The following is a 72,089-nucleotide window of genomic DNA, read 5'->3' as shown; positions in this document are numbered from 1 at the left end:
GGTGTAGCGCCATGCACACCATCAACTGTCTGGATCACAATCTAACAAAGTTATAGCATTCAGCCACCGTCTACAAGGGTAACAATACAGCAAGGAAGATCGTCCTGCTGTCAACTCCAAAGTCAAAAATATCAACTGTCCCACCTTCAACTGTCAGAATCCCAAAAAAAGCAATCCCGCCCTACCATCAACTGCCCGAATCACATTGTAACAGAATGTACTACCCCACCTTCAGCTGCCAGGATCATAACAGGTAGTGTGAAAATATAGTCTCCCAACATCTACGAGTAAAAATTAACTAATGTATGCCTGCTGCAAATAACTTCTACTAAGTAGGCCGCTGTTCTCTGTTGTATACTTTCTCCCAGCTTGTAAAGTCCACAGGGTGTCTTCTGTGTCTCCTGTTGGCAGTAGGGAAGGCTCGGGACAATCGCCTGGCCTCTGTCGGATCATTATTTCATATTACTGTCAAGCTAAACAAAGCTCTGTAATGGTGGCAATTTAGGCCAACATTTATTGGCTATCATTAAGCCTGGCTGGGTTTAGGGGTAATCAGGCTTTTGATGCAATGGCTGCAATTACTGTTATGGCCAGCAGGTGGTAGTAGACTCCTACCGAAATGCTACCTATTTTCAATAGGTGACCTGGATGCAGCCACCTGTCTGCAATCAGGACATTGAAGCATAAGATGGGAAGGGAATTGTTGAGTGATAATTTTAAAAGCTGTTTAAGTCTCCTGAAGCCCCCATAACGCAGGGTCACTGCTGTTTGATTTGTGTTGGTTGTAGGATTGGTTTATTGCTGATGGTCGAAGTATAGAATTCCAATCAATTACATCACACAGTTATTATATTTACTGTGTCGTCGGGTTCTTTGGAATACAAGATTAACACTAAAATTGCAAAAAAAAGTGTAAATAAACACTGGATGTGTGTTTTTTATTTGTTAAAGAAAAGTGCTTGGCAGACGGAGCTGCCCCGGGTTATGAGCAACTCCCTTCCTGTAACGATGACTGTGCGCAGATTCTTAGAAGTAAAAAAAACCTTCTATAGTCTGAAAAATAAACCTGTTCTTAAATGTTCTCAATTAGTCACTCTTTTCGATACAAGCCAGGTAGTGTCTGAGCCTGTCCTGATAATGTGCTGTCAGATCCCTACGTTAGACGCAAAACCAGCGCTGCCTGAGCCTGTCCTGAAATAGCGAATTCACATTCTCTACATTAGATCCAAACCAAGCAATGTCTGAGCCAGTCCTGATAATGTGCAGTCATTTACCCTTCATTAGATACAAACTTGGCGCTGTCTGAGCCTCTCCTGATAATGGACAGTAAAGGTCAGTCACTCACTCTAACACCATACAATTACACAGAAGTGCACACACTATATCCCTCCATCCACGCTAGTACCACACGCTGACACACACACTTACTCTCTTACACCATACACTAACACGCACTCATGTTAACACCATACACTAACACACACTAACACCATATGCCGGCAGACATTCATGCTAACGCCAAATACTAACACACACTGTAACACCATACCATAACATGCTTGCTTACTGCATTCGCTTATGCTAACATAACAAGCTTGCAAACACACGCTAACACCATATATTAACATACATGTTAACAGCATACGCTAACACATGCACACACTACCTTCATACAGTCACATCTCTTACATTAGATCCAAACATGGCATTCTCTGAGCCTGACCTGATAATGTGCAGTCGCAACCTCCAGATCAGATACAAACCTGGCACTGGCTGCGCCTGTCCTGATAATGCCAGTATCATCCCCTACATTAGATCCAAACTTGTTGCTGCCTGGGCCTGTCCTAATAATCTGCAACTACATCCCCTACATTAGATACAAGCCCAGTGCTAACGGAGCTCGTGACACAACCTTTGTAAGCTTATACATCATACAGCCTGTAGGGGGCAGCACTTTACATTGCGCTGGTCAGCAACATGCGCAATATATATATGTATACCTGGGAACTGTTAGGTTGCGGCTGCCCAGAGCCCCCCTTGCGGGATGGAGCCAGTGATACTCGCTGACGCCAGTGAGCGTTTCTACTGACACGGCGGGACACCCCCCCCATTCAAGGGGGAAATTGGCAGGGAGTGGGGCATGTCAGGACTCCGCTCCCACAACCTGGAGGATTCGGGTGTCGAACTGGCGTTTCTTCTGGAGTTTCTGTGCGAAACCCAGTGAGTCTTTGAAAAATATGCTGATATGGCAACCTTTTTGCTTCCTGTTTACATACATTAACCCACTCCGCAAAGCCGATGACTGAGGCTGACACTCCAAAGGTACCGGTGGTAAAAAAGGGCCCCTTTATAATGTATAACGTGCTTTATTTCACGTCATATTACTCCCCAATTGTGTCAACCTTGAGTATACGGTAAGGCCGGAATGAGGCGCTCCTTTGGATTTAATAAAACGCCATTCTTTAAATGTAGTCACCAAAATTGGGTTATGTTCTACCAATGTTAAACCATGGCCCCCCAGACAAATAGAGACGTCACCTTTTTAAAATGTTGTTTTATTTGCGTATGTAATACTGTCTGGCAATGATTTAGACATGTATTTAATTACATTTCCAAAAAATGAACGGTGGCTCGGTATAGATTATATATTATATCTTACCAGTCAAAGGGCAACCCCCAAATCATATGGTATCACAGACAGTTACTTCTATAACATATTCCTAATCAGAGTTATACTCCACACCAGCAATTTAATGATACAAAAACCACAAGAGCTTAAAAATGAAGTAATAAGACAAGAGAAGGGTGCATGAGGTCATCAATAACTATTGATGACCTCATGCAAAGTTGGTTTGGTAATTATGTGGAACAGACTCATCTTCTGTGTTCTATCTGCTAGGTTCTCCGAAAGGCGATCTGGAAAAGAAAGGATGGATATTTTATAATCTGGACAAAACATTTGCTCAGGAATTCATGTAATAACAATGTGAACGGTACACAATGTAACTTCATCTGTTTTCGGACTAATGAAGAGAATAGGTCTACTTTCCACGATCTTAAATCAATTAGAATACAGGGGGAAATACAGGGGGAATGAGAAATAAATTGTTAAGCATAAAATAAAAATAAGAACGTTTTAGAGACATTTAAAAATGAAATACAGCAATTTTATAATTTTTGATTCCCGGAGCGCCTGTAATTTTGATTAATTCAGAATTTCTTGCTATCAAAAAGTTCTACAGGTTGCAGTTAGGCAAGAATTACATGGATTAGCTTGGTAAATAGTAGCCAAAAAGTGATTTGGGTGTCTGCGAAGGATGTGGATGAACATGGGTGGACCTGCTGAACCCAGGACCGAGGGTAGGCACCAACGTTGCTTATGGGGTCTGTGGTGGGCAATTAAACGATGTTCTATGGACCTTCACAAACCTTGCCATGGACACTGGTCTCTTTGCATGGACACTTTGCCTATCCTTGCCCTGGGCTAGTGCAAGCCAAGCTAACTCGCCCTCCGTATGTGAAGGTCTTCCTCAATGTCTGGTGGAGGACACCACAAGGACCCAGCGCTGGAGGGAAATTACTGGGTTTTTTTTTGGTTTTGTTCTGGCTTCTCTCGTATCAAGGAGATCTGGCAACAGATCTTACCAACAGGAACTGGTGGGCTTTGTATGGATCGAGGCCAAATACCTTTTTAGGTTCAACATGATATGGAAATTTTTTAATGCTGAGAATCTGATTACTTGGGTTTCGTTTTTTTTGTACTGGATATTGTATATAATAATTTAGATCACATAACAATTTTTGCCTTTCGCTGAAATCATAGCATTTAATGTCAACTTACTACAAAAAAGCAGCCCACGATAATGGCCACCACAGAGACAGACGCCAGGACCAGGAGTGCGATACCCCAGGCAGGAACTTGTGTGCTCGTCGAATTAGCTGAAACCACCGTCAGGAGAGAGCAGAGAGGAGGCTTTAATGATGGAAGAGAGAGATGGACGGATACCCACCACCACCATCAACATATGTCAGAAGGGTCACATTATTAGTTAGAGACGGCACAGTAAAATAAATACTTTTTTCAGGGATTGACTTAGGTTTTTTATGTTACATTTTCATTGATATGTATGATATATATATATTTTTTAAATTAAAAGATATTGATTAGATTCAGCCATTCTGACAAGGGTTAAATGATCTTTTGCATGTGCACAAACACACATTGACTCATTTGGCTCTCCCTATTGCTGTTATTGGGGCTTTTAGGGCAGTAGAACCCTGCGATACCCTCATACCCAGCAAACATTCCGAGCTCCTAGAAAAGAGGGGCATCAGGGGAGGAGAGAGGGGCATCAGGGGAGGAGAGAGGGGCATCAGGGGAGGAGAGGGGGGCACGTGGATTTGGTTTCCAAAGAAGCACTAGTCAAACTAAACATAGACACTTGGGACATATGTACATTTCCCCCTTTTCCGTCTGGTTCCTTCATCCGCTAGTCCAATTCCCCACCATTCTCCTCCTCCTTTTCATCCTGTTTTCATTTGTTTCTATTCTCTCTCTATCACCTTTGTGTGTTTGCTTCTGTCTCCCCCCTCCTACCAGTGACCTCCACCACTCTCCCCTTTCAAATCCATTTCACCCTAATTACCGGTCTTAATTAATGAATTACCCTAATCACCCTAATTACCGGCCTTCACCTTCTCCCATATTTATATAACCTTTTCCTTCATTCCCTTCCATAGTAACCCCCCCCCGCACCGCTACGTTTACTTTACCTTGACATGCTGATCCTATAAATAATGGGAAAAAATGAAAAAAGAGAAAGTGAGTAAATATTTTCACAATATCTGACATACGCCTCATCGGAGCTCCGATCTAACGACTCCATTATGGAAGCCTCTGCTATAAGGTCGTCTCTTTGCAATAATACGAAAAGGGAACACGATTTATCTTCCTGCACCTCCCTAATCATCGATTTGCACATCCCAGCGCCGGAGAAACTGGTTGAACAGGAGCTAAGCAGACATAAGGAGATCTCACTAAATCCCTGACGTGGCCGAACCTTTAGGGGTCCTCCCTACACACGTTTCCCTCCAAAACATTATATGCAATATAACTAATTGCCCTTACATTACATATACGTCAGATGAGTAGGGTGGGTAAGGTGACAAGATGTCCCCGTATTGGCCCGAAACCCTTCTTACGTCCAAAAGAAAACTATATTTGAACAATTTTACACTTTAAAGATCTTCGTCTGCATTTATCATAGTCCATGGCATAAAAAAAACCCCACCAGCCGATTTATTTTAATAGCTGATTAATAATTGATTTTAAATGTAATATAAAACATATTTTAACTATATTTATAAGTCAAATTAAGCACGTTTCTTCCTGAGGAGCCTAGGGATACTTTACTTTTTTTTAAATTCCTACAATGTACATGACTTCTGCTCCTTGGAATCTTGGAAACTTTCTAGAATCGCATAAATAAACTATAATTAACGCCAGTATCACAACTTCTAATTAGATCACTCGTGTAAAACCTATACTTATTTTAGTCCAAGGAATACATTTATTATTCTATAGATTTTTAGAAGACGTGGAGGGAACTCACCAGTGATCTGGAGAGAGAGAAGCAGAAGGATGACTAAGGCGCTGCTCATTTTGAAAGAGTTCTTATCGGTGTTTGTTCGGAACGCTGGCAAACACTTATATACTCGGGAGTCAAAAACCCTCCCTCCCGTCTAACAAAAGAACATAAGCGTGCCCTGCCCTGGATCAGCCCATTAACGTAGATAATGCCACCTTCTTACAAGATTTCAGAATAAGAAGTCATCCCTAAGTCCTAGGACCTACATTCCAATCATACTCGGAGACCGGGATTTGATTGCATGGAGGAGATAAGAGTATCACTCATGTATCACTCAGTGATGTATTCTATGAGCCATGAGGTCTAGATAAGCCGGTGACATAAAACATGCCATCTTGGAGAGTATGGAGTGCATTATGAGGGCCGATTCCAGGAGGTCTATAAGTGATGAAGGCTGGGCTGGCGTCATGTAGGGTAGAGTTATATCTAAGTATCACTTATTTAGGACAAACGTAAGAAGCTTTGTGGACATAGCATTTGTGGTTGACATCAGAAGACATAATAAGCATAAGCTGTATGCTGTTAAAGGTCTACCTGTAGAGCCCATGGGCTCAAGTCTCAAACCTCGTAAATGGTCGGGATTGACCCAAGATTAAAGATGAGGGAACAAGTTCTGCTTCACGGAATATTAGATGATATTGGTAACCTATATCGTCCAGCCTTCCCGTGCTGGGAGCGTGGAGCGACCTGGCACCTTATCACATCTGAATGGATTTATATGCGGATATTTATATGAGGAGAGGGCTGGACAGCGCCACGTTCGTGAGGTCAAGATAACAACGAGGATGACTTATACAATAACAAAGAGAGAACGAAATATCACAAATAACTTTCGGGTTCTGCGGTGATAATTTATAAGTACATTTCATCACACAAATGTAATATCAACATCGGTGGAATCGGTGGAATCCGCTCAACGTGACACATCAGTTAATGGGAGTCCATAGTGTTACTGACAGGTGACCGAAGCGTATCGACGTAGTTTGGGTGGTGTTTCCACCATGTTCTGGGCCTGTTCTTTGACCCAGGCAAAGAGAAAGAGATAATAAGAGAAGAGGAGATACTTTGTTGGTGATTATCTAAACATGACGGAAGAATATTTGGGAGATCCTTGGTGATCCAAGGCTGTAGAATGAATGGCACCAAGAATATGGAATTTAGTACGACGTAAAGCTAGAAGATACAGTAGACGCTTGTAAGAATGAGTCAAATAGGAAGCAATTGATGCTCAACCAATGAATAAGATTATTCTAGGAATTAAATTGCTTTGATAGTCAAAGTGGAATTTTATCGGCCACACGCCATCTAGATGAACTTTAGGAAGTCGACTTCAGAGGAACGGTGATGGCAGATGTAAAAAATGATGGTCCTGCTTTTGCCTTTCTCACCAATTTACCTTTCTGACCTCAAGAGGGCCTTGTCTTCTTATATAGGAGGCTCTAGAAACCCATGCATGTTTGAGCACCTAACTAAAAGTAGTAGTAGCATAAGGAACAGGGCACCATCTCTGCTTCCACCACATAGACAGCTTTGTGGAACCAAAACCTACATGATGGTCTCTGTTGTCCCCTTCCTGCTCGCTTAGATACCATCTCAGGAGACACAACTGACTGCTGGAAAATTTCTACTGTAGTGTAGACCCAACCTAATTTTGATCTATTCCTGGAGGCTGTTCCACCTATCCACTACCCTTTCAGTGATCTGTTCTGAAATTACAGTTAAGCCTCTGACCTTCTAATGTTAAACCTGGACTTCTTGTCCAAAGCATTTCTCTATGGAATATACCTGCTTCCTGTGCATTGTTTGGCACATTTATGGTTAATAGATATATATTGTAGATAAATAGCCTAAGCAGCCGCCTCCCAGAAACGCGAGATGTTTTTAGCATAGCAGGATATACCAGACTGACAATAACTCGGTGACAATGGGTAGGAGGGTGATCCAAGGAGATAAATAACAATGGAACCAAAAACGGGGTTTCCATGGGAATCTGGGCTTAAATCTGCTGGTTTGGCTTGTAAATTTATTTCTAGATATCTGTCTATTAAGAGGCGTGTGTGGGATTATGAGCAATAAAAAAAAAAGACAAAAACATAATTTTCACGAAATTGATAAATAATAATAATATAATAATAATATAATAATTAATAATAATAATAATTATAAAAAAAAATTAAAGTAAGTAAAGTAAAGTATAAAAAATTACAATAAACTTTCAGTTCTCAGGATCTGCAGGGTTATTCTCCCCATTATTATATATCCCCCCCCCCATTGGTGAGTTGCTGACTGTAGTTGATTGGGTCAGGCAGTCATTATAAGGGAGTGAAGGAGGAGAAGGGAGAGAAACTTTCAAGAGATCTCCGAGCCGCAGATCTCAGAGACGATCTTAAAAATCCCCTAAAAATTTTAAATGTACCCGCTAAATATCTCCAATTACTGTCCAAAGCCCTAAATAGTTCTAATGAACACAGTTATGCTTAAAGATGTGACAGCCCCTCTTTAACCCATAAAGTGCCAGCCACATAGCTCTCTGGTAGGTGCCCTCTCCTTGCTTGCCAAAAAATATACAGGGACAATAAAAATATAAATATATTTAGGCATTTGTGTATTTTATTTATCTTCATAAAATTTCTCATCAGCCCGAAGGACGATGGGCCTTATAGATGTATACGCCATTTAGAAGGATGTCTCCTAAATCTAGCTATATGAAAACTATAGGACTTGGCCCGCCCTCCAAGGTATCAAAACATCTCCTGTGCCACAGCACTTAAGATGTTAAATTCAATTTAACTTTTTTTAAATTTAAGGATGTTAAATTCAATTCAATGTTTTATTATAAAATTCCTATCATTAAAGATCCTAAAATAAAGTCATGTTATTCCCACCACTTTTAGGTAAATTAGGTAGTTTGGGGTACAATAGGAGCCCATGGGTATATTGGGGGGGGGGAGTAATGACCCAACCATAGAAAGCTACAAATTTTAGGAAAAGCCTTCACCCCCCGGTTAATATTTTGTACAAATAAAAAAATGACTGGCAGTTCCTAGTAATCCAATAATGAGGAGCACCCTCATGTTTATAGATCATTATTTCGGGGCTGACTCACCCCACATACCCATCCTACAATTCACAGAAAAGGAGATTATCTTTAGTGACGCCTGCCAATTAGAATTCTCATTATGGGGATCTATAATGCACAGCTATATTAGGGACAGGAGTTATAGGAAGCCCAACTCTGACCTCAGATGTGAAATATAACTATGACATCACCATACTAAGGACGGGACTCAGACCACTATGTTGGCAATTAGGGCCCATACACTGTCCTTTAGTTTATTGCTGGTGGCATGCTATAAATATCACCTGTCAGCTGCTGGCCTTAAAGCGCCAGGGTTGATTCTAAGTACGTCCCTGTAACACCTGGTGGCGCTATATATATATTCCTAAATATAATGTGTGTTATTAAATGAATACACACACAAGCGGTTAAGACCACACACCACGGAACATACAGAAGCAGAGACAGACATCACAACATGCGGCAGGTCTGGGCAAATTTATCCAGACCTGTTTGGTGCATTCACACGGTTATATATGTTTATATATATATATATGCATGAGCAGGGGCCCCTCCCTCTACACTCATCACGGTAATTACACACACCCTGCATATTGTAACACCCCCTCCCTCTCCGTGACCCTTTCCAACCTGCACACGCCTGACATCTTCTAGGTGACATACATATGACTCAAACACAACCCACACCCCTTACTGCCACTAGGTGTCAGTACAGAGCTAGAATAGGAAGCACCAATTTCCGAGGGAAAGCTTAGTGTCCTGGCTAAAAAAGGCACCTTAAGGCCCACGGGGGCAAGTAAAACCAAGTGCACCCCACCTCGTAACTGACGTACAAACTCATACTAATTTATGCGCTTTTGACTTTTCATTTTCATCCTTTTTTTAAAGGAATAAGAATAAACTTTGAAACAAAAAAGTTAGTTTATTATTATTACTTTTATTCATTTGTTGAATTATATATTTATTGTATTTATTTTATTTTTCAATATATTAGGTACAAATAACTTGTCCTGTTTCTATTAAAAATGCAATACAATGTCCTCAAATAATAAATGTTAAAAAAAATGGAATAAAATTATAAACACAATGTCAAGAGGTAAAAAAAAAACAGATTTAATATTTTCCATCAAAAAATGTTTTTAGCATGAAAAATACTATAACTGTATTTATCTAACTCAGCAACAAATGTATAAAACCATTACAATTCATTAATAATGATATTCAGCAGAGAACCGGGGCCTAGGAAGACTTGGAAAAAAATGTCAAAGGAACACATATAGAAACATATAATTTTGCTGTTTTATTATAATGTTTATTCTGTACAAAAAAACGTTTGTGGTTCAGTCACCGAGTATGGATAAGCACATAATAGCCTGTCCTACGTCCCGTTACGGGAGCCTAGAGGGATACCAACCAGACAAGGCCCATGAAGGCTAAAAAGTATGTCTCTGGGGTCGTTGGTTCCCTCATACAGAGGAATTTTGTTCTCTTGTAAGCAGGATCTCACTGATATGTCAACGGAGATTTTTCCAAGTTGAGCTAACAGTTGAGATTGTCCCTAGTGGGCATGCACCATAAGACAGGCAATTAAACGGCTGTAACCTCAAACCTTATTTGTGTGGTATTTGGCTTTTTGAGGATTTATCGGAGCCCACTCCGAGTGGAAAGAAGAGTCCATACCTTCTTGCTTTCATGTCCCAAATGGGGTACCAATTAGACCCCACTGATGAGTATACCTGGAAACCCCAAAACTCCACGTCGCCATAAAGTTCCCAGGTATGCTGACGAGGGCCAAGAAAACCGAAATGTATGTCTGGGGCTGCTAGATCCATTGTGTAGGGGAAATTTGCCTCTTGTTTTAGATCAGACTGAATTATCAATGGTGATTCTCCTCTATAAAGGCACTATAGTTGTGAAATGGTTGTCCATTCTCAATGAGTTCATCTCAAACCTTATTTGTTTGGAATTTTGCTCTTTGAAGCGCTCTTGGGGCCAACCCCAAGTGGTAAGATGAGTCCGTACATGGATCCTCTTGCCTTCTTATGCCTAGGGGGATATCAGCTGAATCCTGTTGATGAGGCCAAATGATGGCTGACACGTGATGTCCAGGGTTGTTGGTTCCCTTGTCCAGAGGAAACTCTGGTTCTGGACTGCCCTTGTGTGAAGATCAGACTGATTTATCGGTGGGGATTTTATTCTGTAATGAAGAGAGCTGAAATTTGAGACACTCCTGAGCCGGGATGCACCTTAGGACAGGCTATTCAGCAGCTGTCCATCTGGGGAGAGTTAACTTTGGAATGTAAATTAAACTAATTCCAGTCTATTGTTTCCTGAGGAAACAAAAGATCTAAAATTCTACATTTTTAAAAAAAAAAAATAATATCTACTGCTACGGCAACAACGCATTTAAAAACTCAAATTCCAATTCGGGTGTCACATAGCAACGAACTGCGCAAAAAAAACAATTTCAAAATTGCTGTCACAACCACAAGGGATTCTGGGTAGGCGCATGCAAATAAGGTCAACAATAATCACCTTTTGCCTCTAGATCTTTTTTTTTGGAGCCCGAGGTGCGTGCTCCTGGGTGCAGCATTCTGTGCAAGAAGCAGCAGAAGCCTGGTACGATACTAGGTTTCCCCCGAAGGGAAAACCCAGACAAATCCCCCCCCATGGGAGGGGCCGGATCTACGAGTCTCGCCCCAAAGAGTGAGACTCCTTTATCCTTCAGGTCACTCATGAATAACGAAGTGATGAAATAAATAAGGAAACAAGGGCTGGCCATTCCTGGCTTAGCCGGGTTCAAAAATATTCAGCTTGACCCCAAGTCCAAAAGGTTCAAAGGGAAAAGTGTATAATGAAAGTTAGGCCACCAAAGAGGATCGCACGCTCACAATGCACAGTGGCATACAAACTGCACGTTGTGACTCCAGCATTTCTGTCAGGGCAAATCAGCCCCTCAGGCTCCAAGCTGTCCTGGCCCCCAAGCCATAGCAGTACTACAATTGATCTTAGCCAAAGCACAGAGAAACAAAATAAGACCACGGCTAGGTAAATTCAAATGAGATTATAATACTGGGCTATCAGCTTGAGGCTTGGGGTAGCACGAGAAATATCCTTACATAAGTTATGGTGAGTAAAGGTGATGGGACCCACTTAAAACTAAGGGGGTAGTAGAAAGATCATTAAACACTCATCTACTGACACCAGAGAAACCAGAAAGCTTGTTTTTCCCTTAGAAATGTCATGGTGCTGCCATAACCACAGGGGATTCTGGGTAGGCGCATGCAAACAAGGTCAACAATAATCACATTTTGCTTCTATATCCACTTTATACATGGATCCCTTGAAAGTAATCGCCCGCTGTACAGGACAGCCTTTAGACAAAACTCTGGTAAGAAGTGCAATAGCCAGATCATAACTCATGCACCTACCCAGAATCCCTTATGGTCGTGGCAGCACCATGACATTTCTAAGGGAAAAACAAGCTTTCTGGTTTCTCTGGTGTCAGTAGATGAGTGTTTAATAATACTTTATTATATTTATTATTATAGGGTTTTCCATCACCTTTACCCACCATAACTTATGTAATGGTATTTCTGGTACAGACCTCTATATAAGGGGATATAGAACTAAAAGGTGGTCATTGTTCACTTTTTTTTTTTTTTTTTTTTTTTGCGCATGTTCCTTCCCAGGATCCTTTGTGTTTATGGCAGCACAATGAGAATTTTAAAGGAGAAACAAGCTATCTGGTGTCTGTAGATGAGTGTTTAATAATACTTCTACTACCCCCTTAATTTTAAGTGGAAGGGTTTTCCATCACCTTTACCCACCATAACTTTAGTTATGCAAAAATATAAATCAGGAATTTGATGTAATTACATTATTTCTAGACATGTTTAGGGACATAATAAGGATGCTAATTTTAGTGTTATATTTAGTATTATAATAACCTAACTAAGGTGGAATATTAATATTAACTGCCCTTACTGTAAAAAAAAACAAATATTTCATTGGTAATAAGGACTGGCAATAAAAAGCATAAAAAAATAGAAATATTATGCATTTAAAACGGAATTCCATAATGTAACGTAGTACATTTATATGAGTGATTCATTGCTGGATCATGTATACGCTTAAAACCTAAAAAGCCGTTTGACATTTATTGTCGCGGGATTTAAAAAATACCCTTAAACCTCTTTAAATAGTAGTCAGCTTTATCATGTGCATTGTTACAATTGCTGCTCATTACATTTTGAATTTGTCACTAGTTAAATTTTATTTCTATTTAATTATTTATAGTTCTTAAAATGTTATCTTCATATATGATAATTTTATATCTCATATAAAATTCAGTTTAAAAGGATATGTCACCTTCATGGCAATTAGAATACTTTTTTTTTTTTAAATGGGATCTCTTCATAGGCATAGAGAGGCTCTTTATTGCTCCCATCACTCCTGTGTTCCAATGGCCCTTTACCACTCCCATTGCTCCTGTGCTCCAATGGCCCTTTATCACTCCCATCACTCCTGTGTTCCAATGACACATTATATTCACTGATCCAAGTTTAAAAGGCTAATTGATCGTTAGAAAAATAGCAATTCTGTTTAAAGGAGAAGTTTCCTTGAAAGCAGTACTATCACCCCCAAACTTTTGAACTGTAGTATATATAAATTATAACATTGCATAGGTTATGGTGAGTAAAGGTGACAGATACCCATCCACTTAAATTTAAGGGGTTAGTAGAAGTATTAGTAAACACTCATCTACAGACACCAGACAAGCCAGAAGGCTTGTTTTTTCCCTCAGAAATCTCATGGTGCTGCCATCAGCACAAGGGATTCTGGGTAGGCGCATGCAAATAAGGTTAACAATTATCACCTTTGCCTCTAAATCCACTTTATACATGGATCCCTTGAAAGTAATTGGCCGCTGTACAGGACAGTTGAAGAGTTTCTATCACCTTTACCCACCATAACTTATGTAATGGTGCGTGTGCGTGTGCGTGTGCGTTCGTTTGTTCGTGCAACTGTTTTTGTAATTGCTAATTTTCTAACAATCAGTTAGCCTTTTAAACTTAAACTTGGATCCCCGAGCACAACGTGTCATTGGGACGCAGGAGTTCTGGGAGCAATAAAGGGCCTCTGTATGCCTGTTAAAAATCAGCCATTTCCAGCTACAATAGTCATTTACAACATTAACCCTGCCTGCGCTGGATTTCTGATCCATTTCAAGTTATTTTAAGGGACAACATTTCTAAGTGATTCCAAACGTTTGAACAGTAGTATATACACGATACGGACAGAATGTTTGGTGTGCTGAAGGGGAACAAATCTTTTGGAAAACCTTCCCAGAAGAGAGGACGCCATTACAGCTGCAAAGGGCAACCAACTTCATATCAATGTCTATGTATTTAGAATGAGACGTCATAAATATCCCTGCTGGTATAAGAGTCATGTGTCCAAACACCTTTGTCAACATGGTGTACTTACAGTAACAAGAAAACCCAGCCCTAAATCATGATGCTTCCTCCACCTTCCTTCACCGTTGGGGTGATTTCTTCATGTGGCTATACCTGCCCTTTTTCCGCCATATGTAGTCCTGCCTGTTCTTCACAAACAATTCAACCTTCAGTCCCCAAAACACATTCACAGCAGCGCTGTGGATTGTCAAGGTGCTTTTTGGCAAACTCCTGGCGAACAACGGTGTAAAAGTGGAGAGCAACGGCTTCCTCTGTGGTGTCCTGCCATGGACTCCAAGCTTGTTCAATGTTTTGCATGTGGTAGACTCATGAACAGAGATGTTAACCAGGTCAACAATTACTTCAAGCCTTTCGCTGTTACTCTAGGGTTCTTTTTTTACCTCCTTGAGCATTCTGTGTTGGGCCCTTGGAATCATTGCGGCTGGGGTCCTCTTCTCGGGAAAGGAGCCACAAGTACTAAATCATTTCCATTTATAAACAGTTTGTCTAACTGCGGACTGATGAATAAGTAAACTCTTAGACCACTTTGTAATCCTTACCAGCTTTATGCAAATCAATAATGCTGGATTGTAGGTCTTCTGAGATTTCTGTTTGGGAGGCATGGTTCACATCAGCAGATGCTTCTTGAGAATCGCAAATTCAAAATGTTTGGTTTTTATGTCTTTGGAATGACCAAGATGGTCCAGTATATGCTATCCTGTATTGTTATGACCAGTCCCTGCTTTCGTAACCAAGAAGGATAATTTATGAAGCTTTAGTAAAACTCTCCTTTACATTTCAACTCAAAAGTTAAGATATCTACAATGCTTTATTGGAACAAAACCTAAGGATGTGGAGGTGTTGATGATGGCCATTTGAGAAACTCTGATGGGCAGATGAATGCAATCTGTCCACAGTCCCTTCTCCAATGATAGACCGGGGCAAAATTCTAGATAATTAAGGTATGAGCTACAAAAATAAATACAAATACGTACCATCAGCTAAATTTAGATGAATAATTTTTTATTGTTTACTTCATACTTTCAGGATTTTAGTTTCAACGTAAAAAAAATATTGCATCGAGAAGAATGATGGTTATCAGGCAACTCCTAACTCATAAACTTAATTAGTCAGTCTTTCATATAATTCGTTTTAATCCCCCCTTATTCATTTAGGGTTAGCTAAGTAAGTTTGAGATACCTCCCATCTTCGAAATGTATGCATTTGTCCCATACGGAGGAGAGGTATAAATACGTACAGGTTCCAAGCCTGGGTTATCAGAGATTCGGAAAGTTCTTGAGACTACATTTCCCTGAAAAGGATTTGGACCAACAAAAAAATGGCTTGTGGATATTTCACGTGTAAATTTGGATTATGGGCTGTAGCTCTTGGGGTAATACTGAGCCTTCAGGTAGCAGGTAAGAAAGAGTCTGTCTGTATGTCTACCTCTGTCTGCCCTATTACTTATTCTACAACATCTATCTACCTATCTATCTATCTATCTATCTATCTATCTATCTATCTATCTATCTATCTATCTATCTATCTATCTATCCATCTATCCATCTATCTATCCATCTATCCATTCATCCATCCATCCATCCATCCATCCATCCATTCATTCATTCATTCATTCATTCATTCATCTTTCCATGCCAATGTTGTTTTCATTCTAATTCTCTCACCTCTTTCTCTCTGTTTAACTTAATGTAACCAGCACCTTCTCATTTCCATTAACAGATGCCCAGACTACCACAATAGTGCCAAGTAAGTCCGCAGTTACTGCTTTCTGGACGATTATATTTGCATTAAAATTACAAATGATCCAATCAATTATCATATTGCTGCTGTAATAGTTTGGTGGCGGTAATCTGTGTTAATTACTTGGAATAAGATCAGTTAAACCGATGTATAAATTAAACAGGGACGAGTCTGTTCTTGCTGCCACTGATGGTGGTAAGGTGTATTGGTTGGCACTAGGGATGCATACAGGGTAGGGAGTCGGCTTTAGCGATAGTTTAGGAAAGTTACACCATGGAACCACAAATAGCTTTCTAGCTGAATGTTGCTTTTTCTTTGTTCTCCCAGGTCTACCAGTCCCTGGGTGGGGCATTGCCCTCCTAGTTTTGATGTGCTTGTTCTTGGGTGGCTTTTTAGTCTGCCTGTGTTGTGCGGTAAGTACTCAATTGTGTAAATTAATTTTAATTAATACAATTGTAGGGGCGGAGGAAGAAATTAAGAAAGGAAGAAAAAAAGAATGAAAGACAGAGAGAGAGAGTGAAAGAAGAGATGAGACAAAGAGAGAGAGAGAGAGAGAGAGAGAGAGAGAGAGAGAGAGAGAAAGAATGCCAGAGAGAGAGTGTGAAAGAAGTAATGAGACAAAGAGAGAGAAAGAAAGAAAGAAAGAAAGAAAGAAAGAAAGAAAGAAAGAAAATAAGCAAAATAGAGGAAGAAAGAAAGATAGACAGAGAGGGAGAAAGAGAGCTAGAGAAGATAGAGAAAAGGAATAAGAGAAAGGAATGATTCAGCCACCCATAAGCATAATAGTTTATTTTCTGTTTTTTAGCCTGTTTGCTTTAGAAATACTGGGATCGGTGCATCAGGAGGATTCTCCACTTTCATGAACAGACTGGCTTTCTGGAGATAGCGTTAACCTGGCTCCCGTTGGGTCCTTTAATCTACGTAACCACCTAATGATGAAGTTTATACATACCACGGTGTCTCTCGTCTATTCCGTTCTATGCCTTTTGGATGCTCAATTGCCAAATAATTGAAACATTTAAAATGCATTCTACTAGCTTCTTTATGACTCATTTGGGATCATAATTCATGATGTATCTCACTGTATTCTTTCCTCTCTTGGGCATTAACATCATTGTGTGTTTTTATTTATTGAAAATTCTCACAAAATGACAGATTTCTTTGCAAATACGTGTATATTTTATCTATAAGCATGTTATTAAAGTATCAACTCATAAATAATGTGTTAATCATTTTTTTTTACTTATTTATGTAACTTAGTTTCCTAAATCAGACTAAAATAGAAATGGATCCAAATTGTGGTACAATATCGCCATGCTTAATGAGTCATTTTCCATGGTCGACCAAAGAAGTTGAGTGCACGTGCTCAGCGTCAAGAGGTTGTCTTTGGGAAATAGAAGTATGAGTGCTGCCAGCATTGCTGCAGAGGTTGAGGGGGGGCGGCCTGTCGGCGCTCAGACCATACGCCACACACTATATCAAATTGGTCTGCGTGGCTGTCGTCCCAGAAGGAAGCCTCTTCTAAAGATGATGCACAAGATAGCCCACAAACAGTTTGCGGAAGACAAGCAGACTAAGGACATGGATTACTGGAACCACGTCCTGTGGTCCGATGAGACCAAGATAAACTTATTTGGTTCAGATGGTGTCAAGCGTGTGTCGGCAACCTGGTGAGGAGTACAAAGACAAGCGGGTCCAAGATGACCACTGCCTTGTTAAAGAAGCTGAGGGTAAAAGTGATGGACTAGTCTCCAGACCTAAACCCTATTGAGCATCTGTGGGGCATCCTCAAACGGAAGGTGGGGAGCGCAAGGTCTCTAACATCCACCAGCTCCGTGTTTTGTCCTCATGGAGGAATGGAAGAGGACTCCAGTGGCAACCTGTGAACCTCTGGTGAACTCCATGCCCAAGAGGGTTAAGGCAGTGCTGGAAAAGTTGGGAAAGACAGAAGGCTACTGACCATTTAATAACTGGTCGGCAGTTTCTCTGTCGGAAAAAAAGAAGGTTCCGTTTCATGTGGTTTCATGTGGTGCACGGAGTAGGCAGTCTAATACGGCTGCCTGTTACCATTGACACTTGTGTAAAAAGTTTGCCGGCCTGCAGGAAATATGATACTGACATCTACATGGGCTTTGTGTGCAATCTACATGTATGTACATATATTTTGGTTTGGTATATATGGACTTAGGTAAAGGGAGAGTTTTTTCCTGGCCCTGCACAATGCAATGCAAGTATGTGGAGACTGGAGAAATCTCATAGATAACTATACATCATACAAGCTCTTCATGCAACCGAAGCTTACCGGAGCTGGCCCTTCATAATGTATAATGAAATGATCGAGCTAACGCAAGCTGTCCTGCATACTCTTCTGAAAGCTCTCCCGTTAGTGGATAGACCTTCACTACATGAAAATACATAATTTTCTGAAGTATTATAAAGTATATTAATGATGACAAGTATCTTTTTAGGGGTCACTAATTCATTAGAAAAAAATATATAAACAGGGAAATTGTAAAAAGCTTATAAAGACTTCAGTTGGTCTTCTCCGGGGGAGATCCTAGAAGATCTGACCCTCCCAAGGGTTACGTCTGGGAAGGAAATAAGTTCCTACTTTGTTAGTAGTTTACCCCCCACCCCAAGCTAATGTGGCCTTTTTATTTATCAGGGGCAGACATTGAAATAAAAATTACAACAAACCTTGAATATACATTTGAAATACAGATCCCATTTGAAGGGAGTGTTGGTCACCCTATCTCAGTGCCAATAATAATTCTATTGGGGAAAAAGAATCCAGGATCCAAATAAAATCTGCTTTCTAAAAAACACAGAATGCTGTATAAAATGTCTAATTTCTTCTTTTCTACACAGGTATTTCTTAGGAGGGCATAGAAATATTTCTGCAATTGCGTCTCATATTCAGGATTCAGGATTCCCCGTTCCATCAGACTTTTCTTCAAAAGCTCCATACAAAAACCCACTTTTTTCATGGAAACCTAAAATCTTTCTTCCTAACACTCTCAGCCAGCATCCTAATCAAGCCATCGGAACAACCAACAACTTCTACAGATTATCCAGACTCGATCGACCCCATCTAAGCCGCCGTCTCCTACTGTTTGCCCTCCCCTCAACCCCCACTTAGATTGTAAGCTCCTGGGAGCTCCTCTTCACCTTCTGCACCAGTTTGTTATTGTGTGATTTTGAATTATTTTACTACGGAATCTGCTGGTGCTATATAAATAAATTTAATGGAAATAAATGTAAATGCAAGGTCACAGCATTTCTTGATGCACCATAGAACAGGAAGTGATGAAGAAAATTATTTACAATTTTTTAATAAGGATATATATAAACATATATTAGTTGGACCATAGTCTTGACCCTATGAAGTACATTGTGCAATGTTGTATAATTTACAGGGTTGCGATGGTCACCCTAACTAGTGTCAATAAGAACGTTACGAATAAATAAAATGTGTTTATTATTTTTTTTTTTTTTTTTTTTTTTATTACTTTTACACTCAAAGTACTCACTACCAACATTTCTAGGATTATTGTTTTGATTCCTAGGGTGCTGATTCAAAGACATGCCTGCAACTTAAAGGGTTAAGTACTTCCCTAATTACTGTATTTTCAGCCTGTGAATCACATGGTTAATTACAGACCTTCCTGGCATGTAGGATAGTTTATACCTAATGATTTATGACAAGGGACTCATAGCTCCTAAAATTGTCGCCCCACCTCAAAGCATGTGTAGGGCTGGTAATAAAATGAAATAACCCAGTTGTTTGACACGTCTGTTGCATGGTTAACATGCGTTTCATCATGCGTTCGGTCAGTCCCCAATAAATGCATGATGACCTAATGATTTAATGGGTTAAAGGGCAAGGCCCAGAGGGCGATGCTATGAAGGCTTCTGACTAGGTAAAGAAATATGTCAGAAAGGTCAGTAGTGCGAGGGCATTAAAAAATTCTAAGAATTCAAGTTAAAATTAGAAAAAATATAAAAAAATATTTGACAGTAGTAGAAAATGTCACCTTTTGGCCCTTGGATGGCGTCATGTCACATGCATCATGACTTTCACGCTCCGGGATGTGGCATTTACATCACAACACAGACAGTGTTCAGGAACTAAGCATAGTCGGGCGTTGTGATGGCAGAACATGGATATTTGAAGCCCCCGATCCTACATAATAAAAAGGCCAGGTTCTTGCTGGAGATTTTGCCAAGGGTCCCAAAATATTCCCGAATAATCCCACAAAAAGCACATTTCTACCCACATCTTCTACTGTAGATTGATCCAAATCAGCGTACCTGGGAACTCTCAGGGTCCGACGACTCTTTCCTACTACTCCACTGTGATCACACACATATATATATATATATATATATATATATATATAAGACCTCCAACTGGTGATTTTGCTACCAGTATGGTATAGTTGAAATCCCTGCTTTAATGCAGGTGACTGAAATATGTGTATAAGAGGGTCATACAAATTAGGCACTAAACATGTACAAAATTATTTGGGGGGTGCTTCCACTAGTACGGCATGATGTCATAATCATAATGTCATAAAGAAGCTTCAATTTTATGACAGTCTCTCTACCTTCTGTTTTACATTAATACACTTTATTTCTAAAGTAACAGCATATTTTGTATCACTTTTATAGTGAAGGGAGATTACAAAATGAGTGATAATAACTAAAAACAAAATAGAACGCTACAAATACACAAAAAATGAACAATAACATGAACAAAGATAACACATAGCGGGACAGAAGGAGACGTAGAGCCAACTGTTTTGAGCACCATGTCTAACCCTATACCCCTTATTAACATCAGCATACAAAGCCAACATCGTTGTGTTGAAGCCCTGAACCCATAAACTGAGGGAATGCACTTGTAGCACCCCTGATCATAGCTGCCAACTGTCCCAAATTTTCTGGGAAGACCAAAACAACCATCATTATTTCTTGGCTATCCTCGTAATTCCCCTCTTATGAGCACCTGTTGTGGTTAAGTATGCCCCGTGCCTCGGCTCGGCTCGGACACACCAGGTTTGATGAATTAACACTTGATATCTAGAAGCTTTTTAGTTGGTGAGTAAATTAAAAATCTGCTGCAAGGTGACAATAAATCAAATGTTTTTTTTAATGATCCAAAAAGAATGATCATTATTAGGACAATAAAAAAAAAAAATCACGATTGTCTCTTCAAGGTTCATTCTTAAATGCGATCAATCAGTAGAATGAAGTTTATGACATTATAGCATTTATTTCAAAAAGACACTTCAAAAAGAGTAATGACATCATACTGTATGAGACAAGTGCTTATTACGCAGTGATTCATCCCGAAATTAAGCATAGGTTCGGAAATTTAAAGATATGCAGTCATTACCTGAACTATTTTGCCGATGTTATGAATAAACATGGAACCTACATATTTCTCTTTATAAGGTGATGATATGGACTGTTATGGTACATAATTAGGAAAAAAAATCTGAATGTAAGAATGTAGCCGTGAAATGTTGGAAATCACTTTGATTCCTGAGAACTTTACAGGAATAGATAACAAAAGATAGGTTCTCCTTGTCTAAGTTTTAGAATTTTCTGGAAATGCAGTTTCTTCTGCCTAAAAAATTAAGTTTCGTGCCCCCTCGTAGACCACGCCATTCCTCTGGGTTGAGTGCCAGTGGTACAGTTGGGTTACCCGTGGTCCACAACGGGGTTTATTCCTTAACCACACTGGCAGTGAGGAATACATCAGGAGCTCAGGTTCATCCATTGGAAAAAGGGTACGGACTATGCATTTAATATAACGCAACCAGAAACCATCACATCTAAAGGTGGCCATGAGGACACAATTGTCTTGAAGGAGAAAGCACATGTCAGGGGACCCCTCTAAAGGTTCTGCTCTGGACGCTAAAGGCTCTGGTGGTGTGGGGATGAAAAGTGTCCAGAGAGGAGAAAAATGCAACATATTGATAGGAGGCTCTTGAGGAGAAAGGATAATGTTCCTAAGTGGCAAGAAGTGCGTCAGAAGTGCGCCAGAAGAGTCAAATCTTCTCATATAGAGGCAAAGCAACACAAACGGCCAGGGGGGTCTTTAAGTGGGCCGACCTCAGTTCTTGGACCCCCATGCATACATTTTGTTGCGTTTCAGGACAAAAAGCTAAGTTGTGGTTTTAATAGCATTTGTGGTATTTTAGTTATTCCCAGCTACTTGGTTCCTTGTAGTGACCTGGGGACCCGGAGAAGCGTCACTCCACTCCCTAGACTCCCCGGTATGATAATAATAAGTCAGTCACCCTGGCACAGGAGCACCCTCTGACAACAATCCAGACAGGAAGTCCCCATGGAACAAACCACTTGAGACAGCGGGAGGTACAAATAGGTACTATCTTCCACAGGAGTCCAATCAGAGGGGACAAGGGACAGCTGTGTATGCGCCCCAAATATTAGGTCCCTAAAAGTCTGCCCCTTTTGCCCAGCAGATAGCAGAATGCAGCCCCATGGATACACAGCTCCAACAGTAATTGGACCTCCAAGAGCACTTTGTCTCTCCATTGCTATACACTATCAATGATCAATAATCACTGCGGCTATTGATGGCTTCCCTGGGGTTTTTTTTGCCCCACGTGAAAAGTTTCTGTGGATACTCGGGTTAATGTTATTTTTCTCTTGACATAAAGCTATTCCGAAAATAATAAACAGTCTTGATTTAAAAGGCTAGATAGACCAATCCTTAAATCGTTAAAATCTGTCACACGTCCATATAATTATTTATAATCTGCACAGTCATATATTTTAGAATTCCAACATGTTGGTCATGCAAGGTTGGGTGTCTCCTAATCCTCGATCCTCAGTGACAGACCCATCAGCGTCAGGTATATAAGCCTCGGCAATCCAGTGTGGAGACAGCAAAGCCTTCTAAATCCTTCTAATATCAACATCCATCTCTAAACAGAACTCCAGATCATCATGGCATCTCAACGTTCCCTGAGCAAGGCTGGATTCTGGATGCTGGCCGCCTGCGTGATCCTGAGTCTGCAGGGTGCAGGTGAGACCCAAAATCTGGATATTTCCTAGATTTTCTTCGTTTTCTCCCACTGTACCTTTCTTTGCTTACCTTTGGTTGTTTTTACGTGACGTTGCAAGTCACCGTTGTCCCTACCAGCTTCTCCAACCTCATGCATCCTCTCTTATTCCTGGACCTCTTCCTCTGCCTCTATTCCCCATTGTTTAGAAGTCTGTGCTTCTAATGCAGTGCGAAGACATAGAGACATCTCCAATTTCTATGCTATTTAGCACATAAACTACGCTGCAACGCGTTACAACTGGAGGGATCCATTTTGCTGGATCTGAAGCTCATCTCACTTTAGTGAATCTCCCCCCTCGTTTCTCTCTCTGCCGCTGGCTTGGGATACACCAATGCGACAGGTTGTAAAGCTTTCTCGAGAATCTGAGCTTCTCTATAGCCTATATTTCGGATGATGTAACTCTCACACTGATACATCGGTGGTAAAAGACAATACGAAAAATGTTACCCCATCGCAGTTCACCTCCCACCCATAATCCCATTTCTTTTTTTCTTAATGACAGTATATAATTATTGGATTTATTTTTTTCCTCCACCCTTTTCTCCACTTCTTAAGAAAAATCGAAAACAGCTGTAAGAAAAAAAAGTTTAAGCCGATAATTTTTATTGGGTCAACATAGAAAAAGATGTAATGTTACACAAACGCTCAGGACCTCGGAGGTATCTTCTTGGTCTCCCTTCGGCTTTTGACGGAACATATCATTTCATTAGACATTCGGCCCGTGGAATAGGCCACTTCCTTCTGAACTTTGTCAACGTAACAAAAATGGGAAGAAGTGAAAATGTTTTCCAGTGTGGAACAGTTTATGTTGCCTTTTTTTTTATTTATTTAATCATTATATATTCTAACACTGTATGGTTTTCTCTTTTCTTTTGCAGAGGCCCAGACCAACACTACTGCCACAGGTATGTATATATATATCGCTCAACTCAAAATAACTCAAGAGCCCTTGACAAATGTAGGAAACTCAAAAACACTTTCATGCCAGGGCCTAATGTCCCATTAGCGAATTTCTGGTACCTCTCGACGGGTCAAAAACAGTCAGAAGTCCTCCATCTGACCCTCCAAAATGCTTGACACAGACCCAAGCTTGGTGGCTAGGTGTCTCAACCCAACATACCATCACGGCCTCCTTTACAGACACTAAATGGCCCCCATCAGCAATGTGTCAGAGGCAGAGGGTAGTTTGTAGTCCTACTTATGCACCGAGAAGGGCGTAAGGCAACTCGGAGTCTCTAACTTCTCAGTATGAGCGATGAGTAGCTGGACCATCATCTTTTAAGGCGTCGATCGCACTTAGAGAGTAAAGCATTGCATATTGACATGTATATAACGCTGCGATGTCTCATTAGGTGTACCTGGCTGGGGTGTAGCCCTTCTAGTACTGACTTCGCTGATCCTGGCCTCCATGCTGTGCAGTCTGTGCTGTTTGGTGAGTGCATATAAAACCTCTCTATGCTCTCAGTCCGTCTGATTTTTAACGAGACAGTTAAACAGGGACACAAAGACAAGAGGCATCTCACGATACACCCCTCCTACGGACTAATATTCAAGGAAAGGCTTCCCTTTCTTACAATAAAACATGTTCCACCATCTTACTTAAGGCAATGGCATTCTATGTTCTAGACTCTGTTCTAGACTAGATTAATCTCTTCTGGTCTGTTAGGGACAGACCTTCACCTCTTAATCTTAAACCACCTTGTAAGAGAGGGCAGCAGAAGACAATTGGCCAACCAAAAGCATAGATCGTAATGCCTAATGTGGTGACGGTGATGATGGCGATGGTGGTGATGATGATGGAGATGATGGAGATGATGATGATGGAGATGATGATGGTGATGGTGGTGATGATAATGGTGATGATGATGATGATTTCTTCTCCTTCCTTACAGCCATTGTTGTGTAAGAGCGGAGGAGACAGCCACTGCGGATTTTCACTTGGAAAATGATTCTGAAACATATCGCAGAAGAATTGTTTCCTCGCCTATTCTGCATTTTTTAAGACACTTTGTGTATGCAAATTCTCTCTGGTGCTATTCTGAACCCACTAGAATTCGATTTTACAAGTAGACGTGAGTCCTAGCGTTACAAATTAGACGTCAAATTTTGAATGAATAAAGGGAATCCAAGAAACCTGAAATTCCAGAAATGTAATAATTTGGATTATGATCACCAGTCGTCGGGTTCAGTCTCGTATAACACTAGTCGGGATTTGCAATGCATTCAGGTCTTCTATAATTCTGCTGTCTATCTTGCTGTATATTTATTTATCCTTTATCTTTTTATCTTAATCTCTGTAGCAAGCAACGCCTGCAAAAAACTTAAATTATTTTTTGAACCAGTCAATTGAAATATAACTCTTGGGGTATGAACCTCTAAGTTTTAAAGGTGAAACCTTCAGACGATGTATTTTAATTTCTGTGTTATATGTGACGAATAAAAATATATATGTAAAATAATCAAAATGTTATGCGTGTTATGTGTTTATTACACTTGTTCATTTGATACAATGATAAAATAAACAGACGTGTGCCTGTGCAGGGGAGGGCTGGCACCTTCTGGTCGGGGGGGGGATAGGTAGAGCCAATTAGCCTCATCAGCCCCTTGCCCTGCACCCCAGTAATTAACATATGCACTGGCACACTTATTTACACACGCTCTCACACACACTTATGCTAACACATACCTACACATACACAATCACGCTAACACACACATACACACTTATTCTAACACGCACTTAGACATTCACACTCACACTAACACACACTCCCTCTAATACACACTTACACATGAACATTCATGCTAACATATATACACACATGAACACTCACTCTAACACAATCTAACACACTAGTACATACTCACTCTCTACATAACTCCCCTGACCTCTATCTCACTCTCCCCCTCACTTCCTTACCCCGTCTCTTACTCCTTCCTCCCTTCCCACCCTTCCCTCACCCCCTTACCTTCCCAGAGCCTTCACATTATGTGACCCCACTGCATTCCGGCCTCCGTAAAGCCCTTTTTTTTTTAAAGAATTTTGGAGCGGCCCTGTGCCTGTGCAAAAATATTGAAGATGCGCAAACATAACCCATGTTAGTTACGATCACCCAGATGCATATGCGGAATTGTAAGTTAAATTGATGCAGGCCCCCTGCCTCCATAGCCCGTTTATCCTCTGACATTGTGTAAAAAAAATCAATTCTGGTTTAAAAAGTGGTCTTAACACCCAATAAACCAATGGCAAGCTCACAGGTGCAGGGAAATTCTGTTTGGTTCCTTTGGTGACAAGTCCACTAGAGAGCCTTTATTTGGGGGAGGAAGGGGGGGTGGCAGAATGGGGGTGGGGAGTGGGTGTGGCCACATAATGTTCCCCTGCCCACAGAAAGAACAAACTGACCCTGGGACGCAGGGAACCAGGGCTTCCCCCGAGACTCCGGGTTAGACACTATTCTCGGTTATGTATATTCTGGGCTAGAGAGGCAGGTCCGCGGGTAACATTATAGGGTAACATGTACCCCAAATACACCCCTGGCTTCCACATTAAGAAGAGCCTCTTGAGAACAGGTTTTATGACGTAGCTTTAATGACTACCGGAAATAAACGAGTTAAAAGTCCTGCCCGAGCATGGCTGTAGAACACAAGGGTTAATCCTTAAGTGGCAAACATTAAAGGTTGAAGTCGCTCAAGCAGTTAGGAGGAGGCATAAATCATGATAAACACCCTTGTAAACATTTAAAATCTGGGCTCTCCCTGATGAAGGAGCGTAAAACAAACATTAAAGACAGGAGGTTATTATTACAAGAAGTGCAGGGAGCGGTAAACATTAATAACTATACCAAAAAAAAATGTAATTATTGAGAATAAGATATAGAAGTTTTATTAAACAAAGCTATGAAGTTTAAACCAAAAAGTAAACAAAAACTAAAAAATTTCTGTCGTATAATCACAGTGTTAAAATCACTAGATTTTTTAAGACTTTTCACACTTAAGCAAACTCATATAATTATATCTACAGATTAAATAATGGGGTAGTAGCAGCATTAATAAACAATCATCTACAGCCACCAGACAAGCCAGACAGCTTTTTCATTCCTACCAGGACTTGCCAGCATGAGGTCATGAAATTGGCTCAACATTTGAGGCTTGGGATAGCCAAGAAATACCATTATATAAGTTATGGTGGGTAAAGGTGATGGAAAACCCTTCCACTAAAATAAGGGGGTAGTAGAAGCAATTATTAAACACTTATCTACAGACACCAGACAGCTTTTATGTTCTTACCAGGACTTGCCAGCATGAGGTCACGAAATTGGCTTACCACTTGAGGCTTGGCATAGCCAAGAAATACCATTATATAAGTTATGGTGGGTAAAGGTGATCTGGCTATGGCACGTCTTAACCAAGTTTTTTTAAAGGCTGTCCTGTACAGCGGGCGATTACTTTAAAGGGATCCGTGTATAAAGTGAATATAGAGGCAAAAGGTGATAATTGTTGACCTTATTTGCATGCGCCTACCCAGAATCCCTTGTGGTTGTGGCTGCACCATGAAATTTCTGAGGGAAAAACAACCCTTCTGGCTTGTCTGGTGTCTGTAGATGAGTGGTTAATAATACTTCTACTACCCCCTTATTTTTAGTGGGAGGGTTTCCATCACCTTTACTCACCATTATTTATGTAATCAGATTAAATAAGCAATAGATATATTTTAGGAACTCACCTTGTGTGTTTTCTAAGGGGTCAGCCAACTTAACCTATTGTTCTCAGGATCTGCACAATTATTCCTCCCCAGGAGGCTTCTCTTTCATGTTTGTTAACCTGCTGATTGTTATTGATTGGTTCCCCACCTTTCCCCTCATCCCTCTCCCACCCCAATACCTCCTTACCTCCTCTCTTTGTCTACCTGTTGGCTCAGGAGAAAGGGTCCTGGTTGGAGGCAAATGCTAATTGCCCATTAATTGCTCAGAACCAATAGGACACTTAGGAGCTTTGGAGCAGTTGTGGTAACATTTAGCTCTCAAAATGATGCGATTTCATTTCTCGTGATGTTCAGCCAACCAAATAGCCTTTGGCGCTCCAGTTGTTGAGCACTCACTTTCCCATGATGCTTAACACACCAGACTGTCTGAAAGTCATGGGAAATGTAAGTTTAACACCTGGAGTATTAACTAACCGTAGCTGCAATACATGTTTAAAATAAACTACCATGTGTCTGCAGACTGCAAACTGTGTCTCTCCCCAGGCAGGGACTCTGTGTCTGTGAACGAGCAACTGCCAGAGTGAAAGAGAGGAATGTACAGAGTTAAAGTTGTTTTTTTTTTTGCAGACTATCAGTTTTTTTCTACTTTCTATGTCTAGTTAACCTACTCTAAACAGCCTACTGTTTCTCTCTCCCCTGCTGCTGCGTCAGTGGACCTCGCTTGCTCTCCACCCCTCCGGACACCAATGGAAGGGAGAGAACTTCACGATGATACTATGGTTCTGCCAGCTTTTGCCACAAAGTGGCCTCTCCCTGCACTTGTCGTATGGAATTAAGTGCCAGGGAATTTGGAGCACGGTTATGCTGACGCTGCATTCTCTAGAGGTTTCTTAACCACATGTTCCATTTAATATTTAAGTAAATAATCTCAGCTACATAAACACATGCAGACAAATAATCAGAAGATATAAAGGGATTAATTCAGCCTCTTATTATATATATATATATATAGTATACAATATTCTCGAGATATACTATCCTAACATTGACCCCAGCCTGTCCGCTTTTGCGTGCAAGAATTTGACGTTTATCCTCGTCGGTACCTCTTGTTCTTTTTATAATAACATAGTAAATGTTACCTCTGCCTGAGTCACATCCATGGATCAGTCAACTAAACTCGACGTCAATGTCAGCTTTACCGATTAAACCTGACATCTCCAGAAAGATATCGATATTTTAGGGTTCAGAACACAACATGACGACCGGGTCACCTCAACCAGAAACTGTTGGTTTGGTCCAAAAGAGCCTAACAAACACTATTTGAGAAATAACATAATGGGGAGGAATAATCATCTTCTCACACAATACACATAAGGGGGGGGCTCTTTCTAGAATGGACCACCATGGAATCTAGAACTTTATAGGGTAGCTCTTTGGAAACCTCAAAGGTAAATAGATCTTCACCAGCGTTTTTTTGGGGTGATTACTTGACTTGACTTAAAGACGTGCGTCACCCGGTCACGTTTCTTATGAGTCAGATGATTTTTGGTTTTTGTCCAGGAGTATGTATTTATATATCATCCTTTTATAGCCGCTAAATTACTGCAGGGGAGAAACAAAACAGGAAGACAACGGCTATTAGAATAACTAAACCTTTTCTCATCACCGGTTAAAACGTTCTGATGGAGCAGGATGACGCCCGGCCTGGTCACGTTGGACACCGTATTTCTACTTGTTACGTTGTAGTCATAGAGCCCTCGCAGATTCCGTAGCGCTATTCCATGATTATTTCCATAGACGCTAAAAAATGATCAATAAACATAAAATTGACAATATATAAAACTGATAATAACAAATACTGGCTCAGAAGGAGAAGAGGGCCCTGCTTTTGTGAGCTTACAATCTATTAGGGGGTGGAAGGATAACGGGACAGTAGGTAAGGGCTTCTTGGGGGGGTGGAGAAGACAATTGGGGTGGCAAAGCTCAGGACTTTAAATTTTATTCTGGAGGTTATGGGGAGTCATTCAAGGGACTGGAATTATGGGGCGGCAGCTCAGAACCGATGGGGTAAGAAAAAATGATTTGGCCTTAGTCTGCTTCTATGTCATCAGTGCTAAGTATCTACTCTACTTGGCCAAGTTACTAGCATGGATGTATCCATTGTCTTGGGTCATGTGACATTATTGCTGACGTCAGCAATTCTTCTAAAACTCTACTGAAAGTTAAGACTGGTATAATTGATGGAAGATAAGAAGCCTTCGGCCCATCTGGTCTACTCAAACCTTAATCAGTCGTTGGTCTCATCTTAGATTCAGGAGCCATACGCCTATCCCATGCATGTTTAAATCCCCTCGCTGTATTGGTCTCTACCACTTCTGCTGGGAGGCTCTTACATGTATCCACCAACTTCTCAGTAAAGCAAATAGAAACATAATTGCCTTGCGACTGTAACAAGACAAGGGAAAAGGAAGGGGTACCCTGCCGACCATCGGAATAAACGTTTAACCCATTAAATATGTCTCCTACATAGAACTGTCCCTTTAACCAATTAAATATATCGCCGATCCCTTTTCTCCTACATGGACCCGACCTTTTAACCCATTAAAAATGTCATCATTGGGTCACTTTGGCCCCCACGTATCCGTCCATTTAACCAAAATCCAGTATGGTACCCGATACCCACATTGGGTCCGTATTTGATTGCTGTAATTTAACAATCATTTACTCACAGAGCGGAACTAATTGAAGCGCTGACCTAAATTGTAATGGACATACATTTCTCCAGCAAGAATGCCAGGATAAAGTCAATAAAAATTAAAAACGATCACATTCCATCGAGCGCTATAATTATACACGCATACATCGGGGAATGCGTTACGTACCAACCTTCTCGTGTCAGCCGTGACTGTCCACCCTCTGATGACTATATAAACCTAGCGGGTTGGGGACAGGCGACATCGCGGTGGTTTTGGGATCCTCCTGTTGCATTCGTAGCGTCCCGAGGTGGATACTAAGTCTCCAAATGGCTACTGAGAACGTCCTGTGTAAAGCTGGGCTCTGGGCTCTGGCCATTTGCATGGTCCTTAACCTGCAGGTGACAGGTAAGTAGGACGTCTCCGCACCTGCGGCTGTTGTTTGCTTTACTTTCCTATCCCCCTTACCACTGATTCTCGCCATTTCATTCCAGTGGAGCTTCGAGGGTTAATTCATCTACGTCTCCCAGCTCGTTTTAACGCTTCTTTCGAATTTTCTCACTTCGTTCTTCACTGAGGCATTTCTGTCTACGCCGCTCCCTTCTTAATGAAACAAAAGTAAATTTGACACTATCCAGACAATTTGACATAATTTCTATTTTTTTAACCCCTTGGGTGCCTGGGAGCATGAATCTCTTGGAGCCGCTGCCTGTCGGTCTCTGTCTGTCTGGCTTTGTTCGCATCTCGCCTTCTCTCTCTGTCTCTCTTGAAGGGCGATGCGTATCTATAATAATTATTATTCTATGAATCCTCATTTTAAGCGCCGTGCATGATATTTATTAATATCCCCAAGGGAAAACACAAATAAAGCCAAAAAACCCTGCAAGATGAATTATCTGATATGCTGGATCACTTGAAGCTTATGTGCCTTTAGAACTGATTTTTCAGAGACATTTTATATTTTATATTATATTTTCATTTATTTATATTTTTCATATTATATAAATTTATATCTATCTATGTTGCCCCTAATTTCCCGCAAAAGACTTCACTTTTCCCAATTCCTGCCCTTTTTGTATCGTTCTGGTATTTCTACGCGCTCTCTTCCTTTCCCATCTCCCTTACACTCTCCTCCTCTCTCTCTCTCTCTCCCTCACCTCTCCTTCCCTCCTCTCATCCAATGTGCTAAACTCACCTAACAATCTTTTATTTTCCTTTACAGAGGCACAGTCAAACTCTACAAGTACGTATAATCCTTTAATGATAGATCGCTTCCCTTATGTGATGTAATGATAATTGGGTAGACGGGGTTAACTACGTAAAATATTATGGCACCTGTAACCTAAATGGGATGTTTAAACCATAGCTCTGTCCTGACTCTGTCTCTGCTAACGCCGGGTGGTCAAAAAAGACAAAAAGTGAGAAAGTTGGACTAAGCAGAAGCGACAATAAATAAATAAATATATATATATACACATTACATAGGACATTTCTTATGACATCATTTGTTAATAGAATCTAGACCTCTCTGTACCCTCGCATTAGGCGATGCCGTTTTACTTTCTGATTTTGACCCCCGTCTGTCTCAATCGGTCTCTTTCAGCCACGGTGCCTGGGTGGGGCATTGCTCTTCTCGTTCTTACCTCCCTGATTTTGCTCGCACTCCTCTGCTACCTCTGCTGCCTGGTAAGTTCACCAAACTCGCGGTTTTGTTCACATAGTGTTCCGGAGTGGAATGTTATAGTATAATTGCTATTATTAGCGAGCACTCCTTACCACTGAAGAAATATGATTTACCGAGTAAAACTAAATCATCGTCTGACAGCTTGTAAAAGTTAAATTAAAAAAAATAATAAGAATTTTTTTTTTTTTAAATTAATTAAATTTTATTAAATAAAAAAATTTTTGCGTGTCCCTCAATGTTCTTTTTGGAATGCTTGTGCCCCTAACCGGCAGCGGTTTTATGGTATTCTACACCAGTCTTTGCCTCTGGATATGAAATACGTTCCTTTTCATGAAGATCACCATCTTTGATATATCAAAGTAATAATTTTTAATTATTTTATTTATTTATTTATTTTTTTCCTCCCCAGCCATTTTTGTGCAGGAAGCAAGATTCCTGCCAAAGCGGGTTCTGCATTGGGAAGTGACGCTAAAGCCTCTCGATGCTCGCGGTCAAAAAACTCTCTGGATTTGCAATGTGAACGAGACGACGACCGAGACGCCGATGACTGATCCGGAACGGATATCCATTTTGCCAAGAAAGACCTGGCGCTCTCAAGGCTACAATCTGAAAAGATGCGTGTAGACGGATATATGTAACAATAAATTATATCAATTAAAATAAAATGCTTGAATTATATCTCTCTAGTTTTAATTTCTGAATATTTTTTGTATACACTTCCAGGTTTTTTAGGGCCCATAAGCCAAAGGATTTATGGAGGGCGCCATCTTTAACGCAGGCAATAAAACAATAATTATGTATACGCTAAGGAACTCACAACAAATTCATTTTTTGTAGAAAAATACATTACAAAGATACTTCTTGTAATGAATCTGTGTGCCTCGAGCAGCTACATAATTTGTTTAATCTTCCTGTAAATTTGGACCACTTTTGGTTGCCATGACGATAAGACCACTTTTCAAACCAGAATCACAGAGTAACACAATAATTAAGGGTAAAAAAGACCCAAAGTCCATCAAATTCAGCCCTTCTACTGATCCTTCCTGCTTTTGATCCAAAATAAGGCAAAAAAAAAAATTATGCTATTTTTCAGATTTTGCCAGAAATTCCTTTGCGACTCCAAAAGGCCATCAGATTTCTACCTGCATCAAGAAGCTCTGAGATATTAATGTTTATTCTATCATTTATAGCCCTGTATGCTCACATTTTACATATAACCCCCAATGAATGATAAACCAACAAACGGATATTTTGGTTTTTAAAGATTAAAAAATTGCTAATTTAATTTTGGGCCCGTTCCCTGACAAATAGGTATCCTTACTTGGCTCCCCAGGGCCTGGGGAGGTAGAACCCAGGATGAGGAATAAACGGGTGAGAACATCAGAGGATGCCAGGAGGCAGACAAAAGTAAATCCAATATCCTTGGCTTGGTCACAGGCAAGCAAACACAGTCCGAAGGCACCAGCCAAGGGCCGGTAACAGGAATCAAACAAGGTCGCAAGGTACACAACACAAGACAACTCAACTGGGCCCTATTGGGAAGAACAAGGGCTTTTATACTGTCTCTCACTCAGAAAACATTGGAACGCCAACCGCAAAGCGACCCCATGCCTGGGCCTGGAGCCCGGAAGAGACTTCCATCAACATGGACTTCCATACAACATGTGGTTAAAACTTACTGCCCTCACGGACAGAATTACTAGTACCGCATAGTCGATAATGCGGGTTTCTGTGCGTACCAATAACACACATGGATGTTCCATAAATTTCAACACCTAGACAACACAACGTTTTGTTGAATCTCACAATTTCACCAAGATAACTGTTTCTCTTAACCTCAATTACAATCCCAGAATTTAAAAACTCTGATATTTCTCATATATTTAAGCACTATGAAATACTTAATTTTACGCCAAATACTGTATTACGGTTGATAACTTGCAGCCTATGGAGCTCTTCGCATTGGCCCAACTGGGATCTGGAGACATTATCTGGAAGCAAATGAATCCAGTAGGATACAGATACGGGTATCAGGAATGGTGCAGGGTCTTAAACATTGGGTGATTAAGAATAAAAAATGTTACCTGCTCTCCTTGATTCCTTTGGAAGACTCCATTCATCCACTATATTCTCCAAATTGGGCCATCGGGATTTGTGTGGCCTGGTCAGAATCCGTCAAGAAGATAGAGAATTCAATATGGACACCTAGAGGACCTTGTAATGCCTGTTGGGTTATGTTATGCACCTACCTAACATTTGGTTGATGATATCTTCGGAGACAGGACTTAAAATGCTCTGGAGCCCATGCAACATCTAAATTTTATGTCATAGGAGGTATAGCCCTCGCAGATTCCGTAGCGCTATTCCATTATTATTTCCATAGAAGCTAAAAAATGATCAATAAACATAAAATTGACAATATATAAAACTGATAATAACAAATGCTGGCTCAGAAGGAGAAGAGGGCCGGGCTTTTGTGAGCTTACAATCTATTAGGGGGTGGAAGGATAACGGGACAGTAGGTAAGGGCTTCTTGGGGGGGTGGAGAAGACAATTGGGGTGGCAAAGCTCAGGACTTTAAATTTTATTCTGGAGGTTATGGGGAGTCATTTAAGGGACTGGAATTATGGGGCGGCAGCTCAGAACCGATGGGGTAAGAAAAAATGATTTGGCATCAGTCTGCTCCTATGTCATCAGTACTAAGTATCTACTCTACTTGGTCAAGCTCCTAGCATGGATGTATCCAGCGCACAGCGCTGCCAGTCGTCCTGGGTCATGTGACATTATTGCTGACGTCAGCCATTCTTCTAAAACTCTACTGAAAGTTAAGACTGGTATAATTGATGGCAGATAAGAAGCCTTCGGCCCATCTGGTCTACTCAAACCTTAATCAGTCCGAGGGTCTCATCTTAGATTCAGGAGCCATAGGCCTATCCAATGCATGTTTAAATCCACTCGCTGTATTGGTCTCTACCACGTCTGCTGGGAGGCTCTTACATGGATCCACCAACTTCTCAGTAAAGCAAATAGAAACATAATTGCCTTGCGACTGTAACAAGACAAGGGCAAAGGAAAGGGGTGAATTACTATGAAAACGAGGGAATAAAAACAGAGCACACAATCCTGTATACGGTCTTATTATTTCCCAGACGCCACTAAACACTAAATGTATACATACAAAATTTGAGGTTTACGTGGCTAAAATGTAATCCTCCAGCCTTACTATTGGTGGAGCTGATTTTGGGGGCATCTGAGGGATACAATGTTTGTGTACAATTAATATTTACCCCCGGCCTGATGGTAAATAACCATTTTTCACAAAGCAACCATTGGGTACCCTGCTGACCATCGGAATAAACGTTTAACCCATTAAATATGTCTCCTACATAGAACTGTCCCTTTAACCCATTAAATATATCACCGTCATTAGATCCCTTTTCTCCTACATGGACCCGACTTTTTAACTCATTAAAAATGTCATCATTAGGTCACTTTACCCCCCTGTATCCGTCCATTTAACCAAAATCCAGTATGGTACCCAATACCCACATTGGGTCCGTATTTGATTGCTGTAATTTAACAATCATTTACTCACAGAGCGGAACTAATTGACGCGCTGACCTAAATTGTAATGGACATACATTTCTCCAGCAAGAATGTCAGGATAAAGTCAATAAAACTTAAAAACGATCACATTCCATCGAGCGCTATAATTATACACGCATACATCGGGGAATGCGTTACGTACTAACCTTCTCGTGTCAGCCGTGACTGTCCACCCTCTGATGACTATATAAACCTAGCGGGTTGAGGACAGGCGACATCGCGGTGATTTTGGGATCCTCCTGTTGCATTCGTACCGTCCCGAGGTGGATACTAAGTCTCCAAATGGCTACTGAGAACGTCCTGTGTAAAGCTGGGCTCTGGGCTCTGGCCATTTGCATGGTCCTTAACCTGCAGGTGACGGGTAAGTAGGACGTCTCCGCACCTGCGGCTGTTGTTTTCTTTACTTTCCTATCCCCCTTACCACTGATTCTCGCCGTTTCATTCCCGTGGTGCTTCGAGGGTTAATTCATCTGCATCTCCCGGCTCGTTTTAACGCTTCTTTCGAATTTTCTCACTTCGTTCTTCACTGAGACATTTCTGTCTACGCCGCTCCCTTCTTAATGAAACAAAAGTAAATTTGACACTATCCAGACAATTTGACATAATTTCATTTTTTTAACCCTTTGGGTGCCTGGGAGCACGAATCTCTTTGAGCCGCTGCCTGTCGGTCTCTGTCTGTCTGGCTTTGTTCGCATCTCGCCTTCTCTCTCTGTCTTTCTTAAAGAGCGATGCGTATCTATAATAATTATTATTCTATGAATCCTCATTTTAAGCGCCGTGCATGATATTTATTAATATCCCCAAGGGAAAACACAAATAAAGCCAAAAAACCCTGAAAGATGAATTATCTGATATGCTGGATCACTTTTAACAATATCTGCTCATTCATTTTAGAACTTTAAGTATTTCACGTTCAGCTGAAGCTTACGTGCCTTTAGAACTGATTTTTTTAGAGACATTATATATTTTATATTATATTTTAATTATTTATATTTTTCATAATATATAAATGTATATCTATCTATGTTGCCCCTAATTTCCCGCAAAAATGTCTTCACTTTTCCCAATTCCTGCCCTTTTTGTATCGTTCTGGTATTTCTACACGCTCTCTTCCTTTCCCATCTCCCTTACACTCTCCTCCTCTCTCTCTCTCCCTCGCCTCTCCTTCCCTCCTCTCATCCAACGTGCTAAACTCACCTAACAATCTTTATGTGTTTTTTTTTTACTTTACAGAGGCACAGTCAAACTCTACAAGTACGTATAATCCTTTAATGATAGATCGCTTCCCTTATGTGATGTAATGATAATTGGGTAGACGGGGTTAACGACGTAAAATATTATGGCACCTGTAACCTAAATGGGATGTTTAAACCATAGCGCTGTCCTGACCCTGTCTCCGCTAACGCCGGGTGGTCAAAAAAGACAAAAAGTAAGAAAGTTGGACTAAGCAGAAGCGACACAATAAATAAATAAATAAATAAATATATATACACATTACATAGGACATTTCTTATGACATCATTTGTTAATAGAATCTAGACGATGCCGTTTTACTTTCTAATTTTGACTCCCGTCTGTCTCGATCGGTCTCTTTCAGCCACGGTGCCTGGGTGGGGCATTGCTCTTCTCGTTCTTACCTCCCTGATTTTGCTCGCACTCCTCTGCTACCTCTGCTGCCTGGTAAGTTCACCAAACTCGCGGTTTTGTTCACATAGTGTTCCGGAGTGGAATGTTATAGTATAATTGCTATTATTAGCGAGCACTCCTTACCACTGAAGAAATATGATTTACCGAGTAAAACTAAATCATCGTCTGACAGCTTGTAAAAGCTAAATTTAAAAAAAAATTGTCGTAGTAAATTTTTACATTGTTTTTTTAAAATTAATTCAATTTTATTAAATAAATAAAAAAATTGGGCATGTCCCTCAATGTTCTTTCTGGAATCACGCCATGTACTGCTCGTGCCCCTAACCGGCAGAGTTTTTATGGTATTCTACACCAGTCTTGAAATACATATCAATCCTAAAAATAGTGATAATTTTTAATTATTTTATTTTTTATCCCCCCCCCCCCAGCCATTTTTGTGCAGGAAGCAAGATTCCTGCCAAAGCGGGTTCTGCATTGGGAAGTGACGCTAAAGCCTCTCGATGCTCGCGGTCAAAAAAACTCTCTGGATTTGCAATGTGAACGAGACGACGACCGAGACGCCGATGACTGATCCGGAACGGATATCCATTTTGCCAAGAAAGACCTGGCGCTATCAACGCTACAATCTGAAAAGACGCGTGTAGACGTATATATGTAACAATAAATTATATCAATTAAAATAAAATGCTTGAATTATATCTCTCTAGTTTTAATTTCTGAATATTCTTTTGTATACACTTCCAGGTTTTTTAGGGCCCATAAGCCAAAGGATTTATGGAGGGCGCCATCTTTAACACAGGCAATAAAACAATAATTATGTATACGCTAAGGAACTCACAACAAATTCATTTTTTTGTAGAAAAATACATTACACAGATACTTCTTGTAATGAATCTGTGTGCCTCGAGCAGCTACATAATTTGTTTAATCTTCCTGTAAATTTGGACCACTTTTGGTCGCCATGACGATAAGACCACTTTTCAAACCAGAATCACAGAGTAACACAATAATTAAGGGTAAAAAAGACCCAAAGTCCATCAAATTCAGCCCTTCTACTGATCCTTCCTGCTTTTGATCCAAAATAAGGCAAAAAAAAAAATTATGCTATTTTTCAGATTTTGCCAGAAATTCCTTTGCGACTCCAAAAGGCCTTCAGATTTCTACCTGCATCAAGAAGCTCTGAGATATTAATGTTTATTCTATCATTTATAGCCCTGTATGCTCACATTTTACATATAACCCCCAATGAATGATAAACCAACAAACGGATATTTTGGTTTTTAAAGATTAAAAAATTGCTAATTTAATTTTGGGCCCGTTCCCTGACAAATAGGTATCCTTACTTGGCTCCCCAGGGCCTGGGGAGGTAGAACCCAGGATGAGGAATAAACGGGTGAGAACATCAGAGGATGCCAGGAGGCAGACAAAAGTAAATCCAATATCCTCGCCTTGGTCACAGGCAAGCAAACACAGTCCGAAGGCACCAGCCAAGGGCCCGTAACAGGAATCAAACAAGGTCGCAAGGTACACAACACAAGACAACTCAACTGGGCACCTATTGGGAAGAACAAGGGCTTTTATACTGTCTCTCACTCAGAAAACATTGGAACGCCAACCGCAAAGCGACCCCATGCCCGGGCCTGGAGTCCGGAAGAGACTTCCATCAACATGGACTTCCATGCAACATGTGGTTAAAACTTACTGCCGTCCCGGACAGAATTACTAGTACTGCGTAGTCTGTCATTGTCTCGATAATGCGGGTTTCTGTGCGTACCAATAACACACATGGATGTTCCATAAAGTTTTTTAACACCTAGACAACACGACATTTTGTTGAATCTCACAATTTCACCAAGATAACTGTTTCTCTTAACCACAATTACAATCCCAGAATGTAATAACTCTGATATTTCTCATATATTTAAGCACTATGAAATACTTAATTTTACGCAAAATACTGTATTACGGTTGATAACTTGCAGCCTATGGAGCTCTTCGCATTGGCCCAACTGGGATCTGGAGACATTATCTGGATGCAAATGAATCCATTGGATAAAGATAAGGGTTTCAGGAGTGGTGCAGGGTCTTAAACATTGGGTGATTAAGAATAAAAAATGTTACCTGCTCTCCTTGATTCCTTTGGAAGACTCCATTGATCCACTATATTCTCCAAATTGGGCCATCGGGATTTGTGTGGCCTGGTCAGAATCCGTCAAGAAGAAGATAGAGAATTCAATATGGACACCTAGAGGACCTTGTAATGCCTGTTGGGTTATGTTATGCACCTACCTAACATTTGGTTGATGATATCTTCGGAGACAGGACTTAAAATGCTCTGGAGCCCATGCAACATCTAAATTTTATGTCATAGGAGGTATAGCCCTCGCAGATTCCGTAGCGCTATTCCATTATTATTTCCATAGAAGCTAAAAAATGATCAATAAACATAAAATTGACAATGTATAAAACTGATAATAACAAATACTGGCTCAGAAGGAGAAGAGGGCCCAGCTTTTGTGAGCTTACAATCTATTAGGGGGTGGAAGGATAACGGGACAGAAGGTAAGGGCTTCTTGGGGGGGTGGAGAAGACAATTGGGGTGGCAAAGCTCAGGACTTTAAATTTTATTCTGGAGGTTATGGGGAGTCATTTAAGGGACTGGAATTATGGGGCGGCAGCTCAGAACCGATGGGGTAAGAAAAAATGATTTGGCCTTAGTCTGCTCCTATGTCATCAGTGCTAAGTATCTACTCTACTTGGTCAAGCTCCTAGCATGGATGTATCCAGCGCACAGCGCTGCCAGTCGTCCTGGGTCATGTGACATTATTGCTGACATCAGCCATTCTTCTAAAACTCTACTGAAAGTTAAGACTGATGGCAGATAAGAAGCCTTCGGCCCATCTGGTCTACTCAACCTTAATCAGTCCGAGGGTCTCATCTTAGATTCAGGAGCCATAGGCCTATCCAATGCATGTTTAAATCCCCTCGCTGTATTGGTCTCTACCACGTCTGCTGGGAGGCTCTTACATGGATCCACCAACTTCTCAGTAAAGCAAATAGAAACATAATTGCCTTGCGACTGTAACAAGACAAGGGCAAAGGAAAGGGGTGAATTACTATGAAAACGAGTGAATAAAACAGAGCACACAATCCTGTATACCAGGCATGTCCAAAGTCCGGCCCGCGGGCCAATTGCGGCCCGCGTTCCGGACTGATGCGGCCCCCAAGTGAGCCACGGGACTTGGCGTCATCAGCCGGCGCAGGGAGAAGGAAAGCGCGAGATCTGGGCTTTCCTTCTCCCTGCGCCGGCACACACAGCCACACACAGCCACACAGCGGTGGGCGCGGCTTCAGTGTTGTGTGCCGGGATCTGACAACAAACCCCGGCGCACAACAGCTGTTGCCGCGCGGATCGCAAGGGAGCAGTATCGGAGGTATTTACCGGACATCCGGCTTAAAATCACTCAAGGGAGCCGGATGTCCGGTAAAGACCTCCGATACTGCTCCCTTGCGATCCGCTCGGCAACAGCTGTTGTGCGCCGGGGTTTGTTGTCAGAAACCGGCGCACAACACTGAAGCCGCGCCCACCGCTATCCGTGCCCTCTGAACCCCGTGGCCTCGGAAGAAGAAGGAAGAACTGAAGAAGAAGAGGAGCGAAGAGCAGGAAAAGGAGCTGTAAGGAGAAAAGAGGAAAGGTAGGAAAGCATACAGTGAGAGTGGATTGGTGTATGTGTGTGGATTGGTGTATGTGTGTGGATTGGTATATGTGTGGATGTGTATGTGTGGATTGGTATGTGTGTGTGGATTGGTGTATGTGTGTGGATTGGTGTATGTGTGTGGATTGGTGTATGTGTGTGGATTGGTGTATGTGTGTGGATTGGTGTATGTGTGTGGATTAGTGTATATGTGTGGATTGGTATGTGTGTGGATTGGTATGTGTGTGGATTGGTATGTGTGTGGATTGGTATGTGTGTGGATTGGTATGTGTGTGGATTGGTATGTGTGTGGATTGGTATATATGTGTGGATTGGTATATGTGTGTGGATTGGTATGTGTGGATTGGAATGTGTGGATTGGTATGTGTGGATTGGTGTATGTGTGTGGATTGGTGTATGTGTGTGGATTAGTATATGTGTGGATTGGTGTGTGTGTGGATTGGTATATGTGTGGATTGGTGTATGTGTGTGGATTGGTGTATGTGTGTGGATTGGTGTATGTGTGTGGATTGGTGTATGTGTGTGGATTGGTGTATGTGTGTGGATTGGTGTATGTGTGTGGATTGGTGTATGTGTGTGGATTGGTATGCGTGTGGATTGGTGTGTGTGTGGATTGGTGTGTGTGTGGATTGGTGTATGCGTGTGGATTGGTGTATGTGTGTGTGGATTGGTGTATGTGTGTGTGGATTGGTGTATGTGTGTGTGGATTGGTGTATGTGTGTGTGGATTGGTGTATGTGTGTGTGGATTGGTGTATGTGTGTGTGGATTGGTGTGTGTGTGTGGATTGGTGTGTGTGTGTGGATTGGTGTGTGTGTGGATTGGTGTATGTGTGTGGATTGGTGTATGTGTGTGGATTGGTGTATGTGTGTGTGGATTGGTGTATGTGTGTGGATTGGTATATATGTGGATTGGTGTGTGTGTGGATTGGTATGCGTGTGGATTGGTATGCGTGTGGATTGGTATGCGTGTGGATTGGTATGCGTGTGGATTGGTGTATGTGTGTGGATTGGTATGTGTGTCTGGATTGGTGTATGTGTGTGGATTGGTGTATGTGTGTGGATTGGTGTATGTGTGTGGATTGGTATGCGTGTGGATTGGTATGCGTGTGGATTGGTGTGCGTGTGGATTGGTGTATGCGTGTGGATTGGTGTATGTGTGTGTGGATTGGTGTATGTGTGTGTGGATTGGTGTATGTGTGTGTGGATTGGTGTATGTGTGTGTGGATTGGTGTGTGTGTGTGGATTGGTGTATGTGTGTGGATTGGTGTATGTGTGTGGATTGGTGTATGTGTGTGGATTGGTGTATGTGTGTGTGGATTGGTGTATGTGTGTGGATTGGTATGCGTGTGGATTGGTATGCGTGTGGATTGGTATGCGTGTGGATTGGTATGCGTGTGGATTGGTATGCGTGTGGATTGGTGTATGTGTGTGGATTGGTATGTGTGTCTGGATTGGTGTATGTGTGTGGATTGGTATGTGTGTCTGGATTGGTGTATGTGTGTGGATTGGTGTATGTGTGTGGATTGGTGTATGTGTGTGGATTGGTGTATGCGTGTGGATTGGTGTGCGTGTGGATTGGTGTGCGTGTGGATTGGTGTATGTGTGTGGATTGGTGTGTGTGTGTGGATTGGTGTGTGTGTGTGGATTGGTATGTGTGTGTGGATTGGTATGTGTGTGTGGATTGGTGTATGTGTGTGGATTGGTGTATGTGTGTGGATTGGTGTATGTGTGTGGATTGGTATGTGTGTGTGGATTGGTATGTGTGTGTGGATTGGTATGTGTGTGTGGATTGGTATGTGTGTGTGGATTGGTGTATATGTGTGGATTGGTGTGTGTGTGGATTGGTATGCGTGTGGATTGGTATATGTGTGGATTGGTGTGTATGTGTGTGGATTGGTGTATGTGTGTGGATTGGTGTATGTGTGTGGATTGGTGTATGTGTGTGGATTGGTATGCGTGTGGATTGGTATGCGTGTGGATTGGTATGCGTGTGGATTGGTAAATGTGTGAGAGTGATGGGTGTTATGCTGTACCATTTCCAATGTATTTTTCATTATATAATTATGCTCTAAAGTACATCATAACTCCCATCACTCTATACTGTTCTATACAGTGGCAGAGCTGGGAGACAGAGGCCTTGCACCCCCACGCAGGACTCCTGAAAGGTAAGTGAACTTCAAAGAGGGAGAGGGTAGATAGTTAGGAGGGGTAGATAGGGAGAAGGGAGTGAGAAGGGGTAGATAGGGCAGAAGGGAGCGAGAAGGGGTAGATAAGGCAATCATACTCCTATCATGCCAAGTCTGCGACTGCCTCCTGGAATCTGGGTATGCCTGGGCATGATAGGAATGTGATTGCTGTTAACAATTATATATATATATATATATATATATATATATATATATATATTGTTATTTAATTGTTTTGTCCTATTTTGGTGTGTTACTTACTTTAAATAAAAGTGTTAGATTTTTTTTATGGTGTGTGTGGGGGGTCATATTCAGTTTCGGCCAGGTAGTTTTAAAGTGTGTGTGTGGGGGGGTGCCACATACAGGATCCGCCCTGGGTGCCAAATACTCTAGGTACGCCCCTGCCCTCCCCTACACAATTTCTTCATCAGATGCCCTTGTGGCTGTGTGTGCCGGCGCAGGGAGAAGGAAAGCCCAAATCTTGCGATCTCGGACGTCGCTAGATTTGGGCTTTCCTTCTCCCTGCGCCGGCACACACAGCCACAAGGGCATCTGATGAAGAAATTGTAGGCAGTGGCGGAACTACCGGGGTCGCGACTGCGACCGGGCCCTGGAGTTCTGCCAGTCAGGGGGGCCCAAGGGGTGCTGAGCGGTTGCTGAAAAAGGAGAGTGAGAAAGGGATAGATGTGGTATGCCGTTTTCAATAAACGTTGCATAAAATAGTTAATTTGCATTTCATTTTAATGGTTCAGAAAATGTCAGGCAAAATGGTCGGCCCTCGCACATGTTCACCTCATCAAATCTGGCACTCTTCGAAAAAAGTTTGGACATGCCTGCTGTATACGGTCTTATTATTTCCCAGACGCCACTAAACACTAAATGTATACATACAAAATTTGAGGTTTAGTGGCTAAAATGTAATCCTCCAGCTTTACTATTGGTGAAGCTGATTTTGGGGGCATCTGAGGGATACAATGTTTGCGTACAATTAATATTTACCCCCCGCCTGATGGTAAATAACCATTTTTCACAAAGCAACTACTGGGTACCCCGACCGTCGGAATAAACGTTTAACCCATTAAATATGTCTCCTACATAGAACTGTCCCTTTAACCCATTAAATATATCGCCGTCATTAGATCCCTTTTCTCCTACATGGGCCCGACCTTTTAACCCATTAAATATGTCATCATTAGGTCACTTTGCCCCCCACGTATCCGTCCATTTAACCAAAATCCAGTATGGTGCCCGATACCCACATTGGGTCCGTATTTGATTGCTGTAATTTAACAATCATTTACTCACAGAGCGGAACTAATTGAAGCGCTGACCTAAATTGTAATGGACATACATTTCTCCAGCAAGAATGTCAGGATAAAGTCAATAAAAATTAAAAACGATCACATTCCATCGAGCGCTATAATTATACACGCATACATCGGGGAATGCGTTACGTACTAACCTTCTCGTGTCAGCCGTGACTGTCCACCCTCTGATGACTATATAAACCTAGCGGGTTGGGGACAGGCGACATCGCGGTGGTTTTGGGATCCTCCTGTTGCATTCGTACCGTCCCGACGTGGATACTAAGTCTCCAAATGGCTACTGAGAACGTCCTGTGTAAAGCTGGGCTCTGGGCTCTGGCCATTTGCATGGTCCTTAACCTGCAGGTGACGGGTAAGTAGGACGTCTCCGCACCTGCGGCTGTTGTTTGCTTTACTTTCCTATCCCCCTTACCACTGATTCTCGCCATTTCATTCCAGTGGAGCTTCGAGGGTTAATTCATCTACGTCTCCCAGCTGGTTTTAACGCTTCTTTCGAATTTTCTCACTTCGTTCTTCACTGAGACATTTCTGTCTACGCCGCTCCCTTCTTAATGAAACAAAAGTCAATTTGACACTATCCAGACAATTTGACATCATTTCATTTTTTTAACCCCTTGGGTGCCTGGGAGCACGAATCTCTTGGAGCCGCTGCCTGTCGGTCTCTGTCTGTCTGGCTTTATTCGCATCTCGCCTTCTCCCTCTGTCTCTCTTGAAGGGCGATGCGTATCTATAATAATTATTACTCTATGAAGCCTCATTTCTTAGCCTAGCTTTTTTTTTTTTTTTATGCGCCGTGCATGATATTTATTAATATCCCCAAGGGAAAACACAAATAAAGCCAAAAAAACCCTCAAAGATGAATTATCTGATATGCTGGATGACTTTTAACAATATTTGCTCATTCGTTTTGTTACTTTAAGTATTTCATGTTCAGCTGAAGCTTAGTGCTTTTAGAACTGATTTTTTTTAGAGACATTTTATATTTTATATTATATTTTCATTTATTTATATTTTTCATATTATATAAATTTATATCTATCTATGTTGCCCCTAATTTCCTGCAAAAATGCCTTCACTTTTCCCAATTCCTGCCCTTTTTGTATCGTTCTGGTATTTCTACGCGCTCTCTTCCTTTCCCATCTCCCTTACACTCTCCTCCTCTCTCTCTCCCTCGCCTCTCCTTCCCTCCTCTCATCCAACGTGCTAAACTCACCTAACAATCTTTATGTGTTTTTTTTTTTACTTTACAGAGGCACAGTCAAACTCTACAAGTACGTATAATCCTTTAATGATAGATCGCTTCCCTTATGTGATGTAATGATAATTGGGTAGACGGGGTTAACGATGTAAAATATTATGGCACCTGTAACCTAAATGGGATGTTTAAACCATAGCGCTGTCCTGACTCTGTCTCCGCTAACGCCGGGTGGTCTTTAAGACAAAAAGTAAGAAAGTAGGACTAAGCAGAAAAAGAAAAAACAAAACAAACAAACAAAAAATATATATATATATTACATAGGACATTTCTTATGACATCATTTGTTAATAGAATCTAGACCTCTCTGTACCCTCGCATTAGGCGATGCCGTTTTACTTTCTGATTTTGACTCCCGTCTGTCTCGATCGGTCTCTTTCAGCCACGGTGCCTGGGTGGGGCATTGCTCTTCTCGTTCTTACCTCCCTGATTTTGCTCGCACTCCTCTGCTACCTCTGCTGCCTGGTAAGTTCACCAAACTCGCGGTTTTGGTCACATTGTGTTCCGGAGTGGAATGTTATAGTATAATTGGTATTATTAACGAGCACTCCTTGCCACTGAAGAAATATGATTTACCGAGTAAAACTAAATCATCGTCTGACAGCTTGTAAAAGTTAAATTAAAAAAAATAATAATAATTTTTTTTTTTTCTAAGTTAATTTAATTTTATTAAATAAAATTATTTTTGCGTGTCCCTCAATGTTCTTTTTGGAATGCTTGTACCTCTAACCGGCAGCGGTTTTATGGTATTCTACACCAGTCTTTGCCTCTGGCTATGAAATACGTTCCTTTTCATGAAGATCACCATCTTTGATATATCAAAGTAATAATTTTTAATTATTTTATTTATTTATTTTTTTCCTCCCCAGCCATTTTTGTGCAGGAAGCAAGATTCCTGCCAAAGTGGGTTCTGCATTGGGAAGTGACGCTAAAGCCTCTCGATGCTCGCGGTCAAAAAACTCTCTGGATTTGCAATGTGAACGAGACAATGACCGAGACGCCGATGACTGATCCGGAACGGATATCCATTTCGCCAAGAAAGACCTGGCGCTATCAAGGCTACAATCTGAAAAGATGCGTGTAGACGTATATATGTAACAATAAATTATATCAATTAAAATAAAATGCTTGAATTATATCTCTCTAGTTTTAATTTCTGAATATTCTTTTGTATACACTTCCAGGTTTTTTAGGGCCCATAAGCCAAAGGATTTATGGAGGGCGCCATCTTTAACGCAGGCAATAAAACAATAATTATGTATTCGCTAAGGAACTCACAACAAATTCATTTTTTTGCAGAAAAATACATTACACAGATACTTCTTGTAATGAATCTGTGTGCCTCGAGCAGCTACATAATTTGTTTAATCTTCCTGTAAATTTGGACCACTTTTGGTTGCCATGACGATAAGACCACTTTTCAAACCAGAATCACAGAGTAACACAATAATTAAGGGTAAAAAAGACCCAAAGTCCATCAAATTCAACCCTTCTACTGATCCTTCCTGCTTTTGATCCAAAATAAGGCAAAAAAAACAATAATGCTTTTTTTCAGATTTTGCCAGAAATTCCTTTGCGACTCCAAAAGGCCTTCAGATTTCTACCTGCATCAAGAAGCTCTGAAATATTAATGTTTATTCTATCATTTATAGCCCTGTATGCTCACATTTTACATATAACCCCCAATGAATGATAAACCAACAAACGGATATTTTGGTTTTTAAAGAAATATTGATTGTTAATTTAATTTTGGGCCTGTTCCCTGACTAATAACTGGGCACCAAGTCTATAGGGATGGGTCAGGGCCTGGGGAGGTAGAACCCAGGATGAGGAATGAACGGGTGAGAACATCAGAGGAATGCCAGGGCAGGAGGCAGACAAAAGTAAATCCAATATCCATGCCAAAGGTTACGGTCACAGGCAAGCAAACACAGCGTCCGAAGACACTAGCCAAGGGTCCGTAACAGGAATCAAACAAGGTCGCAAGGTAGACAACACAAGACAACTCAACTGGGCACCTATTGGGAAGAACAAGGGCTTTTATACTGTCTCTCACTCAGAAAACATTGGAACGCCAACCGCAAAGCGACCCCATGCCCGGGCCTGGAGTCCGGCAGAGACTTCCATCAACATGGACTTCCATACAACACATCCGTCCCGGACAGAATTACTAGTACCGCATAGTCTGTCATTGTCTCGATAATGTGGGTTTCTGTGCGTACCAATAACACACATGGATGTTCCATAAAGTTTTTTAACACCCAGACAATACTGTATTACGGTTGATAACTTGCAGCCTATGGAGCTCTTCGCATTGGCCCAACTGGGATCTGGAGACATTATCTGGAAGCAAATGAATCCTTTGGATACAGATAAGGGTTTCAGGAGTGGTGCAGGGTCTTAAACATTGGGTGATTAAGAATAAAAAATGTTACCTGCTCTCCTTGATTCCTTTGGAAGACTCCATTCATCCACTATATTCTCCAAATTGGGCCATCGGGATTTGTGTGGCCTGGTCAGAATCCGTCAAGAAGAAGATAGAGAATTCAATATGGACACCTAGAGGACCTTGTAATGCCTGTTGGGTTATGTTATGCACCTCCCTAACATTTGGTTAATGATATCACCGGAGACAGGACTTAAAATGCTCTGGAGCCCATGCAACATCTAAATTTTATGTTATAGGAGGTATAGCCCTCGCAGATTCCGTAGCGATATTCCATTATTATTTCCATAGAAGCTAAAAAATGATCAATAAACATAAAATTGACAATATATAAAACTGATAATAACAAATACTGGCTCAGAAGGAGAAGAGGGCCCAGCTTTTGTGAGCTTACAATCTATTAGGGGGTGGAAGGATAACGGGACAGAAGGTAAGGGCTTCTTGGGGGGGGTGGAGAAGACAATTGGGGTGGCAAAGCTCAGGACTTTAAATTTTATTCTGGAGGTTATGGGGAGTCATTCAAGGGACTGGAATTATGGGGCAGCAGCTCAGAACCGATGGGGTAAGAAAAAATTATTTGGCATCAGTCTGCTTCTATGTCATCAGTACTAAGTATCTCTACTTGGCCAAGTTACTAGCATGGAGGTATCCATTGTCCTGGGTCATGTGACATTATTGCTGATATCAGCGATTCTTCTAAAGCTCTACTGAAAATTATGACTGGTATAATTGATGGCAGATAAGAAGCCTTCGGCCCATCTGGTCTACTCAGACCTTAATCAGTCCGAGGGTCTCATCTTAGATTCAGGAGCCATAGGCCTATCCCATGCATGTTTAAATCCCCTCGCTGTATTGGTCTCTACCACTTCTGCTGGGAGGCTCTTACATGTATCCACCAACTTCTCAGTAAAGCAAATAGAAACATAATTGCCTTGCGACTGTAACAAGACAAGGGCAAAGGAAAGGGGTGAATTACTATGAAAATGAGGGAAAAAAAACAGAGCACACAATCCTGTATACGGTCTTATTATTTCTATATTAAGGGGGGAACGTACCCAGAAGCCACTAAACACTAAATGTATACATATAAAATTTGAGGTTTAGTGGCTAAAATGTAATCCTCCAGCTTTACTATTGGTGGAGTTGATTTTGAGGGCATAATGTATTTACCCCCGGCCTGATGGGAAATAACCATTTTTCACAAAGCAACTACTGGGTACCCCGACCATCGGAATAAACGTTTAACCCATAAAATATGTCTCCTATATAGAACTGTCCCTTTAACCCATTAAATATATCGCCGTCATTAGATTCCTTTTCTCCTACATTGACCCGACCTTTTAACCCATTAAATTTGTCATCAGTAGGTCACTTTGCCCCCACATATCCCACCATTTAACCAAAATATCCACATTGGGTCCGTATTTGATTGATGTAATTTAACAATCGTTTACTCATAGAGCGGAACTAATTGAAGCGCTGACCTAAATTGTAATGGAGATACATTTCTCCAGCAAGAATGTCAGGATAAAGTCAATAAAAATTAAAAACGATCACATTCCATCGAGCGCTATAATTATACACGCATACATTGGGGAATGCGTTACGTACCAACCTTCTCGTGTCAGCCGTGACTGTCCACCCTCTGATGACTATATAAACCTAGCGGGTTGGGGACAGGCGACATCGCGGTGGTTTTGGGATCCTCCTGTTGCATTCGTACCGTCCCGACGTGGATACTAAGTCTCCAAATGGCTACTGAGAACGTCCTGTGTAAAGCTGGGCTCTGGGCTCTGGCCATTTGCATGGTCCTTAACCTGCAGGTGACGGGTAAGTAGGACGTCTCCGCACCTGCGGCTGTTGTTTGCTTTACTTTCCTATCCCCCTTACCACTGATTCTCGCCATTTCATTCCAGTGGAGCTTCGAGGGTTAATTCATCTACGTCTCCCGGCTGGTTTTAATGCTTCTTTCAAATTTTCTCACTTAGATTTTGCAAACTTCGTTCTTCACTGAGACATTTCTGTCTACGCCGCTCCCTTCTTAATTAAACAACAAGTAAATTTGACACTATCCAGACAATTTGACATCATTTCATTTTTTTTAACCCCTTGGGTGCCCGGGAGCCCAAGTCTCTTGGAGCCGATGCCTGTCGGTCTCTGTCTGTCTGGCTTTGTTCGCATCTCGCCTTCTCGCTCTGTCTCTCTTGAAGGGCGATGCGTATCTATAATAATTATTATTCTATGAAGCCTCATTTCTTAGCCTAGCTTTTTTTTTTTAAAGCGCCGTACATGATATTTATTAATATCCCCAAGGGAAAACACAAATAAAGCCAAAAAACCCTCAAAGATGAATTATCTGATATGCTGGATGACTTTTCACAATATTTGCTCATTCGTTTTGTTACTTTAAGTATTTCACGTTCAGCTGAAGCTTACGTGCCTTTAGAACTAATTTTTTTAGAGACATTTTATATTTTAAATTATATTTTCATTTATTTATATTTATATTTATATTTTTCATATTATATAAATATATATCTATCTATGTTGCCCCTAATTTTCCGAAAAAGACTTCACTTTTCCCAATTCCTGCCCTTTTTTGTATCGTTCTGGTATTTCTACACGCTCTCTTCCTTTCCCATCTCCCTTACACTCTCCCTCCTCTCTCTCTCTCTCTCCCTCGCCTCTCCTTCCCTCCTCTCATCCAACGTGCTAAACTCACCTAACAATCTTTTATTTTCCTTTACAGAGGCACAGTCAAACTCTACAGGTACATATAATCCTTTAATGATAGATCGCTTCCCTTATGTGATGTAATGATAATTGGGTAGACGGGGTTAACGACGTAAAATATTATGGCACCTGTAACCTAAATGGGATGTTTAAACCATAGCTCTGTCCTGACTCTGTCTCCGCTAACGCCGGGTGGTCTTTAAGACAAAAAGTTGGACTAAGCAGAAGCGACGCAAAAAATAAATATATATACACATTACATAGGACATTTCTTATGACATCATTTGTTAATAGAATCTAGACGATGCCGTTTTACTTTCTAATTTTGACTCCCGTCTGTCTCAATCGGTCTCTTTCAGCCACGGTGCCTGCGTGGGGCATTGCTCTTCTCGTTCTTACCTCCCTGATTTTGCTCGCACTCCTCTGCTACCTCTGCTGCCTGGTAAGTTCACCAAACTCGCGGTTTTGTTCACATAGTGTTCCGGAGTGGAATGTTATAGTATAATTGGTATTATTAGCGAGCACTCCTTACCACTGAAGAAATATGATTTACCGAGTAAAACTAAATCATTGTCTGACAGCTTGTAAAAGCGAAATTAAAAAAAAAAATTGTCGTAGTAAATTTTTAATTTTTTTTTAAAATTAATTCAATTTTATTAAATAAATAAAAAAATTGGGCATGTCCCTCAATGTTCTTTCTGGAATTGCGCCATGTAATGCTCGTGCCCCTAACCGGCAGAGTTTTTATGGTATTCTACACCAGTCTTGAAATACATATCAATACTAAAAATAGTGATAATTTTTAATTATTTTATTTTTTTATCCCCCCCCCCCAGCCATTTTTGTGCAGGAAGCAAGATTCCTGCCAAAGTGGGTTCTGCATTGGGAAGTGACGCTAAAGCCTCTCGATGCTCGCGGTCAAAAAACTCTCTGGATTTACAATGTGAACGAGACAATGACCGAGACGCCGATGACCGATCTGGAACGGATATCCATTTTGCCAAGAAAGACCTGGCGCTATCAAGGCTACAATCTGAAAAGACGCGTGTAGACGTATATATGTAACAATAAATTATATAAATTAAAATAAAATGCTTGATCTATATCTCTGTAGCTTCAATTTCTGAATATTGTTATGTATACACTTCCAAGTTTTTTAGGGCCCATAAGTCAAAGGATTTATGGAGGGCGCCATCTTTAACACAGGCAATAAAACAATAATTATTTATACGCTAAGGAACTCACAACAAATTCATTTTTTTTAGAAAAATAAATTACAAACCTACTACTTAACTTGTTTAATCTTCCTGTAAATTTGGATCACTCTTTTGGTTGCCATGACGATAAGACCACTTTTAAAACGTTGCACCAGAATCACATACAAACACAATAATTAAGGCTAAAAAAAATGTCAGCCCTTCTACTGATCCTTCCTGCTTTTGATCCAAAATAAGGCAAAAAAAAAAATTATGATATTTTTCAGATTTTGCCAAAAATTCCTTTGCGACTCCAAAAGGCCTTCAGATTTCTACCTGCATCAAGAAGCTCTGAGATATTAATGTTTATTCTATCATTTATAGCCCTGTATGCTCACATTTTACATATAACCCCCAATGAATGATAAACCAACAAACGGATATTTTGGTTTTTAAAGAAATATTGATTGTTAATTTAATTTTGGGCCCGTTCCCTGACTAATAACTGGGCACCAAGTCTATAGGGATGGGTCAGGGCCTGGGGAGGTAGAACCCAGGATGAGGAATAAACGGGTGAGAACATCAGAGGATGTCAGGGCAGGAGGCAGACAAAAGTAAATCCAAGACACTAGCCAAGGGCCCGTAACAGGAATCAAACAAGGTCGCAAGGTAGACAAGACGAGACAGCTCAACTGGGCACCGACTACTGGGAAGAACAAGGGCTTTTATACTGTCTCTCACTCAGAAAACATTGGAACGCCAACCGCAAAGCGACCCCATGCCTGGGCCTGGAGTCCGGAAGAGACTTCCATCAACATGGACTTCCATGCAACATGTGGTTAAAACTTACTGCCGTCCCGGACAGAATTACTAGTACCGCGTAGTCTGTCATTGTCTCGATAATGCGGGTTTCTGTGCGTACCAATAACACACATGGATGTTCCATAAATTTCAACACCTAGACAACACAACATTTTGTTGAATCTCACAATTTCACCAAGATAACTGTTTCTCGTAACCACAATTACAGTCACAGAATTTAAAAACTCTGATATTTCTCATATATTTAAGCACTATGAAATAATTAATTTTACACCAAATACTGTATTACGGTTGATAAATTGCAGCCTATGGAGCTCTTCGCATTGGACCAACTGGGATCTGGAGACATCATCTGGAAGCAAATTAATCCAGTAGGATACAGATATGGGTATCAGGAATGGTGTAGGGTTGTAAACATTAGGTAATTAAGAATAGAAAATGTTACCTGCTTTCGTTGATTCCTTTGGAAGACTCCATTCATCCACTATATTCTCCAAATTGGGCCATCGGGATGTTTGTGGCCTGGTCAGAATCCCTCAAGGAGAAGATCCCATCGAGAATTCAATATGGACACCTAGAGGACCTTGTAATGCCCGTTGGGTTATGTTATGCACCTACCACATTTGTAACGCTTGGTTAATGATATCTGAAAATGCGCCGGAGCCCATGCAAAATCTACATTTTATGTCATAGAGGGCTATAGAGTTCCCTTAAAGAAAGAAAGAGATATCTCAAAGCATTGTCTAGAACTGAATCGCAGAACACCGGCTACGATGTCATACTTTATGTCAGTTACATATTATGCATAAGCTTCAGTTTTTCAATTTTTTTAAACTAATTGACTGCATCTATTTGTTTGTTGTTATTCATGCATTGACTCATTGAGTATTTTTTTAACTAAAAATGTATCGCTTGGACAGTCCCTTGAATAAAAGCTCTGAAAAAATCTCTCATAAAACAAAAGGAAAAATGCTTTGACTTTTAAGATATATTAAGTTGGCAATGATGTTTTTTAAATATGGGATAAAATTTTACTGGGATATCATTATAGTTCATAATAATAATTTATATAATTGGTGAAAATTGCTTACTAATACTAACTGAATTTTGCTTTCATTTTCTCACTCCTATGTCGCCCTCTGTCATGCTCTCTCGCTCTCTCTCTCAATCTCTCCCTACCTTCTTCTTGTTCTTGTTCTTCGCTTCCTGTTCTTCACTTCTTGTTTGGGATGCGTTTCTCCTGGTGATCTGCCATGTTACCCTGGCATCCTGGAGCACCTCCGTATCAGGGAGAAGCCTTGGTGCGCACCATGGGGACATGCCTGGCTTGGCGGTCTGGTGAGATTTCTTGGGGTTCTGTTGCTGTGTTCTTTTGTAAAGATGGAAGAATTTGTTGCAGGCTTTCTTCAGTGGTTTGGTGAGATTTCTTGGGGTTCAGTTGCTGGAAAGAGTGAAATATCAGAAATATTACAGTGATTACAATCCATGGTTGGAAACCATCATGGTGGCGATGAGCTTCAACCACCCAAGAAGATCCATTCCTCAACCCAGACACTGTACCTCAAAGAGAGTGATGTGAGTGGGGTCGATGAAAATGTCATCACTAAGATGAGCACTGTCCACTAACTGGAATAGACACATAGAGTCTGCTAACAAATGATGTCATATGACAGAACCTATGTCATTTATTCTGAGGTTATAAATTGTGATAACCATTGATACTGTCCCTTAAAAACCATATATTTACTATTTAGACAAAAATACTAAATGTCTCAGAAGAAAAACCCATTCACAAAATATATAAGGAGGTCAAGTCATGGTAATGTGAGAGCACCTGGGGTGGAAAAATGATCAGCGACCCCTCACTTTCTTCACTCGTGCGCCTATAGAAAGTTGGGTGGCTGAGGGACTCTCGATGTTAGTTTTCCCCGACTTGCTCCATTAATTATTTCATGGAATGAGAAAGAATTTCTAGACTGAATAGAATTTTTGGGGAAATTATTGCCTGGTCTGGAGACACAATATGGGGGAGATGACATCTTTGGTTGGGAAAACACAGCAGCCTTTCCCAGGATGGGCTTCATCAAGTATTTCTATGATGTCATCACCATGATAAAGCATAGCCTACATGTTCCAATAGAACTGAGCAACTACCAATGGCCCAATTAATGGTGGCCGTCGATAGATTGATTTTATGTTATGAGCGCTATTTATATTAATCATCTCAAAACAGGGAGATAGATACAAAATATATTTGTGCAAACATTTATTTTATTCATTCATACATTTTCGCAGAAGAAAATCCATTGGAAACCAGAAACCAGACCAAATTTTGCTCTAAATTCGTTAAAATAATAATGTCTATTCGTCCGCATTTTTTTCCTCATCTGTCTCTGCCTCTTCCTCTGCCTCTATCTCCGTCTCCACCAAAACGCCTGAAGATCCACGGCTAAAATAAATAAATAAATAGATATGTGACAATAAATTCTAGATTCATGCGGTACGGCAATAGTGAGCTAGAAAATGTGTATTTTGGTTTCTGATCCTTCAGCGAATACAAACTCTAAAGAAAAAGGTAAATTTAAAACTACCAGGCGGAAAAGTGCATGTGATAACAAAACTATCACAAAATAGTTACATGTTAGAAATTCAGCTTTGGGAGAAAATATAACATTTTCAAGAAATTTTACACTTTATAGAACATAATTAACAGGATATTTGACGATAGCATGTATGTGGGGGTGTATAGTGATAGCATGAGTGTTTGTGTCAGCATGAGGTGTTAGAATGTCAGAGGTGAGCCAATGGTTAGCCGGGATAGTCTGTGTGTAAGTAAGTATATGGTGTTATAGTGTGTTTGTGTGTTGGTATGTACAAGTGTTTTAGTTGTGTGTGATGTGTTGGTTGTGGTGGAAGAAATACTGCAACCAAGTGCCACCAAATCTTAGGTTCACCCCCGGCAGAGACATAAGTCTCCTGTCTTCTTTGGCAAATTGGGACTGTTGGCAGCTATGGCAGATGTGAGTGTGTAGTGTAATGCTTTCATCACGTATACAAGGGTAATAGTTAACTATTGTGAAGCTACAACTGCCACGATGTTCATTCTAAATTGGCAAAACATCACAGCAATTGTAGCTCATGAGAACCTGTGCTGACCCCATGACCCGTCCTCACCGTCTTCCTACGAATAAGACCACATTTACTCTTCAAAATGCCCAATATACGTTAAAAGCTGGAATGGTGCATTAACGTGACTCTCTCTGCTCGAAAAGTAATTCCTCGGGAAACTATTGCTAACTTTAAAGTCATTTTATCTCCAAGGCCTCTTTCATCTATTGTTGACCTAAGTAATTCAAGTCCTCATCTGGACATTCTTTACATTTTTCTGGCTCAAGTGCGTAACATTGTATTTCTTTACATTCTAGAATTGTAGATTCTGCATTCCTTCTGGATAACTAACCTACCCGGGTAAGCCACCGAATTCTTGCCTGACTTCGCCGTGGATCTTTGCGTTTCATCGTTTCTATTTTCAAGGCCTCCAAAATTTCAGAAATGCAAATATTGGGGTCAAGGCAACGCAAGCGACTCTCTATTTTGCGTATGGCGACAGGCATTAAAAGCGGAACTTACAAAACAGATGAGGCTGCAGAGAAGACCGGCGAGAACCAGCGACGTCAGAACGAGCAGAGCGATACCCCAGCCGGGCACCCCTACGAGAGAGAGAGAAGACTTAAGTGTTCCTCCTGTGCCACCCAGCAGATGGAGACTCACAACAGCCATAGTCCACGGGGGAAGAGTGCACCTTTACCAGGTGGGAAAGAGCTCAGGTAGCCTTCTCAGGTGAGTTCCCAGGACTTAACTCTGTTTTTTGAAACCGGGACTCATCTTGATGGGATTACATTGTCTGATGTTTGTGCCAAACATTAACTAAGTGTATGATCTTGGTGTCTGTCTCCATGTTGGTTCCGTGTTTTAAATACATACCTGTGAACGTTGTGTTGGTTTGAGCATCTGTTGGGGGGAAAAAAACCCAGAAGAAACGTTGAGTCCTGATCAGTTTGACTGTCAACCTAAGGAACGTTTATAAAGTGGACAACAGAACTTACAGATACAACTCACAGGCAACTCACAGACAAACAACTCATAGACAGCTCGCAGCACTCACTCAGATACGCACAACTCACAATACTCACAGACGAGCAACTCGTAGCGCACACACCTTCACCCAACTCACACTTCTCAAAAACAGGCACTCACAGCAGATTCGCGCAACTTACAAGAACGACACCCTGGTGCAAACTCCAACACACCAACAACCACTCAATAACTCGTGTTACCCTCTCACATAGAGTTATGAATCAAATAACATAAAGGTATTCATGGAAATGCACAATTTCAAGAGAATATCATTAAAACTGCCCAAAAGCAGCAAAAAGGGGGAAAAAAGGTGCATCGTGAGCGTCACACACCAACCCCAATCTATGAAAAGTACTAAATACAAGTTAAATACATTTTCTGTATTAGTGCACACAATCTGCGGCAGCTGTTGTATTGACCTTCACTTCACTTGTAATATTTAGTAAATGTTCTGTACATACCGACATGCACAGAGGGTTTTTTCACCCCAGTATTGAAGGGGTTACTCACACATTGTAGTTTTGCACATGCAACATGATAATCACACAATCAATTTATAAAGCCATTTCCTGCTGTTCCTTTACATATTATTGGGATTTTTTAGAGCTGTAGAACCCTGTGATGGGACATCAGAGGAGGAAAGAGGGGCAACAGGGATGGAAAGAGGCGCATGGGGGCTAGGGGACCAAAGAGGGACTGCCCTTCCTAAAAAAAGGACACATGTGAAGTACATAGGCGTTATAGATCTGTTACGGCTTATTTACCATGAAAAATAAGGCACCAGCAGTTTGGGCAGTTAATATGCAGAATCCACTGGAAAGGGATAAATATACTTCTGCCTGTAGAAGGCCTCGTAGGGTAAAAATAATACATTTAGAACTGAAATTTGCCAGCCCATCTAGTCGCCCGTTTTTCCTGTCGTTGGTCTCGTCTAAGATTCAGGAGCCGTATGCTGACCCCATGAATGCTTAAACTCCCTCACTGTATCAGCCTCTACCACCTCTGCTAGAAGGCTGTTCCCCGCATCTAAAACACATCAGTTAAGTAAACCGTTCTAAGCCTCTGTCCATCCCGTTAGACTGTGACCTCTTATTCTAAAACCTGCAAATTTCTCCTCACCTGCCCCCTGGAGCGTCAGTAAAGCGCAGACGGCCAGGATCCACGGTCCAGATCTACGCAGGAAGCCCTCGGAAGCCATGCTGAACTACTTTTCGATCTACAAACGCGCTCGTAACTCTGTGGCCAGTCCTGAGATCCTTTTATACAGAAAGAACAGTCATCACGGTGAATGACACAGAAGGAGCAACCCATTTTTTTGAAGAATTAACAATCTTTTTCTGATTACCCTGATTCCTGGAAATCTATTAATATACATTCTTTGATATCCGTGTAAGACCGTAAAATATGAGAATTACTGAAATAAAAATGACACACTTCATTCTGACTTATCCCGGGATAAAGACCTTGCATTTGGTGTAAGCGTGTGTTTTTGTGTTTTTGTGTTTCTGCGTCACGCTTCAATAAACTGCAAATGTTTATATCTGCGAGACCGTGACTGCTAACACATGGGGGCAAATAAATGGGCAATTGTCTTTTTTGCATGAAAGCAAGCAAAAGAACACCTTATAACATGCCAGGCAAGCAATACCTGGAGACCTTTCGAAATATTTAACATCATATTCTTTATTAATAAATATTTATTTATAATTATTTTTAAATGAATCTCTTTTATTTATTTATTTGTTCTTACACATATATATTGATTAATCGATTTAATTAATATGAATTAATATATATATATATATATATATATATATATATATATATATATATATATTATAATTTAGTTTCTTTAGTGGCAAATATCTTGTGTAAAAAAAAAAATCTCTAATAAAACCAAAATTTTTTTTTGATGTTTGGTATATACCGGTATTTAGTTGGCGATGTTTTATAATTATTATAATTATTATTATATTTATATAGAATTATTATTTATAATAATTTTTAAATTATTTATTTTATTTATTTATTTGTTCTTACACATATATATTGATTAATTGATTAAATTAATATGAATTAATATATATATATATATATATATTATAATTTAGTTTTTTTAGTGGCAAATATCTTGTGTAAAAAAAAAAATCTCTAATAAAACCAAAAGATTTTTTTGATGTTTGGTATATACCGGTATTTAGTTGGCGATGTTTTATAATTATTATAATTATTATTATATTTATATATAATTATTATTTATAATTATTTTTAAATTAATTTATTTTATTTATTTATTTGTTCTTACACATATATATTGATTAATTGATTAAATTAATATGAATTAATATATATATATATATATATATATATATATTATAATTTAGTTTTTTTAGTGGCAAATATCTTGTGTAAAAAAAAAAATCTCTAATAAAACCAAAAGATTTTTTTGATGTTTGGTATATACTGGTATTTAGTTGGCGATGTTTTATAAATCCAGGATCTAATTTTATTGGAGTTTTATTATTCACGGTAATCGCTCACTAATACGGATGTAGTCCAATAAAAACATCACCACTTTATTTTCTGGGAATCCAACCTCATGCTATTTCTAGGGGATAATGAACATGCGCCGATGTTTTTAAAATTGCACGTGCTAATGGAAAGATATAATTTGATGTCAATTCATAATTTTTTTTAAAAAAAACATTAAAATTTTAAAATGCAATTGTTTGGGTAATGATTGAGTTAAATAGGAGGGCGCCGTATTGCGGTGGAGAGCATGAGTATACGATGGGGTTAAAAGGATAGATACAAGCCACTTGGCATACATTATGTGATAACATCCACTTCTGGTTAGAGTTGGGCAAGAAAGTCCACCCATCCTTGAAAATGTAGGACTTTCACAGAAAAAAAGAGAGTTTCCACCAAAAAAAAACACACCGAAATCATTGGCACCTGACCATTTATGACATCGGTGACCATGGAATGCTTCAAAAAGGTTTGGACTTTTATGTCGATTGGAGAAACATTCTTCAAACATAGCTTCGGTTGATGTTTGTAGAATGTTAATTGTAGAAGAAATGGGAAGACGTGACCTAAAAGAATATTTATCTCTAGATACAGATACTATTCCCCGACTCAGACATGGTTCTCTCTCAATGACTTATTTTTTTTGTACATGGTCTGGCTGAACAGGGTATCCGGGGACAATGGAAGGCTGTTGCTCTGGACTGTGGCACTACAGCCCTATAATTTCACCATCCACGATGCAGACACCATTATTATTGGTCACGCTTTCTACCCCCACCCAGTCGGAAGCCCCTGGTTTAAGTCGATTGGTCTCACCCAATGAAAATATTTGGCCCTGGTGCTTGATGCTCCATTGGCCAGGGTGATTCGATTTGTGTTTCTTTGTGTTTACTCAATGACGTGTGTGTTATTTTGGATCCTCACTGGTGTGTCATGTTGGGATTGGTGGTCTTTGGAAGACTTTTCTTTGGACGTTCATACTTCAGAGGAAGATGACGGCCAGGAACCACTGGGTTGACCTGGTTTGCATTACACAACTTTCATTAGGAATTTGTGCTTTTAAGCACAGGTGGTGCCATCATATAAACTAAGACACTGATGAGCGCCCCAATGGTAAAAGGGGCCCTCAGAGGCTGAAGGGTGGGTAAGATAGATTCCTCATACAATGGTGTTTCTTGGATATGCCTTTTTATTAAACAAATTTCATAAATCTATTGTAAGTAACGAGCACCTGCGATTGGCTGCTGCCTCTTCCATTAATTTCGGAGGGAGCTCAGCTTCCATTGATTAGAACGGGCGTTCTACTGAGCATGTGCGAGAAATGTACGTAGAAATGCTTCCTGCTTTCAGCAGGGGCAGCTGGAGGAGGCGTCTAATGAGACAGAAGTCTCTTATGGCCGCTTTAGTTACACCCTTCTCAGGAGGCTTGTGGGCGATGGCTGCTGCGTCTGGACTTTAGGCTCAGGAGAGGCGTTGCTTGGCGATTGGCTCGCGATCACGGCGCATTTTGCTATGACGTGCGGGAGAATAAGCGCAACTTTTACATCGTACTTATGTAGGATCAGCATCTCCTGGTTACGTTTCGTGAGAGACGGTATATATTGTTCTTCCCGGTGGCCGGTTGCCTTGGCTTTTGCTGTCTACCTGGCCTTTGTCCTGGCTATTAAATGGGGGCCCACTTGGTGCATGGAGCCCGTCTCCTCCACTAAGGGTATTTGCAGACAGACATACCCCATTACGGGTGTATAATCAGTAATGGCTTGCTATTTCCTATTTATATTTTGGAGGGGGGCCCCTTGTGATAATGTTGCCCCAGGGCCCCTGCCTGACATTTGCCAGAACAGCAACCTATACCTTCATACCAAGCCAAACTGCTCAATGACCTAATAATGGTGGCCGTCGAAAGCCACATTTTATGTCATGAGCGCCATTTGTATAAATCATCTCTTGTTCTTTTGTAAACACAATTATTATTACTGTTTTACACCTTCAAAATACGGAGGTGGACAAAATATAGATGTATGCAAATATTTTTTTTTATTACTTCATAAACACAGGGATTCACAAATCCATCGGAAATCGAATCACCTCATTTTTCTCATCTGCCTCTTCCTCGGCCTCCATTTCCGCCGAAATTCCTGAAGACACGAGGCTAAAAGGTAAAACAATAAATATTTTTTTTAGACAATAGATTCCAGATACACGCAGTATATTGTGTCGATTGTGTTGGTGAACAAAAGTGGAACTTACGAAACAAATGAGAGCGCAAAGAAGTCCAGCAAGAAGCAGCGCCGTCAAAACAAGGAGAGCGATGCCCCAGCTGGGCACCCCTACGGGAGAGAGAGTTCATCAGAGAGACCGTCACGTGGCGAGAGGAGTGTAGATGCAGTATAACCATCTGTCTATGAGTAGATGACAGCTCCATCTGTATCACCCTAAAGGGGAGTGGGTGACCCAAAAAGGGCCACTGTCCCAGGTCACGGGGTCACTTGCCCCAGGCAGGGGAGTGGGGTTACACACACTCAATCTTTGCCCACTTTCCCATCTAATTCCAACCCGCTTAAGGCTCGCAGATAGCCCCGCCTCCAAATACAGCTAACCCTGCCCCTCATGAAGCCACTCCCCCAGAAGGAGAGCTTTGGGTAGCCTCCCCTGTGAGTTCCCAGGTACGCTCACAGCTCCACCTGTCCGACTTATCTCTGTTTTTTTGCCCCAGAGCCATCTTGTAGGATGGGTATCACCCCTTTTCATCTGATGTCTGCGTTAAACATTAACTAAGAATTATTTCATTTTTCTAGAAATCCAAGAATTGTTACAGAATTACTGTATCGCTGTAAAATGTTTTAAATACATACCTGTGAACGTTGTGTTGGTTTGAGCATCTGTTGGGGGAAAAAAAAACAAAGAAATGTTGAGTTCTCATCTGCTCAAGAATGTGCCCGAAAGTTAAACTAAAGAATGTTTGTAAAGAGGACCGCAGCACCTACAGATACAACTCACAGCACTCACAGACAGATACAAAAGTGATCACATGTTGGGAAAAAAACCATAGATTTATCATTGGGTGTTTTCTTATTTACTCGTGCGGTCCCAGAGCCCCCAGAGTTAGAGGCTTTCATTGGATCTCCAGTAGCTTCTAGGCTACTGCCCCCTGCACACACACCATGAGGGCTGTTACCCCAGTGTTTGTTATCTAAAACTAGCTATTAATTTAATGAAGTCATTTAGAAGAATATATTTTATTGACTCAATAAATCACGTTAACGTGTTACAGAACACCGCGAAACACTCATACCCAGCAAACACTCCGAGCTCCTAAACAAGGAGGTCATAAGAGGTCCAAAATGGAGCTCTCCATCCTGAAGAGGGACACTTGGGAGGTATACAAACATTATAGATCGACATTATGACCACAGGCCTTCTTGTTTGTTTACTCTGAAAAATACGCTCAAAATAAACGCTCAGCACTCCAAATCCTTGATGAAGACTCCTGGTGAGTTGAAACGCTGCCATCTGTGATGCAATAAACACCTCGTCCCCACATAATTTGGAGCGCTGGGTGTATATATGGAGAGTATACTATACAGGGGGAGGGGTGAAGCCCCTGCTAGGGCACCTAACTTATAGAGTGCACCCCTTCAGTAAAGTATTTGAATGATTCTGTAAAAAAAAAGCCGGTTGCAGTTTGGGCTGTAAACATTCTGAATTCACTGGCAAATACAGCCGTTTAGGTCACATTTAACTGTATGAGATGCTCAAGGTTATAGAAATTATAATTGTTACCAGAATCATGATTTATGGAAGCTTTAGGTGTCTCTGGAAGTAAGAAGGATTTTTTTAGCCCCAACAAACAAGTTGGAAATCAGTGTTTTTTGTGATTTCCTGATTAAAAATGATTTGTATTTTAGATACCATAAAGGCCAATCAAGAAGCTCCATGGGACCCTTGTTTAATCCCCTGATGACACAGAAATGATAGATAAATAAATGGAGAGATAGACGGATAGTCCGACGGAGACCGACAGATCTTTTCTCCTCACCTGCCCCCTGGAGCGTCAGTAAAGCGCAGACGGCCAGTATCCACGGTCCAGATCTACGCAGGAAGCCCTCGGAAACCATGCTGAACTACTTTTCAGTCTCCAAATGCGCTTGTAACTCTGGTGCCAGTCCCGAGATCCTTTTATACGACACCGAAGGAACAGTCATCACAGTGAATGACATAAAGGACACGGCCTCGCTATAAAGGATCAAGGAGGGTTCGTGATTACCCTGATTCCTGGAAATCTCTTTATGTACATTCTTTGATATCCGTGTAAATCCGTAAAATATGAGAATTACTGAAATAAAAAAAAACACACACTCGGTAAATTCCTGGGCTAAACACCCTGCGTTTGGTGTAAGCGTGTCAGATTGTGTTTCTGCGTCATGCTTTTTAATAAACTGTTGACATTTATATCTGCGTTTAACGAAGTGACTGCTTACACGGGGAGGCAAATGAATGAAGGAAAAAACACCTTATAACAGGAGAGACAGTAAGTAGCAAATCAAATTTCCGTTCATAACCTGGCGAGTTGTGCGGTGGGCGACATGCGCAAGTGTTAGCCGAGATGATGGAGTAGCCTGTTTCCCTCCATCAGGTACGCGGGGCAGGTTTTTAGCGGTCTGGTGTCCAATGGCGCCATCCCACATACCTCCATTGATACTCGTGTGGCTCATTCTTTACTTTATACCTTCCAAACATCTTGTTTAATTGATTCATTCATTTTTATTGAAAAAATGAATGAAATCTCTTAGAATTGTAAAAAAAAATCTCTAATAAAAGAAAAATGTTCTGATGTTTGAGATATATGAAGTTGGCCGTGAAGTTTTATAAATACCAGATCGAATTTTCATTCATTATCATTATTCATGATATTTACGTACTATACTAATACAGATGTAGTATAATGTAACGAGCTGTCATATTATTCTCATGCCGTCCAATAAAACCTTTACCTCCTTACTTTCTAGGAATGAAGCCTTAAAGTATTTCTGGCTGATAATAAACATGCGCCGATGTGTTTATAATTACACATGCTAAGGGTAAGTTACCTTGAAGGGGAGCATCGGTAGGTCAGAGCTAGAATATGAGATAGAAGTCGCGTTATCATACATTTGGCTATAACACGAGCTTCCGGTTAAAACAGGGTGAGAACGTTCATCCGTCCCCGAAGCTGTAGCACTTTCCACCCCAAGGAAAAAGCGAATAACCACTGACAAACACACCAAAAGCATTAGGAAAGAGACTGGAAAAGCAGAACCATGTTTGCCTGCGTGACTATCTGACATGAAAAGCGTCAAATTGGTGTGGCAAAGGTGCAATATCTAGGACGCAGGATAGGACGCAACCTGAACCTGCTAAGGTTGCCCTCGTTCCTGTGTGGCTGGTGCCTAAAAATAAGGAGTACCATTACATAAGTTATGGTGAGTAAAGGTGATGGAAAACCCTTCCGCTTAAAATTAAGGAGGTAGTAGAAGCAATTATTAAACACTCATCTACAGACACCAGACAAACCAGAAGACTTGCAGGATTACTTTCAAGGATCTATGTATAAAGTGGATATAGAGGCAAAATTTGATTATTGTTGACCCTATTTGCATGCGCTTACCCAGAATCCCTTGTGGTTGTGGCAGCACCATGAGATTTCTGAGAAAAAAACAAGCCTTCTGGCTTGTCTGGTGTCTGTAGATGAGTGATTAATAATACTTCTACTACTGCCTTAATTATAAGTGGAAGGGTTTTCCATCACCTTTACCCACCATAACTTAAATAATGGTACTTTCCGTGCTACCCTAAGCCTAAAGTCTTTTCGCTAGGCAACTGTAGTAAAGCTGGACCTGGTAACAATTCAGCTAGCCTGTATTTTCCTGGCTGGGCTGAGGTAAGGCCAGCAAGGGCTTGAAGGGATCCATTGCATGCAGCTTTCTGACTTGGATGGTAAAGAAAGCTTGGGTCCTGAGTTTGCTTGGTATAAAGTAAGAAGTGTAAAAAGAGATTGCAAACCAGTATCACAATCATATGCTGATGAGTCCCGTTAAGGATGAAACAGCTGTTCATGAGCAGCCTCTTGGCTTAGATCAAGTGAGTATTTGTAAGAGAGGGAAAGCTTGGTTCTCTGGCCTTAGGGCTGGGAATGTATGAAGCCCCGAGGCTGTTTTTAGGTCCCCAGTCTTTGGTCCAGCAAAGAAAGCTGGGGTCCTGAGCCTTCTTGGTGTAAAATAAGAAGTGCAAAAAAAGACGCTGTTCATGAGCGGTGATCTGGCTATGGCACCTCTTACCCGAGTTTTGTCTAAAGGTTGTCCTGTACAGCGGGCAATTACTTTCAAGTGATCCATGTATAAAGTGGTAAAGTGGATATAGAAGCAAGGTGCTTATTGTTAGCCTTATTTGCATGCACCTACCGAGAATCCTTTGTGGTTGTGGCAGCACCATGAGATTTCTGAGTGAAAAACAAGCCTTCTGGCATGTCTGGTATCTGTAGATGAGTGATTAATAATACTTCTACTACCTCCTTAATTTTAAGAAAATGTGCCCCCATCTACAGCAATGTTCCTAAACCCTTCAAGCGCTATATGCAACATTGCCTGGGCTCTGGAGTATGATAAGGTTTACAGGCCAGTAAACTTACAGGCCACTCTGGAAGTTTACTGATCTGCACAGATGCTTGCTTTAATTGTCCCCTCCACCTACTCCCTTGAGTTCTCCCCAGTGTCAATGTGAGTATGTTTAGGTTTTTAAATTCCTATTATAGGCACCATTCTGATTGGGCAAACCTTCCATCCAATCAGAGGCCCTTGGTGTTTCCATATTCAAATCTATTAGTCTTGACAAATGAGTCCTTGCCACTCTTGCGCGACGCTCCATTGGCTAGAGATAACAGTGGGTGATTAGATGTGTGTTTACCCAGAGTTACTATAGATCTAAAGTCCTTAAAAGCCAATGTTTTTGCCCAATAGCATGTGTGTTATTTTACATGTTGACAGGTATGTCCTGTGGTTATTGCTGGTTCAGTTCTATAGGAGACTTTCCCTGGAAGTGCATATTTCACTCGTAGCTACTAACCACCTGCAGCTTACAGCAAGAGGAAGGTGGCAACGACAGCCAGGAGCCTCCTGGTCAACCTGGTTCTCATTAAACAATTCACATTGTGATTTTAAGAAGAGGTGACACTTTTAAAATATGGAGATAAATAAATAAATTAGGTAGATAGAAAATACTGCTTTATGCAATGATTTGTTTTATTCATTCATAAATTTACGCAGAAAAATAAATTCATAAAACCATTGGAAATCAGACCACATTTGGCTGTAAAATGCCATAGAACGTCTAATTGTCCGAATTTTTCTCATCTGTTTCCGCCTCTGTCTCTGCTCCTGTCTCTGCCTCTGCCCCCGTCTCCGCCGAAAGCTCTAAAGATTTGAGGCTGAAATAAAAAATAACAAAAAAGGTTAAAAAATCTGATTCATGCGACAACCAGTCCAGTAATGACAAGCTGGAAACTCTGTTTTAAAAGCGATAACAAAAAAAAAATAAAACGCTAAAGAAAAGAGTAATTAAAAAAAAAAATCCCTCCACAATCGTTCAATGATTTATTTTACCTACTATGCTTTAAAAAAAAAAAAAAAAATAATAATAAAATAATAATTAATAATATCAACATTTTTTTAAGAAATACTATGCTTTACAGCTCATATTACCAACGTTCACTCAGGGAAAGAGGAGTTTGTTGTATAGCAAAAGCAGAACTTACAAAACAAATGAGGGCGCAAAGGAGACCGGCGAGAATCAGCGACATCAGAACAAGGAGAGCGGCACCCCAGCCGGGCACCCCTACGAGAGAGAGAGAGACAGCATCAGAGAGACTGTTACATGGCGAGAGGAGTGGAGATACAGTAGACCTGCATGTCGGTTCTGTGTTTTAAAGACATACCAATGAACGTTGTGTTGGTTTGAGCATCTGTTGGAGAAAAAAAAGAAGAAATGTTGAGTTGTGATCAGCTGAATGTCCCTGAAAGTCAACCCAAAGGGGACACCAGCACTTACAGATACAACTCACAGTACTCACAGACAGATACGACACATATACAGCCACTCACACATCTTACAGAGCTCACAGACAGAAATACACAAGTCCCAGTGCACAGACACTCGCACAATACTCAAAAACCCTACTCACTCGCACAAGAAAACACTCATGGTGCCGACAGACAGATATACATGGCTTAGAGTGGCATACGGTGGCAAATCACAGCACTCACAGACATGCAACTATCACCAGTTTTTTTGTTTAGCCCCATACTAAATACCGACCACACAGAGTCAAATTCAAGCTGGGGGAGGCACCGGGATTTTGGGCCCAAAGAGAGACACATGTGAGACTTTATAGATATAGAAAGAGGCACCTGCGGTTTGGGCAGTCAACATTAAGAATCCACTGGCCAATTAAGCCTCTACCATCTCCGTAAAACTTCACCTAAGCGCTTGACCCTCTATGACCTCTTATTCTTAGTCCGACGGAGACCGACGGATCTTTTCTCCTCACCTGCCCCCTGGAGCGTCAGTAAAGCGCAGACGGCCAGTATCCACGGTCCAGATCTACGCAGGAAGCTCTCGGAAGCCATGCTGAACTACTTTTCAGTCTCCAAATGCGCTTGTAACTCTGCTGCCAGTCCTGAGATCCTTTTATACGACACCGAGAAGAACAGTCATCACGGTGAATGACACAAAGGACACGGCCTCGTCATAAAGGATCAAGAAGGGTTTGCGATTTATGGGATTTCTGGAAATCTATTTATATTCCTTCTTTGATATCCGTGAATTATGGGAATTACTGAAATACAAATTACACACTTTGTAAATTCCTGCGCTAAACACCTTGCGTTTGGTGTAATAGTCTGTTTGTGTTTCTATGTGTCATGCCCTTCAATAAACTGTTGATGTTTATACCTGTGAGACTGTTTAACGAAGTAGCGCAGAAAAAATAAATGGGCAATTGTCAACTCAACAATAATATATCAACAAATTATTTAGAATTCCAGGAAAATCAACCGAGCCGTACATGGGATAGGAACCAGCGCAGAGTCCGGAAGGATAATCAGTCTCCAAGGTATATTCCGGACTTCCAAGTGCCCTCAGACATCCGGTAGTAGCTCCCCAATAGAAGAGAGATGGTTGCATTCTTTGTGTAAAATTCTTCATTTATTTAGGCATCAACCGTAAAATAAAATATTTGCGACGGTCTGATACGCTACGCGTTTCGCTCGTTTAGAGCTTCGACCAGGCCATTCGCTAATTTTATCTTTTGATTTTAAATATTTTATTTTAAAAAAAAATCGTGACGTGTATTTTTTTAACTTTTCGTTCTATGCTACTGTAGCCGACATTCTATAAATTGTTTTTTTAAAAAAAACAACGTTACACAATCTTGATCGTCTTAATGTAAAGCATGACACAAAGAAACATAAACACGCCATTCACACATGCTTACACTGAATTGTAACAATCTTCTGGTTGGAGTCCATCTTTCTCAACTCTCTCGTCGTCAATCAACCAAAGCACTGATTTATCTTCCTTACATGAATCTCTTTTTCTACTTCCCCACTTTTCTTCTGCTTGCCCCCACGGGCTCCCCGTTACTTTGAGATTTAAGTTGAAAATCCCTATACTAATGTACAAAGACCTCCATGACACTGCCACCCTGGAGTCGTCTTTTTGAGTGTTGTCTGCAGACACAGTACTGATGGCCAGTGACATGAACTGTCGGACGGCAAGCTAGCCAAGGTTATTCGATAAATTTTCTATAGATCTCTTATGATCTGGACACAAACAAATCCCATGGGATACAACAATGGTTTCAGGAATGATGAAGGGTTGTAAGCACCAGGCAATTTAAGATTCAGACCAAAAACTCACATTTATAGCTACCTCCATGACGATAAAGAAAAAATCAATCCTCTCCACAGGTCCACTCCAGTCCTATTTTCATGGTAAATATGCCTTTTTCAAGGAGCCCGGTGCATTTTGCTGCATGCAAACGTATTCATTTAACTCCTCCTCCAGCTTCCTCTGATGAAAACAGGAAGCACATGTAGGTACACATCTCGCACATGCTCAGTAGAGCTCCAGTTCTAATCAACAGGACCGGATCTCCCACTGAAATTAATGGAAGTAACAGCAGCCAATCACACGCATGCTATCTGAGAACTGGTATTTTGTTAGCATGCATGGGATTGGCTGACGTTACTTCCTATGATTCCAACGAGAGCTCAGCTTCCATTGGCGTTAATGAGAGTGCTTTCTGTAGAGAGGGGTTAACGAGAGAGAAGTAACCGATAAGGGCCCTAACGAGCGATTGAATCTGCTTATATGACGGCGTAGTCTCTTCTCAGAATTACCAGAAATAATTTAAGGTTTGATTCCCAGAAAACAAATAAGTAAACTTTTTTTATTTGACAGCAAGAAAATAATGTTACATTATTAACACATTATGTGACGTTTTTAACATATGTGTAACATGATACTACATCCGTGTTAGTAAGCAATTATCGTGAATAATGGAACCCCCGTTAAATGTGACCCCCGTAAAATGTGACCCTGTATTTATGTAAAACATCACTGGCGACTTGATATATCTCAAAAATTAATTATATGTTGTGGCGCACAACCCGACACTAATAGCACGTATACAAAAAACATTAATACACGATCAGGGATTGCTTTTTTGCTAGAAACGTGTATTAAATGTAGCATAAATTGTCATAAGTATAACATGTTCGTGCCTCTAGCCAATTATCATGTAAATCCGTGATTAAATAATGTAAATCCATGATTATCACCCAAAATGAAAAAAGAAGTACGGCAAATCACCCTCCCGTCTGGGTTTTTTTTTTGGGTTATATTGAATATTTAGAATTCTTTTTACGGGTTGATTTTTTTGGTGGAATGAAAATTCTTTGGGTGATTTTCCATGCTTCCTTTTTTTAACTTTTGGGTGATAATCATGGATTTACACTATTTAATCGTGAATTTACCAGATTATTGGCTTGAATCATGAACATATTTTACTCTTGAGAATTATACTACATTGATTACATTTCTAGCAAAAAAAGTATAATCCCTGATCTTGTATTAATGTTTTTTATATACGTGTTATTAGTGTCGGGTTGTGCGCCACAGCGTATTATTAATTTTTGAGATATATCAAGTTTCCAGTGATCTTTTACCTAAATACAGGGTCACATTTTACTGGGATGTCATTATTCATGATAATTGCTTACTAACACGGATGTAGCATCATCTTACAGATACGTTAAAGATGTCACAAGTGGTAACATTATTTCCGTGCTGTCAAATAAAAAAAGTTTACCCATTTATTTTCTGAGAATCTAATTATTAATTATTATTATTATTTTTATTAATATTATCCTTGAATACATTAAATGCACGTTTCTAGCCAAAAAAAAAGCAATCCCCGATCTTGTATGAATATTTTTGTATACATGTTACTAGAATTGGGTTGGTTGCTGCAACATATTATTCATTTTTGGTTCCTTTGGGTATTTTGAGTGATTTAGTAGAGCCTGCACCCCTGAACCTTGTTGATTACTTTTTTTTTACTTTTTGAGTGCCACGGTGGAAAATATTAATAAACTTAATATATTTTAACAATCAAACATTCTTATATTTTTCATTTCAGATGTGTTTTTTTTTTTTATTTTAATTGAGGTTTGCAGTTTTTTTCTACCAAAACATAATTTTTTGGCTCAAAAACACAACAAATCAATCAATCAGTAAACCGATACATGCATGAAAACAATCAAATACAATAGATTTATTTTAAAAAAGATATAAAATAATAAACAGAAGCTTATTTGTAAGATATAACTTATATACCGTACTAATAATTAAGTGCTGAAGTGAAATGCGTTGTCTGAACCGCACGGTCTCTTCGGGTAAACTATGGCGCGTTAATGAATAATATCTCTTGAGGTTATGGTGCTGGGGGTTTGTTTTACAATATTGTAGCCAACATTCTATAAAAATATAAAAAAATACCATCTTTACACAATCTTAATCTTCTTACTGTAAAGCATAATACGCAAAAACATAAACACACTATTCACACACGCTTACACCAAATGCGGAATTTTTAGCTCACAAATTTTCAAAATAGAAAAGTGTTATTTTTATTTCAGTAAAAAGTGTTAAATGGATATCAAAGAAGGTATATGAATAGATTTCCAGGAACAGGATAATCACAAACCCTTCCTAATCCTTTATGACGAGGCCGTTCCTTTGTGTTATTCACCGTGATGACTGCTCTTTCT

At 40.6% G+C, this 72,089-nt stretch overlaps 2 long non-coding RNA genes across 2 annotated transcripts; both read right to left on the bottom strand.

Annotated features, from left to right (window-relative positions):
- Positions 1-2,843: 2,843 nt before the first annotated feature.
- LOC128503220 (uncharacterized) lies at positions 2,844-5,680 on the bottom strand. The gene is made up of 4 exons (XR_008355204.1): positions 5,613-5,680; positions 4,774-4,788; positions 3,842-3,939; positions 2,844-2,916 (listed from the first exon to the last, which is right to left on the bottom strand). It is a non-coding gene; the product is annotated as an uncharacterized LOC128503220 (long non-coding RNA).
- A 28,549-nt stretch (positions 5,681-34,229) lies between these two features.
- LOC128503225 (uncharacterized) lies at positions 34,230-36,002 on the bottom strand. Its single transcript, XR_008355209.1, has 3 exons — positions 35,879-36,002; positions 34,376-34,512; positions 34,230-34,287 (listed from the first exon to the last, which is right to left on the bottom strand). It is a non-coding gene; the product is annotated as an uncharacterized LOC128503225 (long non-coding RNA).
- Between the last annotated feature and the right edge of the window lie 36,087 nt (positions 36,003-72,089).

Source organism: Spea bombifrons, chromosome 8 (genome assembly GCF_027358695.1).
Source record: "Spea bombifrons isolate aSpeBom1 chromosome 8, aSpeBom1.2.pri, whole genome shotgun sequence".
In the NCBI taxonomy this organism is placed as follows: Eukaryota; Metazoa; Chordata; class Amphibia; order Anura; family Pelobatidae; genus Spea; species Spea bombifrons.
This window is presented reverse-complemented; position numbering and strand designations above follow the sequence as displayed.